Genomic DNA, 72,089 nt, shown 5'->3' on the forward strand with positions numbered 1-72,089 from the left:
AATTGAATCCCCTCTACTCAGTTTACCTCCCAAGGCTGAGTGAACCCCGTTCCAGCCCTTGCACCACTTTTTAAATTTTGTGGCAGAGCCGGGAATCGAATCCAGTTCTTCGGGGGGGGGGGGCAACTAATCACACTAACCACTACACCACACATGCATATGGGACATATATTTCAATCTGTAAATGATTGTGGTGGAATGACCTGAACCACTGAGTATTTGAAAGATTTAAATAGTTCAAAAGAACTGGATGACTGAACTACAGAGTGATTCACATAAAGCAAGTGGTTTTTAATACTGTCTTATTTCTGTTTGGTGATAGCTACAAGCATGCAATACATTTCTAAATACAGGTTTATTTCCCATTAGTTACCAGAAAGTGTCTTTGCATAATTTCAAAACTACCATCTGGAATTTCTGAAGTTAAAAAAAATCCAACCGCACGCTGTATCATAAAGTTTTAAGTCACATTGCATCATATATCAAGTTGTAAATCTAGCCAGCAGATTTCCCTCCACAACATCTTCTCACGTGTCTAACAGGATACACGATGCAGTCATCATGGAGGTGTACAGTGGTGTGAAGTGCATGCAGTGCTGTCTGAGATACCAAAAAACACAATCACAATTTACCATACAAAGACATTTCAGAGCAGAGTATCAGAAAGCTTCACCACAGGTAAAGATTATCAAAGGATGGTATGACATATTCTGTGGCATACTGAGAGAAAGGACAAGGGTGCCCTCTTGTGGCAGACCATGCTTTGGAAGCCATAAGAGCGACATATTCACAAAGCCCAAAAAAGATCTGAATTTTCCAGATGTCAATTGGGAAGGAAATGCGAACGACATGAAGCATGACCAAAAAATGGCAAATAAGTTAATATGGGAAGGACAGCTGATTCAGAAAGTGATGTAACCAACCAGAGGGAAAAATATCCTGGATGTGGTGCTGATAAAACCAGATGAGCTCTATAGGGAAACTGAAGTAATAGATTGTATTAGTGATCATAAAGCTGTTTTTGTGGTAGTTAAAAATAAATGCGATAGAAAGGAAGGTCTTAACAGTAGGACTGTTAGGCAATACCATATGGCTGATAAAGCAGGCATGAGGCAGTTTCTAAAAAGTAACTATGATCGGTGGAAAACGGTAAATAAAAATGTAAACAGACTCTGGGATGGATTTAAAGAAATTGTTGAGGAATGCGAAAGCAGGTCTGTACCTTTAAGGGTGGTAAGGACCCACCTTATTATAATATAGAAATAAAGAGACTAAGAAGGAGGTGTAGACTGGAAAGAAATAGAGTTAGAAATGGCTGTGGAAGTAAGGAGAAATTGAAGGAACTTACTAGAAAATTGAATCTAGCAAAGAAGGCAGCTAAGGATAACATGATGGCAAGCATAATTGGCGGTCATACAAATTTTAGTGAAAAATGGAAGGTATGTATAGGTATTTTAAGGCAGAAACAGGTTCCAAGAAGGACATTCCAGGAATAATTAATGAACAGGGGGAGTGTGTATGTGAGGATCTTCAAAAGGCAGAAGTATTCAGTCAGCAGTATGTAAAGATTGTTGGTTACAAGGATAATGTCGAGATAGAGGAGGAGACTAAGGCCAAAGAAGTAATAAAATTTACATATGATAACAATGACATTTACAGTAAGACACAAAAGTTGAAAACTAGAAAAGCGGCTGGAATTAATCAGATTTCTGGGGATATACTAAAGACAATGGGTTGGGATATAGTACCATATCTGAAGTACTTATTTGATTATTGTTTGGTACCGGGCGAGTTGGCCGTGCGTGTAGAGGCGCGCGGCTGTGAGCTTGCATCCGGGAGATAGTAGGTTCGAATCCCACTATCGGCAGCCCTGAAAATGGTTTTCCGTGGTTTCCCATTTTCACACCAGGCAAATGCTGGGGCTGTACCTTAATTAAGGCCACGGCCGCTTCCTTCCAACTCCTAGGCCTTTCCTATCCCATCGTCGCCATAAGACCTATCTGTGTCGGTGCGACGTAAAGCCCCTAGCAAAAAAAAAAATTATTGTTTGGTCGGAGGAGCTATACCAGATGAATGCAGAGTTGCTATTGTTGCCCCTGTGTATAAAGGAAAGGGTGATAGACATAAAGCTGAAAATTACAGGCCAGTAAGTTTGACATGCATTGTATGTAAGCTTTGGGAAGGCATTCTTTCTGATTATATTAGACATGTTTGTGAAATTAATAACTGGTTCGATAGAAGGCAGTTCGGTTTTAGGAGAGGTTATTCCACTGAAGCTCAACTTGTAGGATTCCAGCAAGATATAGCAGATATCTTGGATTCTGGAGGTCAAATGGACTGTATCGCGATTGACCTGTCTAAAGCATTTGATAGGGTGGATCATGGGAGACTACTGGCAAAAATGAGTGCAATTGGACTAGACAAAAGAGTGACCAAATGGGTTGCTATGTTTCTAGAAAATAGATCTCAGAGAATTAGAGTAGGTGAAGCTTTATCTGACCCTGTAATAATTAAGAGGGGAATTCCTCATGGCAGTATTATCGGACCTTTGTTTTCTTATATATATAAATGATATATGTAAAGGAGTGGAATCAGAGGTAAGGCTTTTTGCGGATGATGTTATTCTCTATAGAGTGATAAATAAGTTACAAGATTGTGAGCAACTGCAACGTGACCTCGAAAATGTTGTGAGATGGACAGCAGGCAATGGTATGTTGATAAACGGGGTTAAAAGTCAGGTTGTGAGTTTCACAAATAGGAAAAGTCCTCTCAGTTTTAATTATTGCATTGATGGGGTGAAAGTTCCTTGTGGGGATCATTGTAGGTATCTGGGTGTTAATATACGGAAAGATCTTCATTGGGGTAATCACATAAATGGGATTGTAAATAAAGGGTACAGATCGCTGCACATGGTTATGAGGGTGTTTAGGGGTTGTAGTAAGGATGTAAAGGAGAGGGCATATAAGTCTCTGGTAAGACCCCAACTAGAGTATAGTTCCAGTGTATGGGACCCTCACCAGGATTACCTGATTCAAGAACTGGAAAAAATCCCAAGAAAAGCAGCTCGATTTGTTCAGGGTGATTTCCGACAAAAGAGTAGCGTTACAAAAATGTTGCAAAGTTTGGGTTGGGAAGAATTGAGAGAAAGAAGAAGAGCTGCTCGACTAAGTGGTATGTTCTGAGCTGTCAGCGGAGAGATGGCGTGGAATGACGTTAGTAGACGAATAAGTTTGAGTGGCGTTTATAAAAGTAGGAAAGATCACAATATGAAGATAAAGTTGGAATTTAAGAGGACAAACTGGGGCAAATATTCATTTATAGGAAGGGGAGTTAGGGATTGGAATAACTTACCAAGGGAGACGTTCAATAAATTTCCAATTTCTTTGAAATCATTTAGGAAAGGCTAGGAAAGCAACAGATAGGGAATCTGCCACCTGAGCGACTGCCCTAAATGCAGATCAGTATTCATTCATTCATTCATTCATTCATTCATTCATTCATTCATTCATTCATTCATTCATTCAAAAGGTCTACACCTAAAGCAACTTTGGAGTTGGTCATTCCGCAGAATTTTACAATGTCAAATGCGGTGTAAGTGATACAATTTGCAACTAGATCATGCATTGAATGATGGTGATAAGCAGAGATAGTTTGAATTTTGTGTGGAAGCCACATTAAATATTTGCAAACAAATCTTGAGGTTATGTCACTTTAAATAAATTACCTAAAATAATTATGTATATGGAGTTATTTAATGTTACCTTCAGGAAACTAATTTTGAAGAACCCTGTATACTGCCCTTTGTGTAGCAGTGATGGAGTTTGATATTGAAATGGGGCCGGGGAAGGAATAGCAACGTACGACCTTTGCGTCATCCAGGGATGTGCCACTGGATTGCCTGCTCGAGCAGGCTCGAGTGCTGATGTCACGAACCGGTGTGGCGAGCTTGTTCGAGCAAGATCGAGCAGCACAGAATTCCCTCATGACGCAGGCTTGCATGCGCTCTAAGCAGGACGTGTGTGTTGTGATTCAAGCCACACTTCTGTCTTCACTCATTCTCTTTGGTCTTCGCATTCCAGCACTACATTGTAGAAGAGTAATTAGCGACCATTCTACAGAAGTATAGACGTACCATAAGTCGTAGTGGATGCATCAGTTTATTAAACTCATACATGCCCCAGAATAAATTTTTGTTATCAAACTGAACTGACTTCTCGACATGAAGACGAGCTCTGCATAGTGATAAAATTTCTGTGGTTTTCCTGTCGTTACTTGGTCGCTACTTCCATTTCTGATTCTTCTGATCATTGGATGTATCATTTTAATAACATATTCTTTTCAGTTTTATTATAGTGCTATGATACTATTTCTCCTACACGAAGATGCGTTTATACACAATACACCATTGGTATGATGGGAGCTTCGATATTTAATTTGTATCCATTCAATTTATAATTATTTTGCTGTCGTATATGCTAATTAGGAAAAGGGAAATGAGGGAGAATAGTCATAATAAGAATAAAATTTGAACAGAACTGAAGTCCTGAGTCCGATAGGATATAACTGAACTTTCAGGATTTTTTAAATTACATCTCACAATCTTTAGATATTGCATGTTGCAAAAAATGCATCACTGGACACATAGGGCTGGTATTATGTTCATGTAATTCTAGTAGATTAGTCATTAATAATTCAACATATTTTGATATAAAGTTATTCTATTACCACAAACATGTGGTATTTGATATCAAAGAGCAAAGAAGATTGCCACGCAACTGATTTAGTACAAGGATATCACTCATAGATGGCAGGCCATACTCCTGCTCGAGTACTGCTCAACCTACATCGAGCAGTGATGTCATCAGTCATAATATCTTTTAAAATAAAACCACCAGAACTTGTACAGTACAAACAAAAATAATTTTTAAAGCAACCAGTTTTATATGGATCATTCTGTAGTTTCCAATTGTGAATTCAACCTTCCAGTACTACAGGATCTGTTCAAGGTAATACAAGAAAGAAATGAAACTACTGTTCATTAAAGAAAAGGCTTTATTTCATTTTAGAAAAAATATTTTTTCAGATGTAATATAAATTGTGTTTATTACTAAACACACAATATTATCATAATATGTCATCATCTTCTTTTTCTTCTTGTCTTCCTCCTCCTCATCCTCCTCCTCTTGATTATCTCATCTGGAGATTCCTCTTTCCCTCCTGAAATGATAAAAAAGACAACAGATATTTAGTTTTATAGCTAAAAAAAAGAACATAATTCCCTAATTTTAAGACTCAAGACAAACTGAAAGTGTTTTTCCTAATTTTAAGATTAAAAAAAAAAAGACTAAGTCACCTCTGTACAGGCCATGAAGGCCTTTGGAGGAGTGGAAGGTAAAGGCTTCCACCATTGTGCGATAGATTGGTTAGCTCTACGCCCGGCTGCCTTTGCCCCCAGGAATTAACCTGGTACTCATTTTTGGTGTAAGCTGAGTGAACCTCAGGGCCAGATGCACCGCCGGAAGTTAAATCTTGTTTCTTAAATTTTACGACTTCCTGATGGGGATTCGAACCCACGTCCTTCCAGGTGAACCGAGCACGCCTTTACCGCCTCGGCCAGGCAGCCCCTCAATTTTAAGATTCAGATAAACAAATTTGTTTTAATAGCATCCCTGAAGAGAGAGAGAGAGAGAGAAAAAAAAAGGCAGATGTCAAAGGTGGGAAATTTCCATGCATATATTTGCAGAATTTAAATACCACTGCACTTCTGTATCATGTATAGTCAATTTCAAGTTCCAAAGGAATGATAGTAAATCTACTATACACAAATATGCCAACTCCCCAGATTTCAGCAGGATACTCCCTATTCTTGGTCCTCCCTCCCTGATCGCAGAGACTTATCTCCCAATTTTGAGAACAGGTTTAGTATTCCTGTATTTTTTGTAAATCTCAGATTTTTCCTCATTCTTTAAGTAGCTGGAGAGAATTGAGGTTCAGTGGGCACTGGCAAGACAGATGCAATCAGTTGGTGTTCTTAAATATGACAAAATCTCTAACATAATGCTTTTTATTTTATCATTTCCACATAGCAGTGCTGACTGTGAGACCATTTTTGAGCATATTTACAAGGATAAAAACTCTATTCAGATCAAAGCTTCCCAGAAAAGAATTCTGGAAAAAAATTAAACCTTAAAATCTGTTCAACAAGGCCAATATTTTGAGCATAAATTCAAAAATTTATGAAGAGGTTTAAGGCAGTTACAGTGAAAAGTCATGTGTTCTAAAGCTCATATACATGCAGTATTTTGGAATTTATAAAATTCATGTAATATTTCAGTATTAATTAATTAATTTATAAATATGAGAAATTACATAATTGAGTAGTATAACATGTTAAATATTCTTTAAAGTTACGTCATCAGTAATGTGTCCCAACATGTCGGGATATGCCACAAAAAAAATATTTAAAAAACCCCCTCTTGAATTTTGACTTTTGAAAGTTGGCATGTTTGTATACAGAGTGTTTGGGAGGTAAGTACAAATATTTTTTCTCTGGTTATGATAGCACCCTGAATACACATGATGTCAAAATAATGTCCTATTTTAAAAAAGTTAAAATTTGATGTTCTTAGCTCGGGAAGTATTTAATGATGAACAACCAAGACCTTTGCTGATACAGTATACATTACAATATTTTCTAGTGTAAAAACATTCACTTTTATATGGAGAATGCCTTTTTATGTTGAATAAAGACCACAAATCACAGTGCTTAGTGTGTCTTCAGTTTTGAAAGAGTAGAGCATGAAGGAACATTATAAGACAAACTATAAACAACATTTTGAATAACATTTGTGTGAATTAAAAAAATGTGCTATTTTTCCAGTAGGAAGTCATTTTTACCTCTTCTTACCTCGTGACTTATGAAATAATGAACGCTGAAAAACCATCACTATATAATTTGTGTATTTTTCTGCATGGATAAAACAAATTTCTCTAATTTAAACTTGGTGCTTAATAGGTATTAAGTTAGCAAACCCTGCCCTATATCTTCCTGTCCTATATTATTGAGGAGAAGGTTTGGAAAAGAGAGGGTGAAGGAAGCCAAGCACAAAGTGTCTTCAAGATCTGATGTTATACCTGTGGTATATACCACCTACGATGAGATAAAGGACGAAGCTGAATACGGGGGACAGTGCTTACAAAAACAAGGCATCGCCTTTAGAAACTAATAATAATAATAATAATAATAATAATAATAATAATAATAATAATAATAATAATAATAATAATAATAATAATAATAATAATAATAATAATACCTTCTCTTTAAACCAATGTCCACTACCATTATGCACACTGTTGAAGTGAATCCTCCGTAGTGCGATTTTCATAACAAAGAACGGGACAGATATGACGCAAGAGTGAAACAGCTTACTTGCATTGCCAAACTGAATTAGCTAATTTAAGGTCATTAGTTTCATGTGGTAAGCAACAACAAGAACATACTGGTAAATGGATTAATCAGTGTAATTTTTTCAAGTATTAAAGAACCATTTCTCAAACCTAACATCGTCGCCGTAAGACCTATCTGTGTCGGTGCGACGTAAAACAACTAGCAAAAAAAAAAAATCAAACCTAACAAAATGTGCAGTAATGTAAAACTATATAACAAGTACAACTCGATTTTGCAAGAGAGGTCAGTTAATGTGTGTGAGAATAAATAATATACAGCCATGCAACCATGATGTAGGAAGGACTCTCCACATCTCAGTAGGCAGACAGGCTAGCAAGTTGAATATCCAATCACGATTATGGAATGACAATTACATGGTGCTTCATATATTTATCTATCTGTCTATCTATCTCTCAAACACACACACAGACATATGCATGTGAAAATGTTACAACAAAATTGAAGACATTTTCTTCTACACATACAATAATTACATATTTATTTCTTATTTTAATGAATGGGAGTGGTCCTACTTCTACATTTAGCATAGTTTCTGTTAGGCATGTAAATGAGCAAATGATGTGGGTAGATTTATGAGTTGGAGGAATTAAGACAAGAATTGTCTGTCTATACACTCTGCAAGGGTGCAGATGAGGATAGAGTCGAAAGTTTTATGAAGCACTGAGTGACATTGTAGTCAGGGTCAACAGCAAGGATAGGATAGTACTAATGGGCGATTTCAATGCGAGAGTGAAGGTGATTGATGGCTAGGTGTGGGGAAGATATGGAAGCTAATTGGAATGGGAAGCTTTTACTGGACTTATGTGGAAGCACAGGATTTGTAGTTACGAATAAATTCTTCAAGCATACGGCTATTCATCGCTACACTTGCAAGGGTAGGGGCACCAGATTCATAATTGACTATATCATAACCAAGTTTGAATTCAGGAAATCTGTTAGGAATGTGCAGGTATTCCGGGGAGTTTTCGATGACTCAGACCACTATATAATCTATAGTGAATTAAGAATCTGTAGGGTTAGGATAAAGAAAGTGAAATCTGTCTGCAGACAAATGAGGGTAGAGAATCTGCAGGACAAGAAAATTAGATAGAAGTACATGGATATGATTAATAATAAGTTCTAAAGAATAGACAGTAAGCAAGTTCATGATATAGAAAGAGAATGGGTGGCATACAGGGATGTTGCAGGAGAAACAGCAGGGAATGCCTAGGAACAACTGTGTGTAAATATGGGAAAAGGGAAACATCTTGGTAGAATGATGAAGTGAGGGTAACTTGTATACTTAAAAGAAAGGCATATCAGAAATGGCTCTGAACCAGGACTGATTGAGCCAGGAATTGTACATATATGAAAGAAATAAATTGAAACAAATAACTGTTGAATCCAAGAAGAAGTTGTGGGAAGATATCTGTAATTACTTAAAAATGCTAAGTCAAGCAATAGGGAATAAAGAATAAAGAATCTTGGAATGGGAGAGAAAAAGGAAATGGGTAAATCAGGTGAACTCATAGTAGATCCCGGGGAATCACTGGACAAGTGGAAGGAATATTTTGAAAAATTTCTCAATGTAAAAGGAAATATTTTTGTTGATGTCGCTAACAATCAAGCTCATGGGAAGAGGACCAAGATATTAGTTACATAATAATAATAATAATAATTTAGTGTGGCTATTACTAGCCGAGTGCAGCCCTTGTAAGGCAGACCCTCCGATGAGGGTGGGCGGCATCTGCCATGTGTAGGTAACTGCGTGTTATTGTGGTGGAGGATAGTGTTATGTGTGGTGTGTGAGTTGCAGGGATGTTGGGGACAGAACAAACACCCAGCCCCCGGGCCATTGGAATTAACCAATGAAGGTTAAAATCCCCGACCCGGCCGGGAATCGAACCCGGGACCCTCTGAACCGAAGGCCAGTACGCTGACCATTCAGCCAACGAGTCGGACATTAGTTACATTACGCTTCAGGAAGCGGAAAGGATGGTAAATAAACTCATTGTCATATAGCTTCAGGAATAGATGAAATTAGACCTGAAATGGAGAAATACAGTGGTAAGGCAAGAGCAAAATTGCTTCGTAGCATAGAAAGATTAGCATGGAATGTTAGTAAGGTACCTTCTGATTGGACAAAAGTAGCGATTGCTTCCATCTCTAAGTAAGGGAACAGAAAGAATTGCAATAACTATTGAGGTATTTCATTGATCAGTATACCAGGCAAGGTGTTCAGTGGCATTTCAGAAGGGTATATGTGATCAATGGTTGAAAGTAACTTGGATGAAAAAGAAGTGAGGTTTCAGACCACAGAGAGGCTGTCAGGTTTTTGGTATACACCAGGTTTAAAAATGCTACGAGAAGAATAGACAGTTATGTTTCTGTTTCGCAGATCTGGAGAGGGCATAATGACAAGAGTAATGAGAGAAAGGATTTTAGCAGTACTGGGGGATTATAGGATTAAGAGGAGATTATTAAAAACAATGCAAAGCATTTATGCTTAGTGCGAGGGACTTACAGGAGTTAGACAAGACTGTAATCTTTCACCCTTGTTGTTCATAGTTTACACGGTACAGTTTACAGTTTACAGGTATAAAGTGGTGAGGAGGGATTCAGTTAGGTGGAAATGTAGCAAGGAGTTTAAAGTTAATGGCAGTCTGTGTTGAAAGCCTGCAGTCTAATATCTTGGAACTTGAAAATAGGTGCAATGAGGCTGATAAGAAAATTAGCCTTTCCAAGACTCAAGTGATATCAGTTGGAAAGAAACCTAAGAGAATTGAATGTCAGGCTGGGAATGCGAAACAGGAACAGGTAGATAATTTCGAGTATTTAGGAGGTGTAGTCTCCCAGGATGATGGTATAGTGAGTGAGATGTAGTGAGCTTGCAGTTGCGATCAACAGTATTCTGTAAGAAAGAAGTCAGCTCCCAGCGGAAACTACCTTTACTCCGGTCTGTTTTCACATCAACTTTGCTTTATGGGAGTGAAAGCTGGATAAACAAGCAAATATTATTTATAAGTAAGAGACATGAAAGTAGCAAGAATGGTTGTTGGTACAAACAGGTGGGAACAATGGCAGGAGGGTAGTCGGAATGAGGAGATGAAGGCTAAGTTAAGAATGAACTCGATGGATGAAGCTGAACACATAAACTGACTTGAGTGGTGGGGTCATGTGAGGTGAATGTGGGTTAGGATACCTAGGAGAATAATGGATGGTCATGGAGGGTAAGAGAAGAAGAGGGAAATGAAGACAACAATGGGTTAGACTCAGTTTCTAATGGGTGAAGTTTAGAGGTATATGGAACTAAACAAGGCCACAGATCTACCCATAATGGATTGTGGAGACATTTAGTAAATTCACAGAGGCTTGCAGACTGAATGCTGAAAAGCATAAGAGCCTATAATGAATATGTATGTATGTATTATACCCGTAACACGGTTCTCAATCAAAGTCCCCGATGTATGCGGAGTTATGCTACCCACCGAACACGCTTCCCCTGCGAACATGTCAGCTGTGAGCAGCGGGGAAGTGAGACGTCACAACTGGGTAACTTGGCCAAGGTTGTATTACGTCAGACGGAATGTTCCATTCTTTTCCATCGTTAATTTCTTCCAGATGGATTAATGATATGAAGAAATGAACCACATCACTGTGTAGCCTAATTTTTTATAGTCATAATTCCCAAGTTTCATGGAGATCCCTTAAAATGTACGAAAGATATTAGCAATTATAATTCCCAGGGGATACTGAATAAATAGGCAGGCATTTCATTTGTCAAGCCGTGCATATGATAATAAATGAGGCAGTGAGTGAGAGAGTGAGCTATGCCAAGCAGATGGAAGCATTCATGATGTACTCTGCCTGTCAGCTACGTAAGCTGGCCAATAACAGTGCCTGTTCTCAACCATGTGTTAGTTGTGGACAACATGATGGATGGTGAAGGGGAAGTAACAGTGAGTAATTGTGGAAAAAAGAAAATAAAGAGTTAGAAATGATGAGAAGTGGAAAGAAAAATGGCTTAAGTGTGTAGAAACATAGGATTAGAGGATATCAGTGATAAAATGGATAAGGTGGTTCCTGTAAAGCATCAAGGTGTTGGATGTATGTGCAGTGTGCAATCAGTTGCAGCTAATGTGAGCTGGTGTAAATACCAAGAAACTTATATAAAATGAAAAATATGATATATATTCTGTGTGTTCTATAAAACTGGTGAATATAATGCACAAAATGTTTTTATTTGAACTAATAAGTCAGCAATAATGCAGTAGTATTTACTCAAAGAAAATAATTCTAGAGGAAAGCACGTATCTTTCACATAGTCTGTGAAAATATCTGTCTTACTGGAAGGATATGATGTCCCTTCTACTGTATGTAGCACAGAATCACCATGCATTCCAGCCAGATGACTTGAGTTCAACTGAGGATGTTGAGGAAGACCCTGATATCTGAAGGTACTGCAATTTTTTCTATCTGCTTGGTAAGATGGTTCAATAATGGAATTACATCCTGTAAATCATTTTTCTAATGAGTTTGAAATGTATACTTTGAGATGGTAATAAATAATAATATATGTTAACAGGAACATTTTTCTCATTGTTACGGCAAACAAAAGAATCAACATATATAAGTTCCATCTAATTCTGGCATCTATCTCTCTCACTCATTGCCTCAAATGGTAAAATTGTAACTATGAAGTGGCTATATGTTTCCAGTAGCACACGCTGGCAACTGTCACCTAATGCCCAGTAGGAAACAATCTCTCATATTCTTTCTTTTGCAAATTGGGCTGAAATAGTTCTTGATGGTGGAGGAGGGGGAAACAGACACTACTGTGCTTTGTTTGCATATACATTTGGAAGAGTAGTCTACTTACCATGTTAGACACTAGCACTACGCTCTCCTTTTCCTGGGCTGCAGGAGCATCTTGGTCCACCTTTGTGCCCATGATGGAACATGCGGCTGTGGTGTGGCCCACCATGGCCTTTTCCATGGTGATGTGGCCCACCATGGTGTTTATCCTGGTGCTGAAGTCCACCATGTGGTCCTCCTTTATGGGGCCCACGGCAAGAAGGGCCACCAAGAGGTCCTCCTTCATGAGGTCCATGGCAAGAAGGGCCACCAAGAGGTCCTCCCTCATGAGGTCCACAGCAAGAAGGACCATCAGAGGGTCCAAAAGATGGTAGTGGTCCACGACGAAAGGGGCCTTGATCAGATCCACAGGACTGCTGCCCCCAGAATGGAAAGTGACCATGGTGGTGGTGACCATGTTTACCATGGTGGTGACCATGCTTACCATGGTGGTGACCATGCTTCCCCTTGTGCTTAAAGCAATGACCATGTTTCCCATGTTTAAATCCATGCTTTCCATGTTTTCCATGATGCATATGACCATGGTGATCCATGCCATATCCTAGGGGACCATGGTGGGGTCCAAAGTGGCGAGATATACACTTCATAATTGCCGGCAAATCTGTGAATAAAATTATTAAAAAATTAGTACAATATTTAGCTGGTCAATCAACACAATAAGCTTTAAGACAAGGAAATCGTATCAGAAAAAAAATTCTCAATAAAATGCAACAAGTATGTTTGTCTATGTTACTTGGACAAATATAATTTAAGTTTAAGTTCAATGTAGCTTTCTGTTTCTACTGAATGGAATAATTATATTTTTATAGATGAAATAAACTTTCTTTTGTAATTCCTTCCATCATATGTTGAATTGAATGGAATTCAATTTTCCATGGATTCACAACAGATAAGATGTGTTTTAAAATCTTCTCCCCCTGCTGAGTCTGAGACTGATTCTACTGGATTTATGTCACTTTTCTCTCTTTCATCTTTCTGAGTAGGCCTCAGTTGTTCTCTTGATATTAAGTCTGAGGAGCTGGGCATTTGTTCCTTGTCTCCCATTCAATAATATTTCTCTGTATTTAATTTAAAGATTCATTTACAGAGGAGTCGGGACTCCTAAGTAATGATTTAGTGTGGCTATTGCTAGCCTGGTGCAGCTCTCATAAGGAAGACCCTCCAATGAGGGTGGGTAGTATCTGCCGTGTATAAGAAACTGTGTGTTATTTTGGGGGAGGATAGTGGTGAGTGTTCTTTTTTGTAAATCCAGGTCTATGGCCGAGTGAGATCCAGGTCTATGGCCAAGTGGTGAGCCTTCGGTCATTCGTTCCTGGGCTGAATTCCTGACTGGGTTGATGGACTGGGTGTTCATTCTCTTGCCAACATTTTCTTAATCAAGGCTATATGACCTCACAGTTTATGGAACAACTAATAACACACTTTTATAGTTAGTAGTCATCACAAACATGTTGCTGTTGACATTACTAATAAATTTACATGGTAAGTTATTGGCTGGTTATTACTCATACCTACAACATACTGCAAAAACTTCCAAATTTTTAAAGATAAGTACTTAATTTTATGGTAATATCATGCTTCTGGGAGACATAGAGAATCACACTGCCTCTGCCAGAGTTAAGTGCATCCAGAAGAGGTAAATCTTAAAAATAAAATACTCTTTATAGGTAGCAGGTAGGGACCCTCTTTGGAGGCAGCCCTGCCCAGGGAGTGGTGCCCCTGCCTATGTGAGTCCCAGAGCACACTGACTCGGTGTGTATCATCTGGTAAAGGTCCCAGCTCAGGGTTACGAGTGAAGACCTCAACAGCAGTGAAGGCGGAGATGAAGATCATTGGTACAGCGGAACTGGCGGAAGAGGCATCCTTGCTTTATGAGATAGTAATAAAAAGCATTCGCGAAGATAGTCAACAGCTTCAGCAGTGGATGAGGAATTTGGATCCCAACGGTGAAGAAGGTGGAAGAACTATCTTTGAAATGTAAATCCACACATGTCTGATCTCGCAGCGGGTGGTGTTGTGGTCAGCGTCTGTATCCAGGTCAGGGTCGGCTGTTTAAGCATGCTCCAGGTTTTACCAATCTGGTTCTGATTTTTGTGGGACCTACGGCTTCCACCCTCATGTGAAATGATTCACACAATCTACCATGATGGTAAAACGCATGTCAGAAACTACCCCAACGGTAAAATCCAGGGCCAGTTAGAGTCTGGTCTAAACAGGGCATTGGATTCTGGGGGCCCTGCACCATCATGTTGGGAGCAGTCGGAGGATCCCTCACCCTGCAAGATCAGGACCAAGAAAAAACACTTCTTTGGTACAATGAATGTCAATACCCTCCTAAGAGTCGGTAAACAGATGGAACTTATCAAAGAACTGGCTACTCGCTGTACAGGAAACAAGATTCCCATTAAATGAAGTATCTATGATGGGCAAGTACAAGATAATAAAGGGCCAACCAGCGATCAGAGAATATAAAATGGGTAATAAAAGGAAATCACCTTCAATTCTAGGAACAGCATTTTTTGTTCACAGTTCAATTATAGATGCAGTAATTGATTTTCGATCACCTTCCCCTAGGCTTTCCATCTTAACCTTGAAGAGTGGAAACAAATCATATGCAATCTTCAATGGGCATGCACCTACTAATGAGGACAATAAGAAAAATCCAGATAAAGTCGAAGAATTCTAGTCTCTCCTAGAAAAAGAGTTGTTGGAAACTCTGGAACATATCATTAAAATATTAATGGGTGATTTTAATGCTCAAGTTGGCAAGGAAAGAAAATACAGGAAAATAATTGGCAGTTATCCTGGGCATATAAGAACCAATAGAAATGGGGAAAGGCTTATTGAAGTGTGTGAAGCATTCAACCTCAAGTTAATGTCCATCCAATTCAAGAAAGAAAGGAAGAAATTAATGACATGGTGTTCACCCAATCCCATGTTAGGGGAGTTCCAAATAGATCATGCAGCCGCATCGAGCCCGGCAGAGATTTTGAACGTTAAAGTGCAAAAAGATGCAAACATAGATTCTGACCACTACCTTCTTAGAGTCAAGATAAGGTTTATTCCAAAGTCCTTCAAGAGACCTTTACCCAAAATTAAGAAATATCGAACTGATGAACTCAAGCTAAACCAAGAGATTGTCGAGAACTATCAACGAGAGGTTGAGGTCTAGGAATCTTCGAAATGGAATGAGATGGTAAGGAGGATTCAAGAAGCAGCTGAAAAGACTATAATGATCACCAAAAAGAAGAAACATCCATGGTGGAATGACAATTGTGAAGTAGCCTTACGGGAAAGATCTAAAGCGTGGAATAAATGGTGTACTAATCAGAGGAATTTCGAAGACTTCAAGGAACAACGGAAACACACAGCAAAAATTCTTTGGAATATGAAAAGGAAGTATGAGAAAGAACAGCTGCACAACATAGAAGAAGATTTCAAGAGAAACAACACAAGAGATTTCTACAGAAGGTTTAAAAACAAAATCAAATATTCTCCCCTGGTAATCTATGTTTTAAAAGTGAAAAAGGGAAACTCATTATTGGTGACAAGAAGAATTGTGAGTATCTGCCAACTATTTCCAGAATCTTCTGAACTGTGAACTGCCTGAAGATGGATTGCTGTTTGGAGAGCCTCAATTCAAGTTGAAGGATTCAATACCACCAAATAAGGAGGAAATTAGGGACGTCATTAAGCAACTGAAAAACAACAAAGCTCCTGGAAAAGATTCAATTACTCAGAGTTATTCAAATTTGCAGGTGAAAATATAGTGGAAAAACTAGAGGAATTATTCGCTTTTGTTTGGGAAAAAGAAGAAATACCAAGTGATTGGAAGAATGCACTCATTCATCCTTTACATAAAAAAGGGGACCAAACCAATGTCAACAACTAACAGAGGTATCTCCCTTCTCCCTATAGCATACAAAATCCTATACAAAACATTGAAGCGGAGGCTTGAAACACATCTAGATAAACAAACTGGTGAATACCAGGTCGGGTTCAGTAAAGGCCGTTCATGTGCTGAGCAGATTTATATTCTAAAATCACTTATAAAAATAAGATCAATGAGAAATAAGAAGAGGACAATCATAACCTTCGTTGATTTCAAAAAGGCATATGATTCCATAGATCGTGGAATGCTCATGAACGTTCTGCAGGAGTTTGGAGTGGATGAGAAATCTCTGGCCATAATTCGACTATCTCTTACAAACACCTTTTCTCAAGTCAAATTTATGGGTGAACTCTCAAATCCATTTGACATAAAAACGGGTTTGAGGCAAGGAGATAGCCTTTCTCCACTACTCTTTAATTGCATTTTAGAAAAAGTTATTAGGGAATGGAAGTTGAGAATGACTGAAAGTGGAATGAAGAATGGGGTAAAGATAGGTTGTGGAAAAAGTGCGATGATGTTGGACTGCCTTGCCTTTGCAGACGACGTCGTTCTTATTACAGACAACCGTCAAACAGCCAAGAAACAAGTTGAAGAACTACAAAATGTTGCAGTCAAAACAGGGATAAGAATCTCTTTCAAAAAACGACATTCATGGATTCTATAAAAAAAAGGTGACATGGACAGACTTGTTACACTGTATGGGGATATCCAGCGTGTGCAAAAAATTAAATACCTGGGAGAAATACTCACCCCCAGTGGAGATGAGAAGGAGGGATTAAAGGAGAGGGTGAGAAGGGTGGAGTTGGCATTCAGACTATGTCATGACACCTATAAATCCAAGTCCCTCTCAATTCAGGCCAAGTTAAAACATTACTGCACAGTGGTTAGAACAGAGTGCCTTTATGGAGCAGAAAACTTAACAAAGATGGCTGACCCAGTCCGTGAAAAAAGAGAAAGAAGATTCTTACGAAAAATCTTAGGCCCAAGAAAGTCGACGAGTGACCCAAACACATTTCGGTTAAGATTGAATTTGGAGCTCTACAAGACAGTAGAAAGAATCACGACTGTGATGAGGAAAAGGAGACTGACGTTTTATGGGCATATCAAAAGAATGAACCCTGAGAGATTGGCCAAAAGGATACTTCTTCTTCAGGAAAAGTGGAAAAAACACCCGGGATGGCTTACACAGGTGCACAATGACTTGGCTGAAATAGGTATCAAGGAGGAGGTTATAAAAGAAAGGGCATCATTTAGGAAGAAGGTTGCGGGATTGAGGGATGTGTCTAAAGAGCAACATGTGAAGCCATGGAACATCTCGGTGGAAGAACGAGCAAGAAGAAGTCAAAGACTTAAGAATCTTTGGCGAGAGTTCAAAGAGAAGGGTATCAGTCTGCGTGATAGAAGGAAGATTGTGTATTCGTGGCCCACAGGTGGCCGTATCGATAAATAATAATAATAAAATACCCTTTCATCAAGAAAATACTCAATATTTTCTTCCCAATTCTTATCTTATACTTCTTTGTTATAGGCCAGTGTGTGAATTATTTAGTGAAATGATCATTCTTAATTAGGCAAATAGCCTACAACATACTTTTTCTTTAATGAAAATCTTCTTTTAATTTTTATCTTATACTTCTTTGTCATTGGTCAGAAATTTGAACAATCCAAGAGAAGTGCCGCTGTTGCAAGTTCCAATTCCGGCCGCATTGCACGCGGCGCGCTGGAGCTTGTCGGTGACAGGACTATACTATCTAGACATGCTTCAAAACTGGTTATTTCCTCCAATGGAAGATGATTCTGATGGCTTCGTCTTTATGCAAGTCCGGCTCCATGGCTAAATGGTTAGTGTGCTGGCCTTAGGTCGCAGGGGTCCCGGGTTCAATTCCCGGCATGGTCGGGAATTTTAACCATCATTGGTTAATTTCCCTGGCATGGGGGCTGGGTGTATGTGTTGTCTTCATCATCATTTCATCCTCATCAAGACGCGCAGGTCGCCTACGAGCGTCAAATCAAAAGACCTGCACCTGGCGAGCTGAACCCGTCCTGGGATCTCCCGGCACTAAAAGCCATATGCCATTTCATTTCATCTTCATGCAAGATGGTGCCCCGCCTCATTTCTCTCAGCACTGACGGCAATTTAGAGTAGAGAAACACTTTCCACTGTCGACAACGGAATTGTAACAATGATGCTCAGTAACCTAACGCATTCATTGAATGTGTCTTGCATATTGTTGCGCAGGAAAAGTTGCAAAAGTGCCGCAGCACCATCTGCCGCACGACGTCTACCCTGGAATATAACACTTCAAGTTCGGTCCTGAGTCTGGCTTTGTTCACTTTCGGGTACGTGTTTATGGTTGACGCGAATTTTTTTTCCGGAAAGCGAGTACAAAATTCTCCAAAACTTGATACCCGAAAAAGGTTGGCAGCTGCTAAATGGACTGTGAAACGAAATCTTTCTTTTGCATGTAGTAAAATAGTATCACACATTTCCAAAACAGCGATTTGGTTTCGTTGCTGGAAAGTTAGCTGCTGCTTAGGAGGAACTGGAGCTTCGTAGTCATCAGTTTCCTCTCAATCAGAGCGAATGCTTCTGATGTAAGGAACAAAGTTCGCTAGGAATTCAGATGCCAAGACAGGGTCAATATTACGCATCTGAATTTGGGAGAACAGTATATCAACGTGAGGCAAACTCTATGGAAGAAATTCCAGCCAATATATGAAGTCAGCGTCGTTCAGTAATCTGATAAATCCAGAAGCTTGTCCTACAGAGTTTTGATCTGTCTCTATTTCGCATATTGTTTGGAAGCATTCAATCAGGACGTCTCTGTTTTCAAACACTGTATTGACAAGGCGGGTCTGAAAGTTCCAACGTGTTAGAGCTGCTTTTGGCAAATGGCGCATTACAACTGTATCTAGTAGTTCGGTGCGTTTACTAGAGCGACTGTAAAAGAAGGAAATTCCCTGAATATCACTGAAAAATATCTTCACTTCTTTTATATCAGACGTGGCTTTCTGCATAATCAAATTTCCTACATGAGCATAACAATGAACAAAATTAGCTTCATTTTATACTTCCTTTATGCGTGCTTGTACACTAGTCTGTGCACCGCTCATTACACTAGCCCCATCAAATTTATGACAAATTAGTTTTTCAGGGGTTTTGTCAATACCCAACTTACTTAGTTCACTGAAAATCACAGAGCTTATACCTTCAGCTGTATGACTGGGTGCCAGAAAGAAACCCCAAAACCGCTCATGTATTTAGCCATTTATATGATAGCGAAATATAAGCACCATGTGCATTTTCGTTGCATTGTCGGTTGTTTCATCTACTTGGATCACTAAGTAATTAGTAGCACTAATTTCTTTTATTATACAAGCATAGCATCAAGTATATCATTCTGTATCGTCTTCGACGTACACTTAAAAACTGTTGCAGATTCTAAATGTTCTTTCATTGCGATATCCAAGCTTGCTACAAAGTCAACTAAACCGTGAAATATTCCAGGATTGTTTGAATCGGTTGATTCATCATGGCCGCGGAGCGCAAGTTCAAACACACTGCAGAATTTCACACAATCAATCAGACGAGATAAAAATATATCTATTTTTGTCGACCTATTCGTGCTGTTTATGAAGTGGAAGTCTGTACCCACTATCAAGTTGCATCCTTATGTCCAGGTCACCTAGAAGTGCGAGATCCATTTCGTTGTTTAAATGTTTCTTCAATTCACTGTGTTTTTTCAGTTTTTCATTCAAATGCTTGAAATTATTGACACCTGTTGTGCTCCACGCATCGTCACCACCGAATAGAAGGCAAGGAAAACAAAACAAAAATGAATTTCTCTTTTCGCATCCATATAACCATTTTGCTTCAGCATATATACCACTATTAAATTTTCTGTTGAAATTCCTGTTTTTTTCCTTCCATCTGCTGCACAATAATCATATCAGGTCGCGGTGGTCCTAAACTCTTGGCACGAACTCTGGTCTCAAAATTTAATTGCTTTCCAATTAACTCACTGACTTTATTCATTTTGAAATAAACAAGCACACAAATACACAAATTATAACACTGAAGAGAATCCATGTCACACCCAATGTTATTGTAACCAACTTATCAACAGCACCTCAAGCAAAAGAGAATGTGTATAAGTGCTGGAACAAAATGTTACTGTTGCTAATTATTGGTCACTTGGTTATCTTATATAACTTATATCAGCTATAGAAACATGGTAACCTCATTTAAGATAACTTATTTTAATAATTCAAACATCTGAAAACACCTAAATCCCTGCAGGAGCGATATGAACGCATTTTTTAAATAAACAAGACTAAAATATTATTAGATTTACTTTAGTTACAGAATTGGTGAATTGGCTACACTGATGTTTGTAAAGCGTGGATATTTCTCGTTATCTGTTATTTGCTCTATGCACATGCACTGCAGAAGTCCTCAAGAATCTGAGTGGCCAACCTGAAGCACTCCCCGTCGCCCGCTCACCCACACAAGTCCACAGTTGTCATGGACGTTCACCATCTTCAAATACTGTGTTCTAATGCGCAGGCGCGTCATTTGGGCATGAGACGGTCTGGTGCCCAGAGCTGCACAGTTCACCTGCCACTCGCCTCGCAAGGCTCCTGCAGTCATTGCCGCACTGATAGCAACAGCTTGTCTCTTTATATACAAAAGGTATCCTCTCTTTGTGCTTAAAGACATGGTGGGTTTAAATACCTACCAAAATCTGTAATCCTGTTAAGAATATAACATTTTGTCATGATAATATTTGTAGAAATAATTCTGTTGTTTGGCTGTAGCCCAACTAAATTATAAATTATTTCCTGATATTCTGAGTGCAAAAACTTGACAGGGCACGTGCCCTTGTGCCCCTAACGGCCCACTGCCACTGGTTTCTTGCGTATGAACTTATGAAATGAACCTTAAAACATGCAATTTCCCCTTCAGGTACCTTTAACGGCACTAGAATTCAAGAAATTAAACACATAGTAACCAACCAATGAACTAACCAACAATAAATACAAACACTTAAAACAAGCAGCAAAAAAAAATAAAATAACACTTAAAACATAAAGTTGACTAGCTGAAGTAGAATAAACAAGAAAATATATTCACTTAATAAGAAAGGGTGTTTACTTACAGCAATAGTGTTCTCAGCCAGGAAACATTCTAGCCACCCTTATTATATATGCCACTTCCAGATTATGTGCATCACTCCCAAGTCTCAAGATGCCACAAAGTTACATATAGTTATCTAGATTTCTGCATCAACTCCAGTTTTCATTTCCACACAAACTTCTTGTTCTGAATGTGGCATAGATTATATGGGTATAATTCATTTTGGGTGTTAGCCTTACAGACTTTGATAGGGAGTTTACAGCATGAATTTTAGTTCTCCAGTTGTCTATCATTCTACTGTCCTGGAAGAAGATATATTCTAAAATATTTGAAATAAATACTTCACATTGATTTTATTTGAATTTTAACATGCATTTTCCCACTGTATTCCCCGGTAAATTTGTCGTGCATTTAATAACATAGTAGTGTTACGTGAGAGGGAAAGGTATAGGAGTAGAAGCCGAAGAGGGAATGGGTGTCTTTCTTTTAAGAGAACATGCAGGTATGGAGATAGGTACTTATGAAATTAGCTATGACTTGGAACACTTACATTCAAAACCGATATTATGGAAAGAATAGTTTTACGGCTTATGTAATACAGTGTTAAAAAATATGAATGTAAAAAACATCCGAGTAAAGATTTACATCGTCAGAAATTCCATACTGATGAACAGAAGTTAGTTAACAGAGAACAGATTAGTAACGACAAAGAACAGATTTATGACAATAGAGATAAGATTAGGCTATCGAAAACTGTTGAGTGTTTCCTTAGAATGCAAGAGAATTCATCAAAGCATTTTCATAAATGACTAACAATTATACACTGTAAAAATTTGCCTGTCATAACCTTTCAAAAATGTTGGCTGGAAAATGAAATATCTTCCTTTTAAGTGTTCTCCCACCAGTGAAGGCATGCATACTAGTTCATGAATGACTTACAGAATTAAAAATAGGCTTCGTGAGGATATTTCATATGATCTTTGTTTGAACTTATTCGAATTAAAAATAATTTATTTTTTAAAATTGTATGCATGCTGTAACTGTAGGCCTAATGTACAGTAAAGACAGAAAAAAAAAAAACACCTTTTGCTCATGCTTTTTATCTTGATGTGACAAGTAAGTTGATATAAATACATATGTTGGACAAACGAGAAATACTGTACTGTATATGTACCATCGATGCATGTAGGCATAATTATAAAAATGAAATGTTATAAATGCAGAAAATATTTTAAAATGTAAGCTAATATGAAAAGTATATTGGGAACAGAATACTTCCAACCTAGCAGCTAGATTTTTATTTTTATTTTATATACATCAGCACCGCCTCTGTGATGTTGTGATTAGTGTGCCACCCCCGGAGGCCCGGGTTCGATTCCCGGCTCTGCCACGAAATTTGAAAAGTGGTATGAGGGTTGGAACGGAGTCCATTCAGCCCAGGGAGGTTAACTGAGTAGAGGAGGGTTCATTTCCCACCTCAGTTATCGTCGAAGTGGTTTCTCACTTCTCCTCCAGGCAAATGCCAGGATGGTACCTAACTTAAGGTCAAGGCCGCTTCCTTCTGTCTTCTTGACTATCCCCCCAGAAGGCCCCTGTTCAGCATAGCCGATGAGGCCGCCCAGACGAGGTACTGGTCCTCCTCCCCAGTTGTATCCCCAACACCAAAGTCTCACGCTTCAGGAAACTGCCCTTTCGGCGGTAGAGGTGGGATCCCTCGCTGAGTCCGAGGGGAAAACCAACCCTGGAGGGTAAACGGATTACGAAAGGAAGAAAGAAAGAAAGAAAGAAAGAAAGAAAGAGTAGTCTATACATTTACAAAGGCCGGGCTGAGTGGCTCAGACGGTTGAGGCGCTGGCCTTCTGACCCCAACTTGGCAGGTTCGATCCTGGCTCAGTCCGGTGGTATCTGAAGCTGCTCAAATACGTCAGCCTCGTGTCGGTAGATTTACCGGCACGTAAAAAGAACTCCTGCGGGACTAAATTCCGGCACCTCGGCGTCTCCGAAAACCTTAAAAGAGTAGTTAGTGGGACGTAAAACAATTAACATTATTATTATTATTATTATTATTATTATTATTATTATTATTATTATTATTATTATTATTATTATTATTATTATTATTATTGCATCTACAAATGCTGGTATAGAGAACCTCGTCTCCAGTTTAAAAAAATATATATACGATCAGTATTTCATCGTAATAAGATTATGATTTTAAGTAAGTATAGCCACCATATAGGCTAATGTCCAAATTGACGTGAAGATGTGCTTTGGCCGAAGGAAAAAAATGCTTACTTTTAGCAAATACAGTAGAGACAACCTCTACTGTATTTGCTTTTAAGATTCAGGGATGAAATGCGAGGGTTAATTGTTTAAAATTAATAGTTAGCCCCAACTTTACACCTACCGTGGTGTTCCAGAGAAAGATCGGCGTACAGTGCCATTTATTTATTATACAGTCTTAAATAGAAGATATAAAAAATAGAAGCATTAAAAATGAATAGAGGAACGATAGACGCGACAAAAAATATTTTGAATTGATTTTGAGATATGGATCTTAACAAATCATATGATTCTGATTAAACCGAGCGAGTTGACCGTGCGTTTAGGGTTGCGCAGCTGTGAGCTTGCATTCGGGAGACAGTGGGTTCGAACCCCACTGGCGACAGTCCTGAAGATAGTTTCCCGTGGCTTACCGTTTTCATATCAGGAAAATGCCGGGTCTGTATCGTAATTAAGACCACGGTAGCTTCCTTCCTATTTCTAGCCCTTGCCAATCCCATCCTCGCTATCAAACCTATCGTGTCGGAGCAACGTTGAGCAAATCGTGAAAAAAGAATCTTCTCGCAAAATCCTACATAAATGAATCCGAAATCATCACGCCTCTACAATAATGATCACTACAATAACGTTTACGAAAACACGTTTAAACATCTAAAGACTCCCCCATGCCGCTAAAGCCCTGATGGGCCTTAATATATCAAGCGACCGCTGCTCAGTCCGAATGCCTGCATATTATGAGATGACACGTGGTCAGCGCGACGAATCCTTCTCGGTCGTTATTCTTCGCTTTCTGGACCGATGTCACCATCTTAACGTCTGATAGTTCCTCAACTGTTCTCATGTAGACCAAGTGGACCTCGAACCAGCACTCAGATCTAGGTAAAAATTCCTGAACTACGTGGCGGCGATTAGGGGACAGTCGCCCCGCGTTTTTATTCCATTTTAGCCGCCTGAAAGTAGGAATTATTTTAAAATGTACAAGCCCCGTTATCTTATGAGCTAATTCGTTGCTTTATTTTCTTTAATTATTAACAAACTCGGTACTTTTTTTGTCTGTAAATTTTTGCCCCCTCCACCTTTCCGCTTCCTAGTTCCCAATCGCCACTACTGCTGATCTTGCCCGGAATTGAATCAGGGACTTTTCGGTAAGAAGCAAACTAACTATCCCTAGACTGCGAGTTTAAATATGGTTGAAAGCTCGATTAACATGTGTATTTAATCAAATACAGTACAGTAGAGACTGTATTTGATTTAATTGAACGTCCTTTCAGTCACTACCGGTCATGACGGAACTCAACTGATATCCTTCAAATCACACCGAACTGAGCTTGTTATTTTTTTTTGCTAGGGGCTTTACGTCGCACCGACACAGATAGGTCTTATGGCGACGATGGGATAGGAAAGGCCTAGGAGTTGGAAGGAAGCGGCCGTGGCCTTAATTAAGGTACAGCCCCAGCATTTGCCTGGTGTGAAAATGGGAAACCACGGAAAACCATCTTCAGGGCTGCCGATAGTGGGATTCGAACCTACTATCTCCCGGATGCAAGCTCACAGCCGCGCGCCTCTACGCGCACGGCCAACTCGCCCGGTGAGCTTGTTATTAGTACTTTCCATCTTTTTTTTTTTTTATGTCCGGCTTTATGACTGAGTGGTCAGGATCGGTGCCAGATCGAGGGATTTTGGATGGAGGACTGGTTATTTGTACTATCTCCCATCATTCTTGCAACTTGCACACCGCAAACAGAACTACGGGTACCTTCTTCTTCTTCTTCTTCTTCTTCTTCTACCGATTTTCCCACATCTGTTAGGTCGCCGGTGCGAAGTGTGTCGAACACGTGGACCTGGGCCTGTTTTACAGTCGGATGCCCTTTCTGACGCCAACCCTATATGGAGGGATGTGATCACGATTACGTGTTGCTGTGGTGGTTGGTAGTTTAGTGTGTTGTGTGAATATGAAGAGGAAAGTATTGGAACAAACACAAACACCCAGTCACCGGGCCAGAAGAATCAATAAACGGGGTAATTTTTAAAGGCTTTATATATGAGATGTGCAGGAACCTGAGAGGAACAGTGTATTAAGCGGGCGTATATTATTAGCATTTTACTGTACTGTATATGTGAAAAAACATAAATTCACATGTTATTGTTAGAGATACGATGACGTCTGATTTACAATTAATGATTTGATGTAGATTATTCGTAGCAACCTTCATCAGATTCAGAAAGTGTTTGGACAAACACAAACACCTAGTCGCCGGGCCAGAAGAATTAAACAGAGGCGATTAAAATCACCGACCCGGCCGGGAATCGAATCCAGGACTCTCTGAACTGAAGGCCTCAACGTTCACCATTCAGCCAATGAGTCGGACAACTACGAGTACCTTCTATTACACCAATATGCAGCCGATGACCTAGATGTTAGGGCCCTCGAAACAACAATCATCAGCTAGCATGCTGTTTCCCATACACGGCAGATACCACCCCCCATCGTCGGAGGGTCTGTCTTACAAGGGCTCCCTGCACAAGAAATTATTATTATTATTATTATTATTATTATTATTATTATTATCATCATTATTATTAAATCCATTTAGGAAGGCTCGGCTTGTGCCGATAACATAATGGGCTGACTCGGCCTATTATTATTATTATTATTATTATTAGCTTATATATCTCTGTCATCTTACTGCAGTATCTTACTAAGTTAGAGTAGCCATGTTCCTATTAAGTCCTATTAAATCTGTCCCTTTTTTTTAAATAAATAAATGCATACTGTACATAAAAATAAAATGAATGAAACCTTACGGACAAAATACCTACATCGATACAAATGCTCAGTTAATTACTGGCAGTGGCGTGTATAAAAATCATGCAGCTATACAGGTAATCAATAACACAACAGTAAGGAACCGGTACCATTATTATGACAGATGTAGCGCTCACCTTTGTGTAGCCTGATGCACCGCTGACAACAGTCTGCGAACTCCCTGAATGAAGCCCCACTTATACTCAGCTCAGCTTTTATCAAGTGCTGCGGTGTCGCAACATTGTGCAATAGCTGGCTTACGTAAGGTCAACGTGACCGGACGCGTAAGAAATAAAGACAACAAAGATTACGCTAAATATGCAGGTAAAAATAGAATACAACAAATTTGGTTCGATTTCTCTCTCCGATTTCTTGCTTACAACTAATCTTTCTCTTTAATAATCGAGAAAATGACTTTTTAAAGGCTGTTGAACCAGGTTATAGCGTCCATACACCACCTAGCAGGAAAAATTAGAACTATGCTCTACCACGTAAGATAATAATGTGAAGGGCAAAACACTCTTTCTAACACCATATTAATCACTGACAGTATTATTTATTTATTTATTTATTTATTTATGTCTTTCTTTCTTTCTTTCTTTCTTTCTTTCTTTCTTTTTCTTACGTGATGTCGCAATGTTGTGCAATAGCTTACGTTAGTGAATCATGATTCGTTTCGTAAGCACATCATTATCTGAACGCTGACGTGTACCTTGGAGCTGACAAACAAGCTTGGCTGCATAGTCCGTAAGAAGATAATATTACGTGCGAAATTGCACGTAATGCGTATAGTGAAGGTTATAACCATGTTTTTCCCATATATGAATCTGATGACAGTTGCTACAAGTAATCTATATCAAATCATTCATTGTAAATCAGACGTCATCGTATCTCTAACAATAACATGTGAATCTATATAGTTTCACATATACAGTACAGTAAAATCCTAATATACACGCCCTCTTAATATACTGTTCCTCTCAGGTCCCTGCACATCTCATACATAAAGCCTTTAAAAAATACCCCGTTTATTGAATTTGAATCCTACCTGGAATATTTGCAATTCATTTTCAGCAATGCTAGAAAGGAAAAGTTTTGTTCTCGCCAGGGTAATTAATCTGTGAAGTATTCAGCCATTTACTTACTTGTTTTGCGAATTTTTGGCCCCGGTACCAGTGTTCTTAGTGATATGAGTCATAAACGACTCATTTATGCCTTTGCGAAATAAGTCGTTATTAACGACTAATATCACTTAGCCTACCTTATACCCTTTTCATCATCATCATCATCTGTTTACCCTCCAGGTTCGGCTTTTTCCCTCGGACTCAGCGAGGGATCCCACCTCTACCGCCTCAAGGGCAGTGTCCTGGAGCTTCAGACTCTTGGTCGGGGGATACAACTGGGGAGTATGACCAGTACCTCGCCCAGGCGGCCTCACCTGCTATGGTGAACAGGGGCCTTGTAGGGGGATGGGAAGATTGGAAGGGATAGACAAGGAAGAGGGAAGGAAGCGGCCGTGGCCTTAAGTTAGGTACCATCCCGGCATTCTCCTGGAGGTGAAGTGGGAAACCACGGAAAACCACTTCGAGGATGGCTGAGGTGGGAATCGAACCCACCTCTACTCAGTTGACCTCCCGAGGCTGAGTGGACCCCGTTCCAGCCCTCGTACCACTTTTCAAACTTCGTGGCAGAGCCGGGAATCGAACCCGGACCTCCGGGGGTGGCAGCTAATCACGCTAACCACTACACTACAGAGGCGGACCCTTTTACAGAATAATATCGTGATCGCTGTGTTGTTACCCGTTCTCCTCTGTCACTGACATTCCTTAGTTCTGAAAAAAATGTCGGTATCACGTTGTTCTTAGCATATTGAAGTGTATGTGTGATTAAAATGAGTGTGTGCTGACTATTCAGTCCGAAGGCTGATTGAATGCTCAACAGCCAGCCAACCAACCGACTCTACTGATGATATTTTAACTCCATCCATAACGGAGACAGGCTGCATAAGGAATTATTGTATTACTGTCTAGCATTGCTTGTACCTTGGTTAGGCTACTTTAATATTGTCAAAGCCGAGGAATCAGTTTACCGTCCAGGTTTAGTTTCTCCCTCGGACTCAGCGAGGGATCCCACCTCTACCGCCTCAAGGACAGTGTCCTGGAACGTGAGACATTTGGTCGGAGATACAGCTCGGAAGAAGAACCAGTACCTCTCCCAGATGGCTTCACCGACTATGCTGAACAGGCGCCGTGTGGGGGGTGGGAAGATTGGAAGAGATGGACAAGGAAGAGGGAAGGAAGCGGCCGTGGCCTTAAATTAGGCACCATTACAGCATTTTCTTGGTGAAGAAGTGGGGAAACACGGAAAACCATTTCGTCTTCGTGGATGGCTGAGGGGGGAATCGAACCCTCTCTATTAAGTTGACCTTCCGAGGCTGAGTGGGCCCCGTTCCAGTCCTCGTACCACTTTTCAAATTTCGTGGCAGAGCCGGGAATCGAATCCGGGCCTCCGGGAGTAGCAGCTAATCACACTAACCACTACACCATAGAGGCGGACTAGTTTTGGTTTTCTTCCTCTTAAATAAGCAATTCCGGTTAATATGTGGTTAACACGCGTCATCTTGAAGAGCGTATTTACTGTACTTTCTAACTGGATGAACATCAGTCTGTGAATAGCTCAGACGGTAAAGTGATGGCCTTCTGAACTCAAGTTGGCGAGTTCGTTCTCGGCTCAGACAGATGGTATTTGAAGATATTCAATTACGTGAGCCTCTTGTCTATAGATTTACCGGTACATGAAAAACTCCTGCGGGACGAACTTTCAAGAGGTCAGTCAGTGTCTCAAAGAACGGTAGCCGTCGATCGATTGTTAAGTCAAGGAGTCACGACACTAGCAGTATGACATTGTTTCCGTTATAACTGTGAGGTTTTCAGTCTGTCGAAAGCAAATTCAAGATAAAACACATTTAGAAAATACCTGAGAAAAAGCAACATAAATAACATATTATACCTGAACGATTATTATTATTATTATTATTATTATTATTATTATTATTATTATTATTATTATTATTATTATTATGTTGTTGGTTGTAGCCCGCCAGGTTGCGTTAAGGTGTCGAAGTCTAAACAGTCTGACTCCGTGGTTAACCGGTTCGAGTCCTTAGTCGAAAAGTTTTCACTATCAGAATGTTGGTCGCCAGGGTAGGGGAGGTGGTGGTATAGTTGGGGACAAAACATGACGACCTCAGTTCCTGGAAGCGAGCTGAAAGCCAGGAGTCAATCACACCCTGCACCCTGCTGAGTTAACGAGCTCTAAGTGATCCTTGTTTGTTTTGGAGAGGCTGCCAAACCACTTTCTTCCTCACTCTGTAGTATTTACCCTTTCTTCATATGGAGTGCAGTAACCGATTTGGCGACTCTGACTGCAGTAGAGGTAGTAAATCCTATAAGTCGCTAATAGACACAGAGCTGCCGCTGGAAAGTAGTGGTGTGAGGCGAGGTCGTCATGATATGTCCTCAACTATATACAATTTCTAATCACTAGATTGCGTGCCAAAAGCCTGGATTATATTCCAAACCTCTCCGCAGTGCTCATTTGGAGTGAGGGTATAACGTTGTTGATGGTGATTCGTCCATCAGATGGAGACGTTAATACTTGAGCAGACCTCTTGGTGCTATTAAACAGGAGTAGGCGTCCGACTCGTTGGCTGAATGGTCAGCGTACTGGCCTTCGGTTCAGAGGGTCCCGGGTTCGATTCTCGGCCGGGTCGGGGAATTTAACCTTCATTTGTTAATTCCAATGGCCCGGGGGCTGGGTGTTTGTGCTGTCCCCAACATTCCTGCAACTCACACACCACACATAACACTATCCTCCACCACAATAACACGCAGTTACCTACACATGTCAGATGCCGCCCACCCTCATCGGAGGGTCTGCCTTACAAGGACTGCACTCGGCTAGAAATAGCCACACGAAATTATTAACAGGAGTAGGCTATGTGCCGGCACTGGGTTTCACCCTCTCCCTTCCTACTATCATATACTCGTATCATATCATTCATTTCATCTCATTAACTTCTCTGATGAGGATGATGTCGGGATGGGTATTCGGTCATAAAAACCCGCCACGACAGATTCATCTCACCTTATACCCGACCCCGTAGAGAAACGTGACAAGGGTTGGACAAAAAAAAGTTATTGGTTTTTACGTCCCATTAAGTAAAACAGTTTTCAGAGATACCGAGGAGCCAACATTTTGTCCGCAGTAGTTCTCTTAAGTGCCCATGCGTTTATCGTCTCGAGGTTGACGTATTTGAGCGCCTTCAAATACCACTGGACTGAGCTCGATAGCTGCAGTCGCTTAAGTGCGGCCAGTATCTAGTATTCGGGAGATAGTGGGTTCGAATCCCACTGTCGGGAGTCCAAAGATGGTTTACCGTGGTTTCCCATTTTCACACCAGGCAAATGGTGGAGCTGTACCTTAATTCAGGTTACGGCCGCTTCCTTCCCATTCCTAGCCCTTGCCTGTCCCATCGTCGCCATAAGACCTATCTGTGTCGGTGCGACGTAAAGCAACTTGCATTAAAAAAAAAGAAGTATAGTCTCAAGGATCGATTCCCGGTTCGGTAATTGATTTTAAACCTGGAACAAGGTTTACTCAGCCCCATACGGGCAACTGCGGAGCCGTAAGCTACAGTAAGTGTCAGTGAACCTAATCCTTTAAGCCAGGCAGTACGGCGGAGGAACCGTTACTCTGTGTGAGTGTGACATCTGAACATCTATAGTTTAGGTATATAATTTGCGGGTAGCCGTGTTTGCATGGCTCAGGTCACTGAAGTGTATGTCACGTTTATTATTATTATTATTATTATTATTATTATTATTATTATTATTATTATTATTATTATTATTATTATTATTATCACAGCTTGAAATGACGATTTCGGTGTGGAATCTACGTTTGTCATTTGATGTGACAGATACAATCACACCATCCGGTGTTTTATGTAACATCAAGCGATTATTTAAGGTTTCTCTCACGGAACACTGTTCCCGTGAAGTTTTGTCACGTGTTTTGTACTTCACCGACCAGTCCATTATAGCGCTACGAAATGTGATGTATGCATGGACTCAAGAGATTAGTATCCGGCTCCATGGCTTTCTAGTCTTTGGTGCAAGGGGCCCGGATTCGATTCCCGGCTGGGTCGGTCATTTTAACTTTCATTGGCTAATTTCTCTAGTTCGGGGGCTGGGTGTTTGTGCCGTTTTCAACATTAGAATTAGTCTTAGGTAGGGCCCCAGACGCTCAGGTCACATATAGAACGTCAACATTATTTTTTGGGAGGTTGTTGGTTCGAATTCCTATGACAACTCTCCGATATTTTTGATGATATTTAAAAGCACCCAGAGGCCCCATCATCGACCCTAAAAGCATTACTAAAACAGGGGTGATTTCAAACGCTTAACTGAAATCCAGGAGCTAATAAAGAAATAATTCAGTCAGATCCGACACAGAGCACATGCACGAGCTCAGGCAACGTCGGAAGTAGTGATGGGATAATAGAATACTTTTAATAACCGATTATTTAAATGTGCGAATAAATAATCGAATGAATTTCAAATATCATTCAGTTGTATCGCATAGAATAATGTGGCTACATCATGAATAAAGTTTCCGGTTTGTGTATGTTGGATGGATAATCAGTTGAAATGAGCGAATAGACGAACTCTTACGGAAAATAGATAAACGTCTTTTCTTTCAAATGAATCTCCAAATGTTGAAACTAAATGAGCGAATGAACTGTATTAATCTTTAATACCTGTAAAATAAATGTCCTTATTTAAGTAAATGTCGTCTTCTCTTCTGAGTTCATAATGGAAGTAAGCCCCAGTACTACCAATTGACAATTTCTTTTAACTAGCAGCAGGGAATATTGGCTACTTACTTTAATTTTATGTCAAATGGCAAAATAAATAAATAAATAAATAAATAAATAAATAAATAAATAAATAAATAAATAAATAAAATATTATAATGGAATTTATACTGAAATAAGGATTCTGGGTATCGCAATTTTGTACGTTATTATCAGAAAGAGAAATGTCCAAGCACGTTGATGTCAAAATAGCAATATTCGCGAAAATCGTTCGGTTTAAAAAAAATGGACAATCTTAAAAATAAAATTTAAAACATCTAATTAACTAGGTATGAATAATATGCTTGGGTCTCTCTGATTATTCGCATACAACCCGTTTGCTGTCTACATAAGTCAAAAACCATTCAGGTAGAGTGAATAGAAATGCATTAGATAAACAATTACTCCTACTGTAAAATGCAGGAAGGTGGAGATTGCTCCTTTTGTTACTAATAGCCTCATTTTTCCCTGTGGGTTGGGGGGTTGGGGCGGTAGAATAACATTTCAACTCCTGTCTGTCGTAAGAGGCGACTAAAAGGATGTCCATGGGCTCTTAAAATATTTAAGTAGGAATCTGCCAACCTGGGCGACTGCCCTAAATGCATGCCAGTGATGATTGATCGATGATTGATTGTGTAAATAAATAAATAAATAAATAAATAAATAAATAAATAAATAAATAAATAAATAAATAAATAAATAAATAAATAAATAAATAAATAAATGAGTGAGTGAGTGAGTGAAGTGTTGGCGACTACGGGGCCCTTAGCTGAATTCAGGCATTGCTTCCACTCACTTATGTCAGGCTCCTTACTTTCATCTATCCTTCTTTGCCAACTCTTGTTCGGAGGCCCTTTGTGGCAGATACCTTAATTTTTCGAAATGTCGGACATCTTCCGTTTTTTCCCTCTGATTAGTATCAATAGAGGATGTTTGCCCAATAGAACTTTTTCCTTTTTGCTAGTTGCTTTACGTCGCACCGACATAGATAGGTCTTATGGCGACGATGGGACAGGAAAGGGCTAGGAGTGGGAAGGAAGCGGCCGTGGCCTTAATTAAGGTACAGCCCCAGCATTTGCCTAGTGTGAAAATGGGAAACCACGGAAAACCATTTTCAGGGCTGCCGACAGTGGGGTTCGAACCTACTATCTGCCGGATACTGGATACTGGCCGCACTTAAGCGACTGCAGCTATCGAGCTCGGTCCCAATAGAACTTAAAATAGTAGACTACTCACCACCACCTATTTTTCCTTCATTGTTTTCAACATTTATAGATTTGTACTGACCATTTACACATTTTTTTGGCTGGGAAAAGAATCACACTATCACAAAATATCATCATCATCATCGTCGTCGTCGTCGCAACATCATCATCAGTGTTGCCAACTCTAGCGATCTAGAGCCTCTTTGAAATCATTTAGCGACAGAATCTCAAAGATAGCGACTAGCGACTTCGCCATTTAGAGACAATTCTGGCGAATTTTAATTTATGACGATACATTTGGTTGAGCCAAGTAGTCAGCACTAGCATTGCACTTCGCGTAATCGCGTGGGTGCGTGATGCTATATATTAATCTATGCATTTTAAGTAATAGCGTCTGAGTGCATGACTTATTCGCACGTGTGGAGTATGAGTTGGTAATTACAGTATTTTCGGAAGGCTTATAAGAGGGTTACGTGCCGGCCCACTAGCGACCGAGTGGATTAAAGGATCATGTCGCAATCAATCAATCAATCAATCAATCAATCAATCAATCAATCAATCAATCAATCAATCAATCAATCAATCAATCAATCAATCAATCAATCAATCAATCAATCAATCAATCAATCAATCAATCAATCAATCAATCAATCAATCAATCAATCAATCAATCAATCAATCAATCAATCAATCAATCAATCAATCAATCAATCAATCAATCAATCAATCAATCAGGGCCGTCGCTGAAGTGGCAGATTGACTATCGGCTGTTACCTAGTCTTTTCTTAAACAATTTTAGAGAATTTGGAAATGTATCGAACATTTGCCTTGGTAAATTATTGGAATTCCTACCTCCTTTCCCTATAAAAGAATAAATGACCTAATTTGTCCTCTTGAATTCCAACGTCATGTTCATGTTGTGATCTTTACTACTTTTAAAAGCACCACTAAAACTTATTCGTCTACTAATGTTATTCAACGCAATCCCTCCACTAACAGTTCGAAACATACCGCTTATTCGAGCAGCTCGTCTCCTTTCTCCCAAGTCTTAGCGTAACGGTAAGCTACAGACCAGGGTTGGGCACTATGTCCCTGTTTCGGCACACTGTGCCGGTGCACAGTCATGTTCCGCTGTTCCAGAACACCGAGTGTCAATTGTTCCGAAACATTCTCAAGCGAGACGGAGACACTGACTCGCTGTCCCGTCAGAAGCGCCACTATGCACTGCCCTTCGCCTACTAGCTGAACTGTGCAGTGGGCGCACGGGACGCGGGACTGTAACTGCGCAGTGTAGAGAGAACTTCGAGAGGCAACATTACATGCTCCGCGCCAGCGGGAATGTGCCTGTACGGAACGTGCTGTGTGGTGTGTGCCTGTGTGTAGTTATGGCCATGTCCAGCATAAAGCTACACGAAACGTGAACGAACAGTCGGAACGCTGTTATTTGCGCCCAATAATCACGTTTAAAGGCTGCTTTTAGGTTAAGATTTTTTCCGTTCAATATGAAATACACATAACACGGTTACAATGGCAGTGCAGGTGTTTAATAACAAATTCAAGAATATTTTCACCAGTTGAATGTATTGGCCTGTATTGTGAGTAATTAGGACCAGGATAAAACTTCACGGCACGCGAGAAAGCAGTCGGAACTCTGAATGAAATACTCTCCAAAAAATCGTGTCTAAATTTTCTTTTTTGGATAAGAATGTTTTAATTCATTCTGAAATACACCTGTCACGATTATACTGACACTACAGGTGTTTACAAATGTCACAATGTTATTTTCACCAATTAAAAGTATACTCGCACAGTTGAAGAAACATTCGTCAGTGCTCTATTCACGTACACAATATAGAAGCGGAACACGAAAATAAAAACTGTGGGATGTTTAAGTTTGAAATGTCTTGTCATTGTGCCGGTTGAAGGTCCCTTTGCAGACAAAATAGAACATAAATTGCATTTCACTCTGTCCGGCTTTCTTCTAGTAAAAAAGTTCTGAACAGGACTCCGATGCGACATTATGCAAAGTTTACCGTCTTTCGTACGGTTTAATTACTTTCGTGCTGTTATGCTCTTTGCACTTCGAATTCCTTCCTTCTCAACTTCCATTTACCTTCTTTAATATTTCGAAAATTTCCCTCAACACTTTCTCGGGGATTGACGTTAAAAATTAATTTGGACTTTAAGGAAACTTTTAAGCCCAAGAAAAATATAGGTCATCGCTTTGGAATTAGAAATATAATTGGATGAAAACATTGTTTTACTTTCGTGCTGTTATGCTCTTTGCGCTTCGAATTCCTTCCTTCTCAACTTCCATTTTCTTTAATATCTCGAAAATTTCCCTCAACACTTTATCGGGGATTGGCGTTAAAATTAATTTGGACTTTACGGGAACTTTTAAGTCCAAGAAAAATATAGGTCATCGCTTTGGAATTAAAAATATAACTGGATGAATACACTGATGTACTTTCGTGCTGTCATGCTCTCTGCACTTCGAATTCCTTCCCTCTCAACTTCCATTTACTTTCTTTAATATCTCGAAAATTTCCCTCAACACTTTCTCGGGGATTGATGTTAAGAATTAATTTGGACTTTAAGGAAACTTTTATGCCCAAGAAAAATATAGGTCATCGCTTTGGAATTAAAGATATAACTGGATGCAAAAATGTTTACACTCCAGCACAGGGCGGCACTCAGCCGGTAACGACAGTCAGACACCGCCAAGGCCAACTAAGCTGTCTAGTGCGACCTTGACACAGCACGTTCGGTACAGGCACATTCCAGCTGACGCGGAGCATGTCATGTTGCCTCTCGAAGTTCTCTCTACGACGCAGTTACAGTCCTGTGTCCCGTGTCCCGGCACTCTGTACCGAAACACTCCGCCTCAAGCTCCTAATGTTGCGGAACAACTGAATGTTCCGGTCTGCCCAACCCTACTACAGACCTGCAAATTACGGTATTGTGATCCTCTCACCAAGATCTCTTGTGTTAATTTGGTACATCAGTTACCTTCCGTCTGTATATGCTGGAATGTGCTTTGATTATGTAACATGATCTCACGAATCTTCAAAGTATCTGAATCAATGCTACCACTTCTTATGGTTTCCTTGAACGTTTTTCAAATTTTATGAATTTTATTGCTGAGAGTGTCCGAGGACATGTTCGGCTCACCAGATCTGTAGCTGCTTTTCCCGGTACTCCCCATGGGAGTGAGCTACATGTACTACCGTGTAAGGGTGTTGTCTGTGGGTTTAGGTGTAATTTTACGGGCTATCAATGGAAAGGAAGGAAGTGGTCATGGCCATAATAAAGGTACCATCCCGGCATATGGCTGGAAATGAAAATGTAAAAACTGAGCTCGATAGCTGCAGTCGCTTAAGTGGCGCCAGTATCCAGTATTCGGGAGATAGTAGGTTCGAACCCCACTGTCGGCAGCCCTGAAAATGATTTTCCGTGGTTTCCCATTTTCACACCAGGCAAATGCTGGGGCTGTACCTTAATTAAGGCCACGGCCGCTTCCTTCCCACTCCTAGGCCTTTCCTGTCCCATCGTCGCCATAAGACCTATCTGTGTCGGTACGACGTAAAGCAACTGAAATTGTAAAACCACGAAAATCATTTTAGAGGATGGTCGATGGGGGATTCGAAGCCAGCCGTCTCCCGCAGTAGCCGTATCACACTGAGATTATCTGTTTGGTACTTTCTCCCAGACATGGAAACGCAGCTCCATATATGGGCATGTTGCCGAATAAAACGTAAACACGTCATTATATTTCGTGTTGTAAAAACTACCAGTTTTCCCCAGCAGTGTTACGTAAAGTAGGGGCAGTAGCTGCCTATAGGAGTTTTCAAGTGACATTGCGCATAGTGCAGTGAATTCTTGAAGAGCAACTTACGAAGGTCCTGTTCTGTCATTTCTGTTTCGAGAAAATCCAGGGACTGATCCTGATGATCCCCAAAAACTATATTTGTAGATAAGTTAACTGAAAAACAAATATCATCTTCGTTAAAACATAACTGGACTTGTTATTCTAGTATTCAGGATCACTTGATTGTAGGCATACATCCCTCCTCCCCCCCCCACACACACATTTTTAGGGTTTTGACCATAAAAGATCTCTTGCATTATTTGTGACACATCTATGTTTTCTCTACGGAAGGAATATCTCTGTATATGACATTCCAAATTATGCATTACACTGACTTACTTTCCAACGACGAGTTCTTGAGTTCGTTTTAGATATTACATTCGTGTGTGATGTAATGTATGCGTGTGTTATTTTAACTTTCGACATAGAAATGTACTCATTAATTATTATTTATACACTTTTCACGGAATTGTTGGAATTGTTCCCCGTAAAGACTTATACAGGCTGTATTCCCCGACGACTAATTCAATGTTGTGTACGGTTTGCGGTTATAGTAGTTCGTTATTTGAACAGAATTTGAACAGAACAAAGAACAATTTCAATCCCAAGCCGGTGAGCAGTGCTGTCAAATTTTCGTCTATTTTCTAACCTTTCCTTGTTCTGATTTAGCTTACCTTATCTTGGATGATGACGTAGCTTATTAAATGAAAATCGCGTTGTCAACACCGGTCGTATCCGGCACGGTTACATATTATGCGGTCGTTAGTGGCACGGGTCGCATGCGGTACGGTCGCATCTGGCACGACACCTATCAGAGACCGATTCTCCAACCCACACACTTCCTGCAAGGGAATGGAGGCAGATAATTTTAATTTCCCTGTGATGAGATTGATGATTTGATGACAATATTTGGATTACATTTCATTTGATTATTTCGAAAGCATTCACTATTCGATTGCCACATTCATTCGAATAAATAATCGAAAAACAATCGAATGGAAAAATAATCCAACAACCGAAAATCATCGAATGGAAAATAATATTATAATCGAATCAAATGAAATAATCGAAAACGCGATTTTTTAATATTGGATTATTCCATCATTAGTCGGAAGGACACCATGATCGGCGCGCCATCGAAACCTCAGCCGTCCACATCGACTCAATCGACAGCGGAACGCGTAAATATAACATAAGCCAAAGAATCTGCTCGTCGTTTACATTCCTCCCAACACCTTACAAGAATACATCAAATGATGCTTCCTCAGACGTCTGTTAGCATATACTCTATAAGCCTCGACTTTATATCAAGAACTTATTATTAAAGAAATGCATTTATTTCTGCTTCCCCCATTTGGAGGCCGCCAAAAAGACAAAGCTTACATAAAAATTTTGATTAGAAATTGCAAGGGCCGTTTAAAATGTGTCTATAAATAGGTATACTACAGTAAAGCCTAAATAATAAAAATGTTACGTCACTTCCTTCACACATTTTGTCGCTTTACACAAATTTTTGGATGACCTTAGGCTTAAGACATATTAATGTCAAAACAACGTTCACTATGCAGGATTATAAGTTATCATTTTTTACATTTCATATACGTCTTTCTCCAAGGTTTGTTACATTTAGTGCCAACCAAACAAACTGTAATTACTTTACACCATGAGAAATACACATCAGAGCTTTGTGATAAAGTTTAAACACGGTATTTTAAAATATACGGAACGGTTCACAAAAAACGGGACCATATTCGTACCGTATACTTTCTGCTGGGACAACGGGACACTTGAGAAAAATAAGAGAACGTAAAATAAGGGACGTCTGTGGCCACCTTGCACTAACTACTTTTACGGTTTTCGAAGACGCCGGGGTGTCGGAATTTTGTCCTGCAGGAATTCTTTTATTCGTGTGGGTAAATCTACTGACACGAGGCTGGCGTATTTGAGTACCTTCAAATTCCACCGGACTGAGCAATAATCGAGTTCATCAACGTTGGGTCAGGTGGTGGTGATTATTGTTTTATGAGGAAGTACAACTAGGCAACCATCCTCTATCTAACACTAATCAGATGGAAGAATGGAAGGGATCCGACACTTCGAAAAATAAAGATATCGGCCAAAGGAGGACAAGGGCCACGAAGGGCGTGAAAATGAAAGACTCCCTAGCCCTCGCAAACCTAATAGCGTCGGGGTCTGAAAAGAACAAGAGTTGACCAAGAGAGGTCGGATAGGATAGATGAAAGTGAGGAGCCTGGCACAAGTAAGTGGAAGCAATGCCAGGACTCAGCTAAGGGCCCCGTGGTCGCCAATCCACGCTCCAAATTTCAGAGCCCCTGGGGCCCCTTTCAGTCGCCTCTTACGACAGGCAGGGGATATCGTGGGTGTTATTCTACCGCCCCCACCCACAGGGAGGCAACGTTGGGTCAGAAGGCCATTGCTCTGCCGGCCGAGCCACTCAGCCCAGCTATTATTATTATTATTATTACTATTATTATTATTATTATTATTATTATTATTATTATTATTATTATTATTACCCTCTGTGCAAGGAAGAAAACATAAGAGACCACCGAAACTATTTTTAAACACTGCCTCTATACGAACTTCCCTTTGTGCTATCATACGTGCTATTGGAACTGAAGGATGCGTTTCGCATTAGAAGAGTACACGCATCATGCTGTGTGACGGGAGTGGAGCAAATTCGTTCCTCAACCATTGTACTAGTCTGCCAGAGCGAAGCAGCTTTTACAAATTTACAAAATAATTATGGCCGGTAATGTCCTCCTTATTAGTCACTTTTTTTATGACACGCGAGAACAGGTGACCTATACTTAACACAGTAACAATGACTCTCATTTTCACATGTTTGTGAACGTGAACTTCACTCTTGATAAGAGGGTAATGTCCGATTTTATCTCTGTTTTGCTCACGTGACCTTCTGCGGATGGCGATATTTACAGTCGTAAGACTCAGTACTCTCTTCACTTTATATATTTTTGAAAGTCCTTTATATAATAATAATAATAATAATAATAATAATAATAATAATAATAATAATAATAATAATAATAATAATAATAATAATAATAATAATAATAATAATAATAGTAGACCGTCTAGCTTTTCCGATGAAATGAAATGTCGTATGGCTTTTAGTGCCGGGATATCCCAGGACATGTTCGACTCACCAGGTGCAGGTCTTTTTTGGTTTGATACCCATAGGCGACCTGCGCGTCGTGATGAGGATGAAATGATGATGAAGAGGACACATACAGCCAGCCCCCGTGCTAGCGAAATTAACCGATGATGTTAAAATTCCCGACCCTGTCGGGAATCTAACGCGGGATCCCTGTGACCGAAGGCCAGCACGCTTAACCATTTAGACATGGAGCCAGACAAAATGATGATGAAGACAACACATACACCCAGACCCCGTGCCATTGGAATTAACCAATTAAGGTTAAAATCACCGACCCGGCATGGAATCGAACCCGGGACCCTCTGAACCGAAGGGCAGTACGCTAACCGTTCAGGCAACGAGTCGGACGCTTTTGCCCATGACATCGCCATTCTGTCAAACGACGTTGGAAACGCAGGCTAATCTTCGTTTTGGCCGGGGCTTAAGGCCGGATGTACTCCTTGACACCACGTGATTTTTGAGATGAAAACCTCAACCCAGGATCGACCGAGGCAGAATCGTGGCATTGATTCAGGGTGGACATACACAGGCAGCAGTATTCACGCATTGCCATTGTGTTGAGAGGAGAATATGAGCCATCTAACATCTTAATTAGGGTTGGATGAATGGCGTAATGTCATGTTTGCAGATGAAACACGAATATTACTTAGGCCAGATACACGGCGATAAAGGCGGTGGGGGCGTAAAGGACACGGTGAAAAGTACCAGCATGTTCCAGATAGGGTGACCAACCCTCCCGCATTTTGCGGGACGTCCCAACTTGAAGACATTTTGTAAATGTCCCGCGTGGGACGTCATTAGTCCCCAATTTTCGTCTTGTTTTCATCGGTACGAATTTTAACAATACGCAACTGTCCTGTCATCTAGCTTAACCTAAACACAGCGTACCCGTTGCCAATAGTGTTATCTTTGAAATTGCAAATATGCATGTTATAGCATCTTTGGAGAAGCGTTCCGGACGTACCTTCCGATTTCCGAGTTATAGTTAGTCCGTGACCATTCTGTATCACGAAGCGCATCAACATATTGGTGTTGTATTAACTGGAGTTCTTACATTTTTGTGATTTTTGGAATGGATTCGGCGTCGAATAGTGATGACTGTACTTCTACTTCGTCACAAAAAAGAAAGCAATCATTTAAAGCCGTGAAGGCAAAAGGGAAGAGTAAACGCTTATGTGCATATAATGCAAAGTGGGAAACCAACAGGCCACATTTATCTCCTGATCGAAGTAACGTCCACAAGGCGTTTGTAAACTTTGCGAGAAGACGTTCACTGTTTCTCGTGGATGAAGGGTCTTCAATCTACAGACTGGAAATGAAATTGTACAATAAAGATGAGTCAAATGTATTTTTCTATGTTATTACTTCAACAAGAGTACTCTTGGTCAAACATAGAGGGAAACTGGCAACACAATGATTTTGAAAATGTTACAGTTTTTGTCGTTTTAAAATTGCAGCTAAAGATGTAGCTGTCCCCCAGAATTGTTGAATGTCTCCCCCTTTTCACACTCTTGTCCCCCATTCCTTCCTTCAATAGTTGGTCACCCTACTTCCAGAGTGCATGTATTTTGAAGAGCTGGTGTAATGTTTTTGGACTGGGATTATACATGGCCGTTGTCCACCCTTGATACCAACTCGAAGGACGTTAACTGCCCAGCGGTATACCGATTAAATTCTTCGGCCATTTGTGCAACACTTTAGGGATGAATATGGTGCTGAATTAATGTTCGTCGACGACGAGGGTTCCCACAGCTACCTCCTTAAGGGCAGTGTCCTGGAGCGCGAGACTTTGGATCGGAGATACAACGGGGGAGAGGGACCAGTAACTCGCGCATGCGGCCTCATCTGGTATGCTGAACTTGGGTCTTATGGAGAGAGGGGGATGGGGAAATTGGAAGGGATAGACGGGGAAGAGGGAAGGAAGCGGCCGTGGCCTTATATTAGGTACCATCCCGGCATTTGCCTGGAGGAAAAGTGGGAAACCACGGAAAATCACTTTGAGGATGGCTGAGGTGGGAATCGGATCCCCCTATACTCAGTTGACCTCCCGAGGCTGAGTGGACCCCGTTCCAGCCCTCGTATCACTTTTCAAATGTCGTGGCGGTGGCACTACACACTGAGGTGGATACCAAGATTTCACACTACTTAATACTTTAGCTTCCCTTATAAACGATGTAGAAATATTTTAAAACCTTTGTATTTTAATATATTCATATACTGTACAGACATCGTCGGCGATGATTGAACGATGTAAACAAATACGAACACTTCCTCGTTCAGTAGTGGACAAGCAAGGCTACAATACTTTCGCAAGCAAAAAGGATTTGTTGGTACGCGGGAGGCGCACATATTCATACCGGTGAACAGATTATTTTAAGGTTTTGAGGTTTGGAGAATACTGTAATTATTAGTCTTAAATAGTGCAGTATCAATTAGAAATGTATGCCATTTGATATTCTTTTATAGGTTCGATAACCGGCCCCATGGTGCAGGGGTAGCATACCTGCATCTTACTGGGAGACCACGAGTTCGATTCCCTACCAGGTCATTACAATTACTGAGAAAATATTCCGACGGTGAGAGTGCGGACCTGGTCTAGAAAGCCAAGAATAACGGCCGAGAGGATTCGTTGTGCTGACTATGCAACACCTCGTAATCTGCAGACCTTCGGGCTGAGCAACGGTTGTTTGGTAGGCCTTCGGGGCTGTTGCTTCATAAGCTAAACTTAAATATTAAAACGTTCGTTGCTATGGCAACCTCGACGTCGTCATATTCCTTGTTTGGAAGAACGTGGAACTGAAGTGAAGAGGCGATATTCACAAGCTACCCGCCGTTCCCTTCCCAGAACCAAACCAAACCAAACCAAACCAAAACCCATGACGCAACAGCCCTGAAGGGTCTTGGCCTACCAAACGACCGCTGCACAGCCCGAAGGCCTGCAGATTACGACGTGTCGTGTGGTCAGCACGACGAATCCTCTCGGCCGTTAATCTTGGCTCTTGAGACCGGGGCCGCTATCTCACTGTCAGATAGCTCCTCAATTGTAATCACGCAGGCTGAGTGGACCTCGAACCAGTCCTCAGATCCAGGTAAAATTCCTGACCTGGCCGGGAATCGAACCCAGGGCCTCCGGGTAAGAGGGAGGCACGCTATCCCTACACCATGGGGCCGGCTTCCCGTCCCAGAAGGTCTGGTAAGATCCTCTAGGCGAAGTAAACCTTCTCCTTCCACAAATTTCCTTCCTTATTCTTTTCTCAATTGCTGGCCAGTTCGATTGAACTTTTTGTGTTGAGTGGGTGTTCTGAGAGACCACTTGTAATCAGTTATAACTACTGCGTGCCGCACGTAATTAGTACGTTATTGTGTAGGTTTTTATTAAGACAGCATTTTACAGATGGAAAGATCATGGATGGGTTCTCTGCTGACGATGTTTGTACATGTTAGTGAAATAAGTTTGTTCGTTCCTTCGTTCGTAATCTGTTTACCCTCCAGGGTCGGTTTTTCCCTCGGACTCGGCGAGGGATCCCACCTCTACCGCCTCAAGGGCAGTGTCCTGGAGATTCCGACTTTGGGTCGGGGATACAACTGGGGAGAATGACCAGTACCTCGCCCAGGCGGCCTCACCTGCTATGCTGAACAGGGGCCTCATGGAGGGATGGGAAGATTCAGACAAGGAATAGGGAAGGAAGCGGCCGTGGTCTTAAGTGAGGTACCATCCCGGCATTTGCCTGGAGGAGAAGTGGGAAACCACGGAAAACCACTTCCAGAATGGTTGAGGTGGGAATCGAACCCACCTCTACTCAGTTGACCTCCCGAGGCTGAGTGGACCCCGTTCCAGCCCTCGTACCACTTTTCAAATTTCGTGGCAGAGACGGGAATCGAACCCGAACCTCCGGGGGTGACAGCTAATCACGCTAACCACTACACCACAGAGGCGGACGAAATAAGTTTGTACATCGTGAAATATTGTTCGTGTTGTCAACATTTATTTTTGGTATAGAGTGTTTTATGCCACTTTAAAATATAATTACTGGTGTATGTACTTCTACAGTGTATACGCAATGGTCATTGTACGTCATCGTCAGCCAAGTGCTCAGAGTCACCCAGCTATTTTTCAGGAATTCATTGTAATACTACTGTCGCTTATACCCCAAATTATTATTACTATTAAACATGGGATGTGCTAATTGATCATTCAATTTCATTGAAATATGTGCGGTTCAATTCACACAGTTCCTTGTGAGAACTGCAATGATGTTTTAGTGGAAATGTTGTATACTCTTCTAGGAATCCCTACCTTTCAAGGAAATATTCTTATCAACTTATTTCTGCCCGAAAACCCCTAGTTTTTTGACGTGTTATTCAAGAGAAATTCTCGATTTTCTCTTAATTCGGTCATGATGGGTGTATTTTGGATTAAGTATTTCATTTATTTGTCGTTGCTTAACAGTTGCCTTTATTAACAATATACAGCTAGTATTCAATTGTTTCAATAGGTCCTGTACCGTTGAAACTATGCATTGCAACATATACAACATATTACACAAACAGGATACAGGTAACTGCATTTATCTTCCTTGTTTTCTTGTAGTTGTCGTGTCGGAAAGTGTCCACTGTATTCTGAAACAAAAAAAGAAGAGAGAATTTTTTTATTTACAGTTAGCTTACATAATGCATGTTCCCGTCAGTCCCACAGATCTTTTTTTCCTTCGTTCATTCACATTTATAGCATATCGTCGTTGCGCTTCGAAATGTCGTTATGTGACGATGTTGAGGGGATAAATGCTGATCCGCAGCACATGTATCGTTGATACAGTTCATGCAATATTATACCTTAGATGACAGAACCTTTCAGGTCAGAGTTCTAAGCTGAAAATGTTATCACATAGTTGTTTTTCTAGGCGCAACGGCGGTATGGCATATACAGTAGTTATGTGGTCGAAATTCTGAGCAGAATTTTCATAACAAATCTTTATTTTACAGAAAGGAGTTATTAAATATCTAGAAAAACTAAAATAGAATCAACTATGCAAACGGGAATTAAGGTATTTGCAGATTTTGACCCTGTCTAGTAAACACATATCTTCAGAACAATACCTACACAACTAAATTTAATTTTTCAATTTACTGAAACACATATACCGTACATCGCTTATGTATATTGCAAAAATAAACGACTTACTGACACTCGTAAGCCACAAACTTAGACATTTCGAACATAAACTAGCTATATAGTTATACATATTTTAAGGCGTTACCAGAATATATTAAGGCTAACACAACATATGTGGAATTCAGGACAAGTTAGGCCAAATTCCTTTTAATAAAGCTTAATTTTTGGTTGAGGAATATTTGGAAAAGTGAAAATTTTATTCCACACAGCCATGCATACATTTGTAATTATTCAAATTGTTACATGCATTATAGATCATTTGTCTTTATTATGTTACAAATATGAATGTATTATTATTATTATTAAGTATAATTCTTGCGCAATATCAATGTAGAAATAATTGACGTTCTCTTGTATGGAAATACTGTACAGACAATGAAGTTTACTTTATCTGGAGTCCAAAATTTCATGAGTCCTTAAAAAATATGTCTTTTTGTCCTAAACCCTTACTCTGTCTTTTATACGGTAGTCTTTTGATTATTTTGTGTGTATGCAATTTTGTTTCATGGTTTACCATACCAATTATTGACACGTACAATGTAGACTAACATACACTGCTGTGCAAAACTTACGGACGAGATAGATAAAGCAACATAACATTTCAAATACTCAGTGGAAATGAATGAAAGTACGGTAACATGTTGTTCCACACGTGCATAGAAACTTGGCGTGAGGTCAGCGCGACTACAGCGCCAAATGGGTCTGGCCCTACAAAACGAGGCAGTTGAAGGAACGGGGAAAGACAGTGTGAGTCAATCATAGCTACGGTCGATCAAAAATTCAACGCTATTTGCGAGAAGTCGCCCAGCTACGCGATAACGTACGAGACGGGACCTATGTGGATGGGCCATCGTCTGCAGTACCGAGTTCGACCACCAACGTTCGACGGGAAGGTGCCATGGAGTACGTACCTGCGGCAGTTCGAGGCGGCCTGTTCCGCTAACCACTGGAGTGAAGGAGACAAAGCTACAGCCCTCGTCGTTGCTCTGAGAGGGCAAGTCCTCTATGCACTACAGGCATTACCAGAAGGCGCTCAGAACAACTACACCGCGCTAGTAGCCCACATGGACGCCCTTTAAGGAGATCGCCACTTACAACAGGCGTACCAGACCCAGCTTCGATCCAGAACTCAGAAGAGTACGGAGACACTCTAGGAATTCGAGACAGATGTCGCCCGTCTCGTTCGCCTGGCCTATCCTTCAGCACCAGAAGAGTTCCTCGAACAGCTGGGTAGGCAGACCTTCATACAAGACCCTAGGAGACGCTCTCGGCCACGCGTTGGAGTTCGAGGTCGCGAAGCAGGCATCGAGACTACAAACTAGGGTGCGCCGCCTGGAAGTGGACGAAACTCCGCTCTTGCAGGACGATAAATCCCTAACCGATTTCCTCGAAGCCGTGAGAAGGTTCTATGAAGCCAAGCGGAACCCAGCGAAAGAGGAAACGGAACAACGCTCGAGCCATCGGGTACCTCGAAGACCTGTCACCTGTTGGAATTGCGGTACCAAGAGCCATATAAGCCGGAACTGCGAAGACCGCCGAAGGCGGGAGCCTCCATCTGACGTCCCGACGGCCGAGAAATACACCAGTCAGGGGAACAACTATTAGCCAGCCTTGGGGGGGTGAAGGTTGGCTCAGGAAAGTTGTCAAACCCCAGAGAGCCCACGCCCGCTTAACGAGACTGCGATCAGATAGTAGCAGTCTAATGGTAGATGGAGTTGTCTACGGGATAGCGCGAAGCATTCGGATTGACACTGGAGTAATAAGGACCATTGTGAAGCCAACAGTTGCGCGGCGGTGGAGAATTCGAACCCTACCGGTGAACCTCAGCCTAGCTACTGCCACAGAAGAGACGACGCCTGTCCACAGCGAGACAGTGATGGAATTCTCCGTACGGTGGCGGACAGTGAAGCACCAGATCCTCGTTGCTGACATCATGGACGAGATAATCATCGGGTTCGACTTTCTGAATGAACATAAAATCATCCTGTATATGAGCGCCAACACGTTTCGGTACGGGGATGAAGAAATTGCCATGCGACCAGTGCGGGAAGGCACTGCTTTACGCCAGGTTAAGCTGCGAGAGAACCTGACCATCCCAGCAAGGACAGAGGTGGACGCGGCTGTGGACGTGGATGGAGCTGCTGGAGGTTTGACGGCCATTATGAAGCCGGAATATCAGAAGGGATTACTGATCGCCAAAACCTTGATCAGCACCTCTCATCAGCCTTACGTTCCACTGACCAACTTGACTGACTACGACGTCACCATCCACCAAGGCACAACACTTGTAGTTTGTGAGCCCGTTGTATGGATTTCTCGCTGCGAAGCCATCGAGTCGGATCAACCATACACAGGAGCGAGGGTAGGGCGGAAATTGCCAGAGGCCCTGCGGAAGGTGTATGAAAAATCCACCGACAACCTAGAACGCGGACAACGAGAGAAGCTGGAAGACCTACTGCTAGAGTATCAAGGTATCTTCTCCCTGGACAGCAACGATTTCTGCCGGACAAAACTCGTACAACATCGGATTGATGTGGATGGCAGCGCGCGCCGATCAAGACTCCGTTTCGACGAGTTCCACTGGCGAAGCAACACGAAGTAGACCAGATGATCGAAGAAATGCAAGAACAGAAAGTAATAGAACCTTTGGAAAGCCCTTGGAGCTCCCCGGTAGTATTGGTGAAGAAGAAGGACGGCTCTTCTCGATTCTGTGTCGACTACAGAAGAGTAAATGATGTCACGAAGGAAAACAGCTATCCGCTATCCCGGATTGATGACCCTCTGAATACGATATTAGGGTCGAAGAGGTTCTCTACATTGGATCTGAAGAGTGGTTACTGGCAAGTAGAAATTCATCCTGAAGACCGATAGAAGACTGCATTTTCAGTTGGACATGGTCTCTGGCAGTTCAAGGTAATGCCATGCGGGTTGTGCAACGCCACAGCAACTTTTGAGAGGCTGATGGAGACTGTGCTGAGAGGACTGCACTGGAAGACGTGCCTGATTTACCTGGATGACGTCATCGTTCTTGGAAGATGTCCCCGTCATCCCTCGGAGCATTAATCCAGGCTACGCCACTCCACATTCCCTCGAACTCAACGGTGGTCCTTCGGCAGGGAATGTCGTGTTCACCTTCCCTCTTGGAGCAGAACTTGTGATCTTCGTGACAAGGCCTTCGAGACAGAGCGTCGGCGTTGTAATGTAGGTGACCCTTGCGGTGTTCGATCACATAATTTTACTGCTGCAGTTTCTCCCGCCATCGTGCGATTCTCGACAAAATAAGAGCAGCCCAAATGAAGTAAAGCCTGAAGAAATTCCAGCTCCTCAGGAAGGAAGTACAGTATCTCGGCCATATTGTCTTGGAGGAACGAGTCCCTGCGGATACTGAGAAAACCATGACGGTGAGGGAGTGGCTAGTACCTAAGGACAAGTCTCACCTTTGAAGCTTCCTGGTCTCTGCACCTACTACCGTCGATTCGTCAGGGGATTTGCCAACATTGCCAAGCCACTGCATCGTCATACGGAGAATGACCAACGTTTCACCTGGACAGAAGAATGCCAAAAAGCTTTTGACCACCTGAAGCACGTACTAGTACAGCACCGGTATTGGTATATCCCAGAGGAGGGGTGAAATTTGTGCTCGACACGGACGCCAGCGAATTTGGTATTGGGGGCGTCCTGTCTCAGGTTGTGGACACCGAAGAGCGGGTAGTTGCATACTTCAGTAAGGCCCTCTCCAAACCGGAAAGAAATTACTGCGTCACCCGGAAAGAGCTGCTGGCCGTTGTGAAGACCATCGAGCATTTCCATAAGTACCCGTATAGCCGAGAATTTCTTATCAGAACTGATAATGCATCACTCAGGTGACTTCTAAATTTCAAGAACCCGGAAGGACACCTCGCACGATGGCTGAAGAGACTGCAGCAGTACAATCATGTGATCGAACACCGCATGGGTCACCTACATTCCAACGCCGATGCTCTGTCTCGAAGGCCTTGTCCCGAAGACTGCAAGTTCTGCTCCAAGAGGGAAGGTGAACACGACATTCCCTGCCGAAGGACCACCGTAGAGTTCAAGGGAAGCTGGAGTTGCGTAGCCTAGATTAATGCTCAGAGGGATGGCGAGGACATCGGACTGCTGGCCGAGTGGAAGATCACCCGCGTACCGAAGCCTGGATGGATAAATGTCAGTGACCTCAGCCCCAAAACTAAGTCGTACTGCTCGCAATGGGACTCGGTGGTGACCAGGGATGGATTGCTAAAGCGCGCCTGGGAAAGCAGCGACGGGTATACTCTCCGGGAGCAGATGGTTGTCCCACGCAGAATGGTAGTGGAAGACCTGAAAGAAGTTCATGGTGGGGCTTCAGGAGGGCACCTCGGAGTCAAGAAAACCCTGGAAAAGGTCCTAGAATGGTTCTACTGGGTAGGGTGCCGATCGGATGTGGAAGACTTCTGCATGCCGCCAGCAAGGGGCCAAGTCGGAGACGTAAAGATCGAATGAAGACTTACAACGTGGGCGGGCCCCTCTACAGAGTGGCAATTGACGTGGCCGGACCATTCCCTACCAGCGACACAGGAAATCGTTATATACTCGTCATCACTGATTATTTCACGAAGTGGCCGGAGAAGTACGCGCTTCCGAACCAGGAGACAACTACGGTGCCGGAAACCCTCGTGAACGAGTTCATCAGTAGATGTGGCGTACCATTGGAGCTGCATTCCGATCAGGGACGGAACTTCGAAGCAGCGGTCTTTCAAAATCCGTGCAGTTTGTTAGGTACCCGGAAGACCAGGACCACTCCTCTACATCCCCAACCGGACGGAATGGGGGAACGATTCAATAGGACCATTGAAAATCACCTGCGAATAGTCGTCAGCGAACTTAAGAGAGACTGCCATCGTCATCTTCCCCTGTTCATCTTAGCGTACCGGTCTGCAGTGCACGAGGCCACTGGATGCACACCAGCAAGGACGTTGTTTGGGAGAGAACTGCGTGGGTGCGCCTCCAGGTGGATTTAGCGTTTGGTCGACCTGACGATCATCCTGCCTCTACCGACCAGTACTGCCTCTATCTAGCCAGGAAACTAGAGGGTGTAAACGCCGCTGTCCGAAAGAGATTGCGAATAGAGAGCAACCGAGTAAAGGCACGATACGACCAACGAGTGGACGCTACCAGATATCAGGAAGAAGACCTGGTATGACTGTATAACCCCATAAGGAAGAGAGGTTTGTCTCCCAAACTCCAGTCGGCGTGGTAAGGCCCTTACCTTGTTGTCAAGGGAAGAAATGACATCATCTATCGCATACAACGGAGCCCGAGAAGCAAGAAGAAGGTATGCATCTGGACCGATTGGCGCCTTACCGGGGAGCAGCGGAAGAAGGTAACTGATCGGGACAAGTAGCTCTTGAAGGAGGGCGATGTTACTTGCTCAAGCGACCGTCAGCCTTGTCGCAGCCCCTTCGGTATTTCCTGAAAGGGGATGACTAAGCCAGCATGAGGAACTTCCCAGCCCGCCCGAGGACATGCCGCTGCCCTTCCTGTATTTTTCCCTTCATCTACTTTCTCCATGCGATTTCTGGAAGATATGACGGGAAATTTCGATCTCCAGCCGAACCCTGAATGTTCTAGTGGCCCAGCATCGAGGTATAAATACAAGGGCCCTGCGAGCGAGCGGTTGTTGTGGTGTCGGAGAGACCAGTGTGTGTGTGTGTGTGTGTGTGTGTGTGTGGACTGCAGACGACTGAACGGGAGACCGTACTGTGTGTTCATGTATTTCTGTGGACTGAGACAGAGCGAGGGAAACCGCTATCGTGAGTGTGAAGGTAAATGGACCTGTGTTAATGTTCGCTGTTTTGAATATCGTCCTGCTGTTGAATACTGTTGAGCTGTTCAGTTGTTCAGTGCACGGAACTGTGTGAATTACTGGACTGTCAGTGGAATCGAACCAACGAACAGTGATAACTACTACTATTACTAAATGTTTTCTTTCCTCCCCTGAAGGGGGATGCGGACCTCCTAGACCGTGACGCCGTCTCTCAGGCCAGTAGATTTGTTTCGGAGAAGGTGAGAGGTTTGGCGGTCGTGGTCTACACAAGAAACTGTCCCGGCATTCGCCTTAGTGCAGGAGCATGGAAAACCACGGAAAACCATTCTCAGAACAGCCGACGGTGGTGGGGACCAGCTCCTCCCCGTCTCCCGAATACAGAGGCGTAGAATCACGCTAGAGCCGTGGCCACCCCTCCTCTTCTCGGTTGGTCGGTCGGAGTGTAGAGCTGTCGTACCACGGACTAGAAGTGCCCACTTGGGGGTCGAGACCCACTTCAGCCGACCAAGTGACAAGCAGAGTTTAAGGTAATATGAGATAATATTATCTTTTTAAATTGTTCTAAAAGCATAGAAGTGCACCCATTTAATGGTAACGTGTAGATAAACCTAGATTATTGCTCCATTGTATGCGACCCCTACCAGGATTACATAATTCGAGAATTGGAAAAGATCCAAAGGAAAGCAGTACGATTTGTTCTGGGTTATTTCCGACAAAAGAGTAGCGTTACAAAAATGTTGTAAAGTTTGGGCTGGAGAGACTTGGGAGAAAGGAGACGAGCTGCTCGACTAAGTGGTATGTTCCGAGCTGTCAGCGGAGAGATGGCGTGGAATGACATTAGTAGACGAATAAGTTTGAGTGGCGTCTTTTAAAGTGGGAAAGATCACAATATGAAGGTAAAGTTGGAATTCAAGGGACAAATTGTGGCAAATATTCATTTATAGGAAGGGGAGTTAAAGACTGGAATAACTTACATGTTGCAAAAATTGGGTTGGGAATAAGGAGACGAGCTGCTCGACTAAGCTATATATTTCGAGCTGTCAGCGGAGAGATGGTGCGAGTAAGCTTGAATGAAGTTTTAAAAAGCAGGAAAGTTCATATTTAATATGAAGTTGCAATTCAGGAGAACAAATTGGAGTATTGGTGGAACAATTTACCAAAGGAAATATTCAATCTATTTCGAAGTTCCTTGAAATAATTTAGGAAAATACTACACCACCTGCGCGACAGCTCTAAATGCAGATTTTATTGGTGATTGATTGAATCTGTGTGTGTTAACCATTCTAGAAGTTACTATGAAGATGTGCTTCTTCATTTCGGTAGTGCTTGTGCTCGAGGTGTTAGAAATTTTCACACAATCATTTTTTGTGTCACTAAGTGAACATACTTCGAAGATAACGGATATTTTGTCGGTGAAATTGATCACATTAACTACAGGCAATGCTGACAAATGGCAGAGGATGGGAGGACCTTCATTGCAAACTAATAGGACCAACACCCTGGACCTAAATCTCCTATAAATAAATAAATAAATAAATAAATAAATAAATAAATAAATAAATATATATATAAATAAAATGTCCTTCCTGACTGACTGGTTCATCGTCTCCAAGCCAAAACTACTGGCATAAAGAAATTAAATTTTGAGGATATATTTATGCAGTGTAGGTGCTCACTAAGGGATGATTTTTAGATATTCCGTCGCTAAAAGGGTGAAAATGGGGGTGAAATTTTAAAGTGAACATAATTACATCTAAAAACTTAACAGTTTAAGCACGTGGACATTGCTATTATGAATATTGTTTAAAAATAAAGCAGTACGTATTTTTTTTCGCGTAATCCGCTTAGGGGGGGGGGTTGGCGGCAAATAAGTGAAAAATGGGTGGCATCCTTTTCTTGAGGATACTTATTATCAAAAACGAAAGATATTACAGAAGTGAAAAATCGATATTTGGAATCTCCTTTAGAAATAAAGAAACATCTAATTTTTTGTTTTCGGAAAATCCACTTAGGTGGGGGTGGGGGAAAGACTGATAAAGGGGTTGAATTATTTTTATGGGGATAGTTATATCTCAAAAACTGACGATGTTACAGACGTGGAAATCGGCATTTGGAATTGTTTGCGACTTGAGAGATGACTGTTTCTCACATGTACCTTTTTATGTCGCATATTCCAGAGTTAGCTCTGCCAGTAGCCTGGTTATCTTACCCCAAAAGGTAATACCACAAACATGGTTTACACAGAGGTTCTGGGGTAAATGAAACTCAATTTTTCGGTGAGTTCTTATACTTTAGGGATTTTCAGACCATGTCTTAGTGCAGTACCGAGGAACGATTACTTTAATCAAATTACGAAATCCACGCGAGCGAAGCCGCGGGTAACAGCTAATAAATAAATAAATAAATAAATAAATAAATAAATAAATAAATAAATAAATAAATAAATAAATAAATAAATAAATAAATAAATAAATACTTCATCTACTTACAGTTATCTATTTTGCAGTAATTGTTTTTCTCTTAAGACTGTTAACAGCTTTGAGCAATAAGTAGTTGTATTTGTGTCCAAACCACACATCGTCAGTGAACAGGAAGTGTTTTTTCCAAGAAAGGCTCTCACGGCCGCAGATCAAGTATCACCAATCAAGTAGAGTAGGTTTCGGCTTACCGGTGGCCACGACTCTATCGTGCTTCTATAGCTCTATACGGTGAGTTGCTGTCGATGATCTATCTCATCATCAGTGATCAAATTTTTAAGTTAAATCATCATCATCATCTACTAAAGGCAATGCCTTGTCGCTGCTACCACATCTGACGATCTTCTGCTAGCCTCTTCATGTTGCTATATGAAGCACATGCCAGTCCATCGACGGAGTTCTTGATGTATGAGATCCATGGTTGTCCCCTGGGTCTCTTTCCCAGTACTTTACCTTCAGTGATGGTTTGGAGAAGAGTCATGTCTCAGTACGTATCCAAGGAACTTTGTTTTTCTCTTCTTTATCGTATTTAATAAACATCGATCCTCTTTTACGTTCTTTAAAACAAAGTCTTTTTCTTAATCTGTCCAACTTGTTTTTATAATTCTTCTTCAAAACCACATTTCAGCAGCCTCAAGTTTTGTTTCTTCCTGTTTTCCTAATGTCCAGGTTTCGCACCCATACAGTAGCACACCCCAAACAAAGGTCTTGAGAAATGAGTTTCTGGTCTCCAAACTGAGATGGTTGTTTAGTAATAAGTTTTTCTTATTTCGGAAGGCTTGTTTTGCTACCACTATTCTTTTCTTGATTTCTGAAAGGGATCTGTTATCAGAGATAATTACACTACCCAAGTAGGAGACTTCTGTGACTTGTTCTATCGACGTGTTATTTAATTTTAAGTGTTTTCTGCCTATAGGCTTCTTTTTGTCTACTATCATAAATTTTGTTTCCTTTATATTTATTTTTAGTTTAAATTTTTCTAAGGATTTGTTGAATGTTCTCAACATCGTACTCATATCCTTTTCAGTATTAGCTAAGAGAGCAATTTCATCCGCAGAAAGGTATTATTATCAATCAACCTTTAACAGGAGCGTAGCCAGGATCGGCCGATGGTGGAGGATCATAGTTACAAAATGATGAAAGAGCGCAATGAAGGAGCGTGTGTAGAGAGCGCATGCATGGCTTGTCATTATAAGAACACTGATACAAGTGGGTTATGTTGATATTCAGATTGCTGTACACTATAAATTCTTACATTAAAACACAGAACAAGAACAATATGATCAAGATCAAAAGTTTTACAGCAAATGGTATGTTCAGTTTACAATCTAAAATACAACTTTCGAGGCTTATTACAAAATAGATTCAACAGATCTGTTGGTTCTGTAATTATGTCTCTGAATGTTTATTTAATTGTCAGTTTCTGTTTATTTTCTTTTTGTAAAAGTTCTATGGGAGGGAGTTCAAACCCCCCAGTAACACTCCCCCCCCCTCCTACGCCCCTGGTTATTAAACAACACAGCTAAATGAAGAGTGAGAGCTCTTTGCAATAATAATAATAATAATAATAATAATAATAATAATAATAATAATAATAATAATAATAATAATAATAATAATAATTTACTCTATCAGATGGCGGAATAAACCAGATCTCTGTTAGGCAATTAATGGCTGTGTTTTAATTAACTTTGTCGGGTAAATTCCAACTACCACTGCCGGGTTTGAACCCACAATCTTAGGATCCTACCACTGATCCACTCAGAGATATATCCGGTCTCAGCCTGATCTAAAGGCTAGTATACAACGGCAAGACATGTCGCTCTGATTTCACGAGATATGCTGCGATTATCAATTGACCATTTTGCCGTGTTACGGATGCAGCAATTTGCCGAGTCGGGAGGCCATATTGAACGGTTGTTGTAACCATAGTTCCTAACAAACATGCCAGATCCACTGTTATCATGTATTAGATCTTCCCTGCGTCCATACATTGTTCTGACTGCTTACAGCGCCATATTTTCGCCTGGTGGCGAGAATGAAAATTAATTATTTGTTTTGCATAATTCGGGAGCGCATTGCTTGATTAGCACATCTACGAAGTTCCGGACTCCTGCGATCACCACAGCATCACCACAGCCCATGCTGTACCTCTCTGAATACCACCACTTTATTTACAACGCGTAGCACGGGTTTCCAACCAACCATCCAAAATGTTAATAAAAGACGCAGACATCGAACTGAGCGACAGAGGGGCTTCATTGCTTCTAGACATCCATTTACTGCTCAGAAATTGGTAGGATAATGGAATTCATAATCGGTTTTGAACCAAATGTTTTATTTCAGAATTACGGTAGTAAACTTACCACATCCTTAGCGTTCGCAGTTCAGCAGTGGTGCGGCCCATGATGTCCATGATGTCCATGATGCCCATGATGTGGGTGACAATGCTGTGGATGGCAATCATGGTGAGGAGGTGGATGATGATGATGGCCATCATGGTGAGGAGGTGGGTGATGATGTGGAGGTGGCGGCGCATGATGATGATGAGGTGGGGGATGGTGTTCGGGAGGGCCATGGTGAGGTGGGTGGTGATGCGGTGGTCCATGGTGAGGCGGGTGGTGAGGTGGAGGACCATGGCCAGGAGGAGGAGGAGGAGGTCCATGGTGATGATGAGGATGCCCAAACATATTTAATCTGAAAATATACAAAATTAGAAAAAAAAAATCATTAATACTACTATATTTATCACCCTTTCTTTTGTACACTGGAACTACTATAGCATCTCCCCATTTGTTACAGCTCCTCCATGCAAACAGCAGTGAAAAAGTTATTCACATATAGTACTGTATCCCAACCCTTATCTCCATAAATGTTATCAATTCCAGGTGCTTTTCTAGCTTTCAACTTTTGTATTTTGTTTTGTAATTATCTTTAATATTATAGGTAAATTTCATTACTTCGCTAGTATTAGTCACCTCCTCTACCTGAACATTTTCCATATGTCCAACTATCTAAGCACATTGCAAATAATAATAATAATAATAATAATAATAATAATAATAATAATAATAATAATAATAATAATAATAATAATAATAATAATAATCGTACGGCCTCAGCTGCCGTATGCAGACATTAAATTTGACGTCATCTGCCCGTCAATTTAGATGTTCCATTTCACTCTAGGCCTAACAAATGGCAGAGAGAACCGAATCTCCCTTGGGCGTCTACATAGTTTTTAATGAATATTGTCGGGTAAACACCGAATGTGTTACAAGTAACAATTCTCATTCTTGTTTCGTATTGAAAATGGCATTATGCATAAATATCTCCGGGATAATTTAATGAAACACCTGTTCAATACATACCGTACCATATTTAATGTAGTTTGGATCTACATGAATTTATATAGACTTATCAGGCACATGTTTCACCGTATTTTGGGCATCTTCAGTCTGTAGACAACATTAAAGTCAAGGTCCGGGACCTTATTTAACCTTATGTAATATGAATTAGAACATTAATGTTACACAGTAATAACCTCTTAAACAATCAGACAAAATAGAATTGACAAGTTTAAATTGTGTTAAAATAGCATACATTTTTATATTACTCACATTTATGCACTGTTCACATTTTTTAAATATCATTGTGGCATGTTCATTTTTAAGAGGTTATTACTTTTTGACATTAATGTTCATAATTCATATTACATAAGGTTAAATAAGGTCCCCGACCTTGACTTTAAGGTTGTCTACAGGCTGAAGATGCCGAAAACAGGGTGAAACATGTACCTGATAAGTGTATATAAATTCATGTAGATCCAAACTACAATAAATGTGGTTTGTATTGAACAAGTGGTTTCATTAAATTATCCCGGAGATATTTATGCATAACCGAATGCGTTAGCAGAGATCTTTTACATGCTGACATCGTACGGCAAGGAGTGTCGCATGGACCTTTTCCCGTCCTTTAAAAATTCGACTGCCTCTGCCGGGTTTGAACCTGCTCTCATGAGATCTGGATGCGGTCGCCCTTTCATTGCCGCCGTTTCACACCGATGATAACAGTAACGGAAGGTTAGCTGGAATCGCCACTGGCTGCTGCTCAGATGTATTCCACCGCCACTTCAATTACATTAAATCCAGTACCCTCACATACGCCTGTAATCTCCACTACAATGTTACCGCAACGAACGGTGCCTTGTACTGTGTGTAATTTTCTTTCTTTCTTCATCCGTTTACCCTCCAGGGTTGGCTTTGCCCTCGAACTCAGCGACGGATCCCACCTCTACCGCCTCAACGGCAGTCTCCTGGAGCGTGAGCGTTTGGGTCGGGTATACAACTTGGGTAGAGGACCAGTACCTCGCCCAGGCTGTCTCACCTGCTATGCTGAATAGGGGCCTTGAGGAGGGGTGGTGGGAGGGGAAGATCGGAAGGGATAGATAGGAAGAGGGAAGGAAGCGGCCGTGGCCTTAAGTTAATTACCATCCCGGCATTTACCTGGAGTAGAAGTGGGAAACCACGGAAAACCACTTCGAGGAGGCTGAGATGGGAATCGAAACCCCCCTCTACTCAGTTGACTTCCCGAGGCTGAGTGGACCCCGTTCCAGCCCTCTTACCACTTTTGAAATTTCGTGGCAGAGTCGGGAATCGAATCCGGGCCTCCGGGGGTGGTAGCAAATCACACTAATCACTACACCACAGAGGTGGACTGTATGTTATTTTACTGTACCTAATTAAAAACATAATGAGAAACGCCTGTGATGACCCGAAAATGAAATTATCAAGGCTCAGTCAATCGCGGCCCTACTATTTTGAGACTGTTTTGTTTTTGAGACCATGTAAACCAGTGTATCCAACTACTCTCCCGTTTCTCTACGGGGTCGGGTATGAAGTGAGATGAATCTTCGTGGCGGGGTCGGGTATGAAGTGAGATGAATCTTCGAAGCGAGTTTTTACGATCGGGTGCATTTTCTGGCGTCAACTTCATCAGAAGAGTTAATGAGATGAGATGAACGACGTGATATAATTATGGCAGTAAGAATGGAGGTCCGCCTCTGTGGTGTAGTGGTTAGTGTGATTAGCTGCCACCCCCAGAGTTCCGGGTTCGATTCCCGGCTCTGCCACGAAATTTGAAAAGTGGTATGAGGGCTGGAACGGGGTCCACTCAGCCTCGGGAGGTCAACTGAGTAGAGGGGGGTTCGATTCCCTCCTCAACCATCCTGGAAGTGGTTTTCCGTGGTTTCCCACTTCTCCAGGCAAAAGCCGGGATGGTACCTAACATAAGGCCACGGGCGCTTTCTTCCCTCTTCCTTGTCTATCCCTTCCAAACTTCCCATCCCCTCACAAGGCCCCTGTTCAGCATAGCAGGTGAGGCCGCCTGGGCGAGGTACTGGTCATCCTCCCCAGTTGTAACCCCCGACCCAGAGTCTGAAGCTCCAGGACACTGCCCCAGAGGCGGTGGTGGGTTCCCTCGCTGAGTCCGAGGGAAAAACCGACCCTGGAGTGTAAACAGATTACGAACGAACGAAGAATGGAGAAGGTGAAGCCGGCACATAGCCTACTCCTGTCGAATAGCACCAAGGGATCTGCTCAAGGCTTTACATCCCCATACGACGGACGAATCATCATCATCAGCGTTAGGCCTGTATACCCTCACTCCATCTGGACACTACGGAGAAGTTCGAAATTTAATCCAGGCTTTTTAGCACGCATTCTACCATGTGAAAATGAAAACCTACAACCTGTTTTCCAGTCAATGACCGGGTCGGGGATGGGATGAATGAAGCCCCGAACTTGCGGCGAGGATAGGAATTGTGCCGGCTGCCGAGGCCTGTCGCACTCCTCTGGGGCAATGATTAAAGACTGACAGATGAAATGAAATGATAGTGGAGAGTGTTGCTGGAATGAAAGATGACAGGGAAAACCGGAGTACCGGGAGAAAAACCTGTCCCGCCTCCCCTTTGTCCAGCACAAATCTCACAAGGAGTGACCGGGATTTGAACCACGATATCCAGTGGTGAGCGGCCGGCGCGCTGCCGCCTGAGCCATGGAGGCTGCATTCTACCATGCATACAGTCAAAAGACAATTTATTGTGCAGGATGAACGAGAAGTCACCGTACCCCTTAGTGACATTTTACTTCTGTGCCTTGCAACAATAGCAATCGCGTGGGAGCACAACTAAGTACAAGAATTATAAAGAATCTTGTGTTGAGTGGAGATGTGAGCTTGAATTCTGGAGATGGTTGGTTTGAACCCCACCTGTCGTCGGCCCTGAAGATGGTTTTCTGTGATTTCTCAATTTCGCATCAGGTACATAAGGCTATAGCCATAGCCATAAGTCCTGCCTGAGTCGGCGTGATGTAAAACCAATTAATAATAATAATAATAATAATAATAATAATAATAATAATAATAATAATGAGAAATTTTAGAAACAGATATTTCCAAACTACCTGAATGAAATATCAAAATACTTTTAGGAGACTTCAATCCACCAATTTGGAAATAAAAAGCGTTTCGAAAAATCGTTGGAGAATATAGGCCTACTACCCACAGAACAAACAGAAATGCAGAAAGACTGATTCGTTTGTGTAAAGCATTTCATTTCAAAATGATGTCTACACACATTAAAATCCTTCCAAAAGAGCAAGTGACGTCATCAAACTCTAATTTAGGGGAATTTCAAACTGATCATGTTGCAATTTCCAAAGCAAACTTGAAAGAAATAATGAATGTAAAGGTAAAAACGGAGGAAATATAGAAACAAATGATTACTTGGTATTAATTAAAGTAAAATATATTTCTCAAAACAAAATCAGGACTCAAAATTATACGGTTTTGAAGATTGATCCAGATAAATTATTAAACACAAAGACGCCTTTCAGATAAGAAAATATGACTGGAACGATCTCACACTAAACAAACAAACGCAGCCAAGGAAATAGCACAAATGAAAAAAAAAGAGAAAGAAGCATCAATGGTGGAACCAAGACTGTGAAGATGCGATGAATGAAAGACTGCAATAATGGAAAAGCAGCATTCTATAAATAATAATAATAATAATAATAATAATAATAATAATAATAATAATAATAATAATAATAATAATAAATAATAATAATAATAGTAATAATAATAATAATAATAATAATAACAGCAACCGTGAGGAAACGGGTTGAGGAACTCCCAAAAGATAGCAAGGAAGACTGCTCTACAAGTTTCTTGTATGTGAAAACACACACCGAAAGAGTGGTTACGCGGTTTGGATCACGTAGCCGTCAGCTTGCATTCGGAAGATAGCGGGTTCGAACCCCACTGTTGGCAGCCCTGAAGATGGTTTCCCGTGGTTTCCTATTTTCACACCAGTCCTTAATTAAGGTTGCGTTTGCGTCCGTCCCACTCCTGACCCTTTCCTTCCCCATCGTCGCCTATGTGTGTCGGTGCGACGTAACAAATTGTTAAAAGAAGAAAAATTCAGTTTATGACCAGCATCAAAGAAGCTCCCAGAAGTCTGGAGATAAGGAAGGAAGGATCAAGAAAATAAAGAGCTTCAAGTACGTGGGAGAAGAAATACAATTGTATGGATCGAAAAAAAAATTGAAATTCAAAGCGGCTGAAAATAATGGAATTAACCTGCCAATTGATGAAGGACATCTGTATCAAGAGGGCGTTATCCTGTGGAGCTAAATTAAGGCATTTAGACACAGTCGTGAAAGTCGAGTGCTTGTATGAAGCAGACACATGGGATACGATTGGGAACACTGAGCTGTGAAGGTATAACAAAGAGGAAAGTGCTCAGGAAAATTCTGGGCCCAAAGATGAAGTGGCTGAATTGGTGAGGAAGAGAAAGCGTACAGCTCTATAGACATTTAAAGAGGATGGTCAGGGACTGGCTGAGAAAACGAATCTTTCTGTTCTTCAGACAGGAGAAAACAGAGTCAAAGTAGCTTCTGGAAGTGAGAATTGATTTGGCCGAAGATTGGGGTGAAATAAGAAGACATAGCAGATAGAGATGGATTTAGACAACAAATCCAGTAGTTCCCAGGAGAGAGATAAGGAGTCAGTAAAGAAGAAAAGGTCCAAAATAGATTAATAGAAGAAAGAAGGGGAAGAGTAAAATGATACTGACAGAAAGTGAGTACAGAGACGGCGAAACAGAAAGATTGTCAAGTGTGGTCCACAGTCGGCCTGAACGAAAACAGTTAATGAAAATAATAATAATAATAATAATAATAATAATAATAATAATAATAATAATAATAATAATAATAATAATAATAATAATAACACATACATACTGATGTATGAGAGGACTATATACTACACTCACCTGTTGCTGAGAACGATCTGAACGGCGACGGGCTCTATCAGTAGATCAGAGTCCTCGCACTCTGTAGCGTCAAATAAAGGTGTGGCATGACTTATCGGGCTAGGTATCGCATTTTCCGGAAATGTTTAGCCACCGACCTCTTCCTACGAATTTATTAACTTTCTGGAAGAGGAGTCTTGATGGGATAAATGGACTTTTGTTATACGAGATTAATCGAAGGATGTTACAAAATATAAAATGTGACGCAATAAGAACATCCACCTCAAATATTCCCGGATAAGATTAAGATATTGGCGTTCTGTTTTCATATTGGAGTATGTGATGGCCAAGTGGCATTTTCACAGGCCTCTCTCAAATGCGGCTGCGTTTCGAATCCCGGACAGTTATTGTGGGCTTTTTGAAATGAACAATTACATTTCCATGGCTCGCTGTCCACGAAAAATTGTATGTTCGTAGCTCTGATCACGATACCAAGAGTCAATATAAAACTGAAAGCTTGTTTTTTCCTGCTTGTAATATTTTGTTAAGAAAGAAGCCACACTTTCCAGAGACGACTCGGTTAACTGTAACTTATAAGCTTTCCAGTCTGTCGAACACACAAGTTCACTATAAATGTTACACTAAAACATACCTGTAAAACACACACTATTAAATAAGGAATAAAAATACACTCTATTAAACAAAGAATATCATGTTTCATTCTTAAAAGAACAGCATCAGATTTATCAAGTCACACTCAATATTTGGAAATATTGTTTATTTCTGTCCAAACACCTAAGAATTTGAAAATTGGAACTTATCTTAATGAAGTCCTCCTTTGTATCCACTCCAGCATACAATGAGAGACGTTTGAAAAACTGTTGCTCTTTTATTGGCTCGAGTCCAACCGCATGCCAGTCTACTGACCCTCCATTATGTTACCGATACGCACCTCACCTTGGTCAGGTCAGTGACATGCTGCACTTCCCCTTCAGGTGATTTACCCATTGTGTTCCCGTAATATTGCTATTATTATTATTATTATTATTATTATTATTATTATTATTATTATTATTATTATTATTATTATTATTATTATTATTATTATTATTATTATTATTTATTGTATTGCAATTATTTTTGAAAATATGCAAGGGTTCTTAATGAGCATTTAATGGTCTGCCTATTACACCGGTAGATTATTATTATTATTATTTTAAAATTATAGTTTTTATTAGATGTTAATATTTTTAGTGATAAGTGATAATCTAAAGGATTTATTATACAGGTATGTTATATTGAACCCATAATCCTACCTTGCTGAAAAGTCAACTAAAAGATGAAATGCAGCTATATTTTTATTACAAGCTCATCCTGTGTACTGTGGCGTAACAACTCACAGTGGGAAGCGGCCCACCAAACATCGAACGAGGTCGGAACATTTCGGAAGACCTAGGGTAATTCAGAATGAAATTCTGGATAATATCACTCATTGCGAGAAATTTCGGTACTGTCGTTAACAAAAAAATATTTTTTTGGAAAATATTTGATGAAGCTAAATTTCACAGACTGGAAATGTATTTAATTAGGCTTGGAGAGAAGTTAGCACCTATCTTGGCCGAGAGGAAAACAAGTGGCAAGGACATACTGTCAAAATGCGCGGGAAACCTCGTGCATGAAATTAATTTAGCCCGTAACAGATACAGGAAAAATAGATGGAATGTCTGGGGTGAGTCTCGAAGAAATCGGTCCAGAGGTTATCAAACGGAATGATTGCACAACAGTACATACGCCAAGCAGAGCGTCCCTAGAGAAGGCGTAAATACCCCCTCCTCAACCAAGAGAGTCAGTCATCATTCAGCTGTCCGAGAGGACTTTTCCTATTTGTGAAACTCACAACCTGACTTTTAATCCCGTTTATCATCATACCATTGCCTACTGTCCATCTCACAATCTTATTGAGGCCATTTTGCAGTTGCTCACAATCTTATAACTTATTTATTTCTCCGTACAGAATAACATCATAACAAAAAGCCTTACCTCTGATTCCACTTCTTTACACGTATTATTGATATATATATATATATATAAGTAAACATAAAGGTCCAATAATATTGCCTTGAGGAATTCCCCCCTTAAATATTACAGGGACAGATAAAACTTCGCCTACTCTAATACTCTGAGTTCTATTTTCTAGAAACATAGCCACCCATTCAGTCACTCTTTTGTCAAGTCCAATTGCACTCATTTTTGCCAGTAGTCTCCCATGATCTACCCTATCAAATGCCTTAGATAGGTCAAACACGATACAGTCCAATTGAACTCCTGAATTCAGGATATCTGCTATATCTTGCTGGAATCCTGAAAGTTGAGCTTCAGTGGAATAAACTTTCCTTAACACGAACTGCCTTCTATCGAACTAGTTATTAATTTCACAAACATGTCTAATATAATCAGAAAGAATGTTTTCCCAAAGCTTACATGCAATGCAGCTCAAACTTACTGGCCGGTAATTTTCAGCTTTATGTCTATCACCCTTTCCTTTATACACAGGGGCTACTGCAGCTACTCTCCAGTCAATCGGTACTGCTTCTTCAACCAAACATTAATCAAATAAGTACTTCAGATATGGTACTAAATCCCAAACCATTGTCTGTAGTATATCCCTAGAAATCTTATCAATTCCAGCCGCTTTTCTAGTTTTCAACTTTTGTACCATTATCATATGTAAATTTTAATACTCCTTTAGTATTAGTCACCTCCTCTATCTGGACATTATCCGTGTAACCAACAATCTTTATATACTTCTGACCGAATACTCCTGCCTTTTGAAGATCCTCACATACATACTCTCCTTGTTGATTAATTATTCCTGGAATGTCCTTCTTGGAACCTGTTTCTGCCTTAAAGTATTCATACATACTCTTCCATTTTATACTTAAATTTTTATGACTGCCAATCATGCTTTCAGTCATGTTATCCTTAGCTGCCATCTTTGCTAGATTCAATTTCCTAGTGAGTTTATTCAGTTTCTCCTTACTTCCACAGCCATTTCTAACTCTATTTCTTTCCAATCTGCACTCCCTTCTTAGTCTCTTCATATCTCTATTATAATAAGGTGGGTCTTTACTATTCTTTACCACTTTTAAATGTACAAACCTATTTTCACATTCCTCAACAACTTCTTTAAACCCATCCCAGAGTCTGTTTACATTCTTATTTACCGTTTTCCACCGATTATAATATTACTGCCTCATGCCTGCATTATCAGCCATATGGTACTGCTTAATAGTCCTATTTTTAAAACCTTCCTTTCTATCACATTTATTTTTAACAATGACAAAACAGCTTCGTGATCACTAATACCATCTATTACTTCGGTTTCTCTATAGAGCTCATCTGGTTTTATCAGCACTACGTCCAAGATATTTTCCCCTCTAGTTGGTTCCGTCACTTTCTGTATCAGCTGTGCTTCCCATATTAGCTTATTTGCCATTTGTTGGTCATGCTTCCTGTCGTTCGCAGTTCCTTCACAATTGACATTTCGTATATGCATATCTCCCTCTACAATCACATTCCTTTCCATGCCATTTCCCACATTATCTTGTCAAATAATTCTGAATTCGTGTCAGCGCTACCCTTTCCTGGTCTGTACACTCCAAAGACATCAAGTTGCCTATTATCTTTAGAAATGAGCCTTACACCTAGAATTTCATGTTTCTCATCATTAACTTTTTCGTAGCTTACAAATTCTTCTTTCACCAGAATGAATACTTCCCTCCTATCATTCCTATCCTATCTCTACGATACACACACCAGTTCCGTGAGAAAATTTCTGCATCCATTATATCATTTCTCAGCCATGATTCAACTCCTATTACAATATCTGGTAAATATATATCTATTAAATTAATTTTATTCTTTATTCCTTTCTTCACAACACTTCTACAGTTCAACACTAACATTTTTATGTCATCTCTACTTGACTTCCAGATCTCTGTACCCTTATCACCGCTCCCTAGACAACCCCGTTTCCCTGAATGTACCTCCCTATTACCCTTCCAAACAAATTGCCTAGCTTATATGTACCACTGCGGTTTAAGTGAAGGCCATCTGAGCGGAGATTCCTATCTCCTACCCACCCATTAGGATCTAGAAATTTCACTCCCAGTTTCCCACATACCCATACCATAGTATCATTTAAATCCCCAATCACACTCCAAACAGTATCCCTCTTACACAGTATTCGACTGGTAACAATCTCCGCTTCCTTAAACTTCACCCGTGCTGCATTTAACAGATCCCACACATCCCCAACCATGTTGGTACTTATACCAGCTCTTACGTTGTTGGTGCCAACATGAAACACTACCACCTTCTCCTTCCCCTCCTCCTTCTCTTCTACTTTCCTCAGCATCTAACTCAACCTTACTCCTGGGTAACGCTCTACCCTGGTTCCCTTTCCTTCACACACTTTCCCCACGTGTCTAACGATGGAATCCCCCATGACCAGAGCCTCATTCCTACCCACCTCCTTTGATCCCCTCCCCTCCTGCTCAGCCCTATCTACCCTGATAGCTGCAGAAGCTACTTTCTCCTCCCTTTTCTCCCTCCCATGACCCTGTTCCACCTGTCTTTTCCTATGCTCTACTCTATATTTCCCTTCCGTTCCTCCTACTTCCACACATCTCAGCAACAGTTCCCTGTTCCTCATCTTCCCTCTGTTGCTCTACCTGGAGTGGCTCGTACGATTTCTCACAGACACCTGTCCTGAATTCTGATCCTGAATGGAGCCCTTAGCCTGCAATCTCCTTCCCCTTAGAACATTAGACCACCTGTCTTCTACAATTACTCCCACCCCTTTCCTTCCCATCCCTCTTTTACACCTGCTGTAACCTGTATGTTGTTTGAGGGAGGCCTACCTTCCTTCCTGTCTTCTGTGAAAATCCTAATTATCTCCGTCAAACTCTCCAACTCCTCCCTCATACCCTTCAATGCTTCGCCACACCTACAGTTCCTACACTTGCACACCTTAGCCATTCTTTTCGGAAAAACATGAACATAAAATAAGAATAAAATAACTTGTTTTGTGCAAAAAAATGAACGGAAAGAAATATTGTCCAGGATAGTACTCAAAGATCACACGACAATAAGGTAAGTAATATACTACTACACTATAATACGACTTAGTCTTATCTATTTTTATCCTACAACACCCTAACAGATAAAAACTACTGTTAATTACTGAATACCGAAAGGAATACACAAGAATTACACAATTCTATACTGCAATTAATCCTATCCTAATTACAACAACAGAATTTTAGTAAGAGAGTTTCTACAGATACCTCTACTATCTTTCTTCTTTTCATCTCCGTACAGGCCATGAAGGCCCCTGGAGTGGTGGAAGGTAAAGGCTTCCACTATCCGTAACCTCGGCACTTGGTGGGGTAGAGTGGTTAGCTCTACGCCCGGCCGCCTTTGTCCCCAGGAATTAACCTGGTACTCATTTTTGGTGTAGGCTGAGCGAACTTCAGGCCCATGTGCACTTCCGGAAGTGGAAATCTCGTTTCTTAAATTTTACGACTTCCTGACGGGGGATCGAACCCACGTCCTTCCGGGTGAACCAAGCACGCCTTTACCGCCTCGTCCAGGCAGCCCCTACCTCTACTATACTACACAAATATTTTACAATAATAAAATAAGCACGCTAATTTCTAATAAGATATTACTCGTATACTACTGTATAGTACACTACAATAATTTTAAACTACGTTCAGACGTATCCTAATTACAGCACCGGTACCATATGTCACTACTAAGCACAAACAGAAATTAAAATTGACCGGGCGAGTTGGCCGTGCGCGTAGAGGCGCGCGGCTGTGAGCTTGCATCCGGGAGATAGTAGGTTCGAATCCCACTATCGGCAGCCCTGAAGATGGTTTTCCGTGGTTTCCCATTTTCACACCAGGCAAATGCTGGGCCTGTACCTTAATTAAGGCCACGGCCGCTTCCTTCCAACTCCTAGGCCTTTCCTATCCCATCGTCGCCATAAGACCTATCTGTGTCGGTGCGACGTAAAGCCCATAGCAAAAAAATAAATAAATAAATAAATAAATTAAAATTTTAAGTTTGAAATTTGCACGAACTACTGTACTCAAAGATTTCCAACAAAGCTAAATGCTTAGACAGATTATTGTTAGTACTATGCTCTAATAGATACACACGAATGTAGCAAGTAAGATACTGTACTATCTAAATATACCGTATATCTGCACTACAATTCTAAACTGAAATGTGGTTATATGATTTTTACCGCTGGTGGATTACTATTATTATCCCTACTTGCGGGACAGAGAATATAAGTGCCCTTAAATGCCTAGAAATAAGAGGTTGTGTACAATAATTTCTGTCAAAACTACGCCGGGGGCTTGAACTGCAATATTATTACGGTAGGCTCTATAGGAATTTGATTATTAACTTTTAATCGATGTATGAACGAAGGTGCAAAGTACAGTACAAAGTATGCCGGGACCTTGGCTACAAATTATCAGAATAAAGTAATCAGCTGATTTTATATTTGTTTACACAACTACCATGTGCATGTAGCCCGTACTCTTTTATCTCGCCGGAATGTAGCGACAATCGTCAACAATCCAAAAACTTAAGTACCATAATTATCCAGTGAAATTACCGTGTATTTTCTTTAACTTCTTTTCAAATCGAAGTTTACAGGCGCATCGTGTTTTTTAATTTAATAAATTGTTACCTTCGTGATAGTTTGAACAGATATCTATACAAAATACCGGAAAAGTTGCGACGGAAGTTACAGTAGGCCTACTATTCCTTATGATAATCTGCCTTTGTATTATACCAAAGAACCTACAGATATTTACAAATATTTTAAAAGTTAATATTATGGTACCTAAAGTATTTCCTAAACCTAAATTCGAAACAAGGTACACCTAGCTGGCCTACGTAACCTAGAAAACGAAATTTTCTGAACACCAACTGAATTACTTGTTATAAAAATTCAAATAAATATCACTACTCCCAATTTCTACCAACAAGCACTAAACACAAATATATAAATATCACTAAATGAAAAACACACACACACACACACACACACACACACACACACACACACACACACACACACACACACACACACACACACACACACACACACACACACACACACACACACACACACACACACACACACACACAATTAAGCAATTTCAATAGGTTTTAACTACTTTATCACTACAATAATGCAAGAGCTCTCTCAACAGCCAACCGTTCACAAGCGCATCCAACAATGAACAATATTTTAGTAAGCACATTTTTGCACCTCGTTTGAAGTAGTTATGCTCTCCTTTGAACTCTGGTCAATGCAGTGCCAGAAAAGGACTCGGAACGACCCCAGTATCCAAGAGTACGATATTGCTCTACCGAAGCAGCCGAGGCAGTCGACCAACGATGGAACGGTAAGTTCAAGGGTTCAATATTGTAATATTTATATTGAACTTGTGTGTTCGGCAGACTGAAGAGCTTTTAAGATACATTTGCTTGTAATATTTTAAAATATTATTAAAGGGCTTGCGAAATAGCATCGTCTTTTTTTTTTTTTTTTTTTTTTACAATTTGCTTTACCTTGCACCGACACATATACGTCTTATGGCAACGATGGGGCAGCAAAGGCCTAGGAGTGGGAAGGAAGCGGTCGTGGCCTTAATTGAGGTACAGCCTCAGCATTTGCCTGGTGTGAAAAATGGGAAACCACGGAAAACCATATTCAGGGCTGCCGACAGTGGGTTTTGAACCCACTATCTCCGGATGCAAGCTCACAGCTGCGCGCCCGTTACCTCACGGCCAACTCGCCCGGTAGTCACTTTTACGTGGAAATATTAATATGGGAGATATAGACACCAAATTTGACTTTTTAAATGGAACTACACAAGCGTCATCCGTCAATCAATCAATCAATCAATCAATCAATCAATCAATCAATCAATCAATCGATCAATCAATCAATCAATCAATCAATCACCACTGGTATGCATTTAGGTCCGTCGCACAGACGGCAGATTCCATTTCAGGTGTTTACCTAGTCTTTCCTTAAATTAGTTCAAAGACCTTAGAAATTGATCGATTATTCCAACCCCTAATTGCTCTTCCTATAAACGAATATTTGCCCCATTTTATCCTTTTGATTTACAACGTTATCTTTATATTATGCTCTTCTCTATTTTTAAAACTCTATTCAAACTTATCTGTCTACTACTGTAATAAAATGACAAAGCCATTTTCTAAAACAGTGTTGATGATATAGGTCTACTATACACATCTTCTTTTTCTACCGCTTTTCCCACACCTGTGGGGTCGGGCGTACGAACGCCGGGAATCGAACCCGGAACCCACTGAACTAAAGGTCTCAACAATGACCATTCAGTCAAGGAGTCGGACATAGGTCTACTATATACATACGGTATATAAAACACTGTCTGTATCAACACACGATCTTTAATTTATCAAAACCGGTTTTCAGAATTATATTCCAACATCAGTGAAATACTTAAAACTAGCTGTTACCCACGGCTTCGCTCGCGAGGATTTGTTAAGTTGATAAAAAATGAATTGTTCCTCGGTACTGAACTAAGACATTATCTGAAAACCCCTAAGTATAAAAACTAACCAAAAAACTGCATTTCATTTACGCCAGAAGCTCTTTGTAAACCATGATTCTGGTTTTGCCTTTTGTGGCTAGATGACCAGGCTGCTGGCAGAGCTAAGTCTGGAACATGCGACATGGAACACTGCATGTGAGAAACAGTCCTCTTATAAGTCGAAAAAAAAAAAAAAAAAGAAGAAAAAAAGAAGGGTTTCTTTATTTCTAAAGGAAATTCCAAATTTAGATTTTCAGGTCTGTAACATCTTAGTTTTTGAGATATAAGTATCCTCATAAATTCAACTCCTTCTTCACTTATTTTCGATCTCCAGCTTAAGTTGATTTTCCGAAGACAAAAAGTACGTGTTTCTTTATTTTTAAAGGGGATTACAAAAACCAATTTACACGCCTGTAACATGTTATATTTATGAGATATACTGTAGATATACTCATTTTAAAAACTGCCTCACTCCTTGGCTGAGTGGTCAGTGTTGAGGCCTTCGGTTCACAGGGTTCCCGGTTCGATTCCGGGCTGGATCGGAGATTTTAATCGCGTGTGATTAATTAATCTCGCTCGGGGACAGGTTGTTTGTGTTTGTCCCAACATTCTCCTCTTCATATTCACTCAACACACCACACTACCAACCACAGCAGGAACACGCAATAGCAATTACATCCCTAAACACGGGGTTGGCGTTAGGAAGCGCATCCAGCCGTAAAACAGTGTCAAATCCACATGTGTGACACAGTTCGCACCCGCGACCCCACAGGTGTGGGAAGAGCGGTAGAAGAAGAAGATACTCATTTTAAAAGTTCACCTGCTTTTTTAATTATTTACACCCTTAAGTGAATTTTCCAAAAAAATGTGTTCATTTATTTTTAAAAGAGATCCCAAGTACCAGTTTTAACGTCTGTAACATCTTCAGTTTCTGAGATACATGTATCCTGATATAAATAATTCAACTCCTTACTCAGTTCTTCTCACACCCCCG

At 40.8% G+C, this 72,089-nt stretch overlaps 1 protein-coding gene and 1 long non-coding RNA gene across 5 annotated transcripts; both read right to left on the reverse strand.

Annotated features, from left to right (window-relative positions):
* Positions 1 to 5,034: 5,034 nt before the first annotated feature.
* On the reverse strand, positions 5,035 to 26,734 carry LOC136876203 (uncharacterized). 4 transcript variants are annotated; one of them, XR_011018456.1, is made up of 4 exons: positions 23,171 to 23,185; positions 21,377 to 21,656; positions 12,330 to 12,926; positions 5,035 to 5,217 (listed from the first exon to the last, which is right to left on the reverse strand). XR_011018456.1 is itself a non-coding variant. In XM_067149954.2 (4 exons), exons 3-4 carry the CDS (start codon positions 12,861 to 12,863, stop codon positions 5,188 to 5,190), a joined length of 564 nt encoding a protein of 187 aa, XP_067006055.2. In that variant the 5' UTR covers positions 12,864 to 12,926; positions 21,377 to 21,656; positions 26,581 to 26,684; the 3' UTR covers positions 5,035 to 5,187. The 4 variants fall into 4 exon arrangements, 2 of the variants coding, with proteins under 2 accessions (XP_067006055.2, XP_067006054.2); XR_011018457.1 differs by lacking the exon at positions 23,171 to 23,185 and adding an exon at positions 22,438 to 22,452; XM_067149954.2 differs by lacking the exon at positions 23,171 to 23,185 and adding an exon at positions 26,581 to 26,684.
* Positions 26,735 to 45,059: 18,325 nt separating this feature from the next.
* Positions 45,060 to 62,597, reverse strand: LOC136875568 (uncharacterized). Its single transcript, XR_010860473.2, has 3 exons — positions 62,445 to 62,597; positions 56,473 to 56,803; positions 45,060 to 45,252 (listed from the first exon to the last, which is right to left on the reverse strand). It is a non-coding gene; the product is annotated as an uncharacterized lncRNA (long non-coding RNA).
* Between the last annotated feature and the right edge of the window lie 9,492 nt (positions 62,598 to 72,089).

Source organism: Anabrus simplex, chromosome 6, assembly GCF_040414725.1.
Source record: "Anabrus simplex isolate iqAnaSimp1 chromosome 6, ASM4041472v1, whole genome shotgun sequence".
In the NCBI taxonomy this organism is placed as follows: Eukaryota; Metazoa; Arthropoda; class Insecta; order Orthoptera; family Tettigoniidae; genus Anabrus; species Anabrus simplex.

Excerpts from the sequence above, each read along its gene's own strand:
- LOC136876203 (XM_067149953.2), bottom strand. The coding sequence starts at position 12,863 with ATGGCATGGATCACCATGGTCATATGCATCATGGAAAACATGGAAAGC. Across the intron at positions 5,218-12,329 it reads TAGTGCTAGTGTCTAACATG|GAGGGAAAGAGGAATCTCCA; the intron begins GTAAGTAGACTA and ends TTATCATTTCAG.